This window comes from Triticum urartu, chromosome 1, assembly GCF_003073215.2.
Source record: "Triticum urartu cultivar G1812 chromosome 1, Tu2.1, whole genome shotgun sequence".
NCBI classification, from domain to species: domain Eukaryota; kingdom Viridiplantae; phylum Streptophyta; class Magnoliopsida; order Poales; family Poaceae; genus Triticum; species Triticum urartu.
This window is the reverse complement of record NC_053022.1, coordinates 277,252,183-277,324,271: the sequence shown is the minus strand read 5'-3', so window position 1 is coordinate 277,324,271 and position 72,089 is coordinate 277,252,183. Positions and strand designations below refer to the sequence as shown.

The 72,089-nt window shown below is 44.8% G+C and overlaps 1 protein-coding gene across 1 annotated transcript; it reads left to right on the top strand.

The window, feature by feature from the left end:
- Nucleotides 1-44,140: 44,140 nt before the first annotated feature.
- Nucleotides 44,141-47,309, top strand: LOC125531352 (replication protein A 70 kDa DNA-binding subunit-like). Its single transcript, XM_048695790.1, has 8 exons — nt 44,141-45,101; nt 45,183-45,387; nt 45,678-45,851; nt 45,944-46,223; nt 46,308-46,407; nt 46,488-46,609; nt 46,703-46,781; nt 46,860-47,309. The coding sequence occupies exons 2-8, from the start codon at nt 45,385-45,387 to the stop codon at nt 46,894-46,896; spliced, it is 795 nt and encodes a 264-aa protein (XP_048551747.1). The 5' UTR covers nt 44,141-45,101; nt 45,183-45,384; the 3' UTR covers nt 46,897-47,309.
- The last annotated feature ends 24,780 nt before the right edge of the window (nt 47,310-72,089 follow it).

The following is a 72,089-nucleotide window of genomic DNA, read 5'->3' as shown; positions in this document are numbered from 1 at the left end:
TTGACCCATTCGGTTAGCTTAGCACTTGATCATTTTAGTTTACTACTATTGCTTTCTTCATGACTTATACATGTTCCTATGACTATGAGATTATGCAACTCCCGATTACCGGAGGAACACTTTGTGTGCTACCAAACGTCACAACGTAACTGGGTGATTATAAAGGTGCTCTACAGGTGTCTCCGATGGTACTTGTTGAGTTGGCATAGATCGAGATTAGGATTTGTCACTCTGATTGTCGGATTGGTATCTCTGGGCCCTCTCGGTAATGCACATCACTATAAGCCTTGCAAGCAATGCAACTAATGAGTTAGTTGCGGGATAGTGCATTACAGAACGAGTAAAGAGACTTGCCGGTAACAAGATTGAACTAGGTATTGAGATACCAACGATCGAATCTCGAGCAAGTAACATATCGATGACAAAGAAAACAACGTATGTTGTTATGCGGTTTGACCGATAAAGATCTTCGTAGAATATGTAGGAGCCAATATGAACATCCAGGTTCCTCTATTGGTTATTGAGCGGAGACGTGTCTCGGTCATGTCTACATAGTTCTCGACCCCGTAGGGTCCGCACGCTTAACGTTCGATGACAATCGGTATTATGATTTTATATGATTTGATGTACCGAAGGTAGGTTGGAGTCCCGGGTGAGATTGGGGACATGACGAGGAGTCTCAACATGGTCGAGACGTAAAGATCGATATATTGGACGACTATATTCGGACATCGGAAAGGTTTCGAGTGATTCGGGTATTTTCCGGAGTACCGGAGAGTTACGGGAATACGAGGAAGAAGTATTGGGCCTCATGGGCCAAGTGGTGGAAGAGAGGAGGCAGGGCGCGTGCCCCCCCTAGCCCAAACCGAATTGGACTAGGGGGGCGGCCCCCCTTTCCTCCCTCTCCTTGAAAGTGCAACTATCCCTGGGTGGTTTTGGTAATTCCTAACAACATATAGCTCATTGAGCTAACATTATTCCAAGATTAATATTTCAGGAAAAGCTAAATGAATGGCATGGCATGGATGAGGAAAGTGGATCCGTCAAAATTCTAAGGACAAAAAGTTTGGCTCAAGCTTGAAGCTCAAGACTCTACATTTTATATTTTAGTGATCCAAGATCACATTGAGTCTATAGGAAAAGCCAATACTATCAAGGAGGGATGAGGTGTTGCTTAATGGCTTGCTTACTCAAAGTGCTTAGTGATATGCTCCAAAACCCTCAACAACCTTCCCACATCCACATATGACCTAAACCAAAAGTCAAAGTCAGCGCCACCGATTCTTTCTATCCGGCATCACCGAGTTTCAAATTTCATAGCCACTGCCACAAACCCTAGCAATTCGGTTTCACCGATAGGGATCTCGGTCTCACCGAGATGGGATTGTAATCTCTCTGTTTCCCTTCGTAACGTTTCGGTCTTACTGAGATGAGCGATCGGTCCCATCGAGATTGCTATGTAAACTCTCTGTTTCCCTTTTGTAACATTTTGGTCTCACCGAGATGAGCGAATCGGTCCCACCAAGTTTACCTGACCAACTCTCTGGTTAGCTTATTACCAAAATCGGTCCCACGGAGTTTGTGTAATCGGTCACACCGAGATTACGTTATGCCCTAACCCTAACCATATCAGTCCTACTGAGTTGCATCTCAGTCCCACCGAAAATCCTAACGGTCACTAGGTTTGCTGAATCGGTCCGACCGAGTTTAACCATTCGGTCCCACCGAGTTTGGTAAATTGTGTGTAACGGTTATATTATGTGTGGAGGCTATATATACTCCTCCACCCACTCTTCATTCGTAGAGAGAGCCATCAGAACATACCTACACTTCCAATACACATTTTCTGAGAGAGAACCACCTACACTTGTGTTGAGGTCAAGATATTCCATTCCAACCATATGAATCTTGATCTCTAGCCTTCCCCAAGTTGCTTTCCACTCAAATCTTCTTTACACCAAATCCAAATCCTGTGAGAGAGAGTTGAGTGTTGGGGAGACTATCATTTGAAGCACAAGAGCAAGGAGTTCATCATCAACACACCATTTGTTACTTCTTGGAGAGTGGTGTCTCCTAGATTGGCTAGATGTCACTTGGGAGCCTCCGACAATATTGTGGAGTTGAACCAAGGAGTTTGTAAGGGCAAGGAGATCGCCTACTTCGTGAAGATCTACCGCTAGTGAGGCAAGTCCTTCGTGGGCGACGACCGTGATGGAATAGACAAGGTTGCTTCTTCGTGGACCCTTCATGGGTGGAGCCCTCCGTGGACTCGCGCAAACGTTACCCTCCGTGGGTTGAAGTCTCCATCAACGTGGATGTACGATAGCACCACCTATCGGAACCACGACAAAATATCCGTGTCTCCAATTGCGTTTGAATCCTCCAAACCCTTCCCTTTACATTCTTGCAAGTTGCATGCTTTACTTTCCGCTGCTCATATATTGTTTTGCATGCTTGCTTGAATTGTGTGGAGATTGCTTGACTTGTGCTAAGATAGCTAAAATCTGCCAAGAACTAAAATTGGGAAAAGGCTAGATTTTTATTTGGTCAAGTAGTCTAATCACCGCCCCCTCTAGACATACTTTCGATCCTACAAGTGGTATCAGAGCCTTGGTCTCCATTTGCTTTGATTTCCATAGCTTTTGGTAGTCATAGCCTTGGTTTCACAACCTAGGAGAGTATGGCGTCTAGCGAGGGAAATTATCACCGTAGAGGTCCTTACTTTGATGGTACTAATTTTGCTAGTTGGAAGCATAAGATGAAAATGCATATTCTTGGACATAACCCCGCCGTTTGGGCTATTGTGTGTGTTGGCTTGCAAGGTGAATTCTTTGATGGGAGAGAACCGAATCGTGAAGCTACCGCGGATGAGTTGAAGATACTACAATACAACGCTCAAGCTTGTGATATCCTCTTCAACGGATTGTGCCCCGAAGAATTCAACAAAATCAGCCGTCTTGAGAATGCAAAGGAAATTTGGGATACTTTGATTGATATGCACGAAGGTACCAACTCCATCAAGGAATCCAAATTGGATGTGCTTCAAAGTCAACTTGACAAGTTCAAAATGAAGGATGGTGAAGGTGTCGCTGAAATGTAATCTAGGCTTGCTCTTATCACAAATGAGATTGCCGGCTTAGGGAGTGAAGAGATGACCGATAGATTCATCATCAAGAAGATCCTAAGAGCCTTGGATGGAAAATATGATATCGTGTGCACATTGATCCAAATGATGCCCAATTACAAAGATGTCAAGCCAACGGAAGTCATCGGAAGAATTGTTGCTCATGAGATGTCACTCAAGGATAAAGAGGAACTTCACAACAAATCAAGTGGTGCTTACAAAGCCTCATGTGAAGCCCCCACATCATCAAGTGAGAAACAAACCTTCAATGAAGAATTGAGCTTAATGGTGAAGCACTTCAACAAGTTCTACAAGAGTAGAAGCAAAGAGAGAAGCTCAAAGTCAAGGTCCTACAATGACAAAAGATCTTCTAGTCAAGAGCGAAATTGCTACAATTGTGGAAGGCCCGGACACTATTCCAATGAGTGTACGGCCCCCTACAAGAGAAGAGAAGATTCTCCCAAGAGAAGAAGTAGAAGAGAAGAATCACCATCTAGAGAAAGAAGGAGTAGAGATGATCGTTATGAACGAAGACCCTCACGGAGAAGCAAGGATTCGGAAAGAAAGGACAAGTCATCAAGGAGCTACACAAAACGAAGACATCAAGCTCATGTTGGTGAATGGGTATCCGGCTCCGACTCCGACAATCACTCCGAGAGAAGCTATCACTCCGACTCCGAATATACTCAAGATGAAGGTGTTGCCGGTCTAGCACTTGTGACAACCAACTCCTACGACATATTTGACTCACCAAATGAAGGAGTTGGAACATTCTTCATGGCTAAAGGCCCAAAGGTATCACATCCTGAGTATGTTGATTTCAATAGTGATGAAGATGACTTGTTAGGTGATGATGAGTTACTTGTTGACAACTATAGTGATGAATACTATAATGAAACGAATGACAATGATAAGGAGAAGATTGAGTCTCTAACTAAAGAACTAAACACTCTTAAGTTAGCTCATGAAACTATCTTAGGAGATCATCGAGAACTTTTAAGGACTCATGAGAAATTGCGCTTTGAAAAGCTCAACCTTGAGCAAGAGCATGAGTTCTTAAAAGCAATCAATGATGATCTTCGTAAGAAAAGTTCTTCTTACATTGCCAAGTGTTTACTCTTATCCACTTACATGCCTCAAGTCAAGTCTAGTAACAAGAACAGGAAAGATTCTTCCTCTAGTAGTAACAATAATCATGCTAAATCTAATGTTGTTGCTTCTAGTAGTTCTCTTGATTCCACTAATGATTCTCTTAGCCAAGTTACACTTGAGCAAGAAAATAGCTTATTGAAGGGAATTATAGAGAAAGGTGTTTACAAGAGCCTTGCCGGAAGTAAGCAATTCGAGGAAATTGTACGCAAGCAAGGAAGGCACCGGAAGAATCAAGGTGTTGGTTTTGAACGAAAGTTCAATGCCAATGGAGTTGAGTGGGAAGAAGATCAATACCCCAAGACGAAGTTTGTTCCTCAACAAGAGAAGTATGATCCTACTTCTCTCAAAGGGACACAAGCTCAAGATGATCTTCCACCACAAGACCACAAGAAAAAAGGCAAGGACAAGCCTCAAGAGGAAATTGATGCATTTGAAGAAGCTCCTAAGGCCTTGGTCAAGTGGGTTCCCAAGACTACTTCAAGTTCCACTTCATCAAGTACAACTACAACACCGAGGATTCCCATCAAGATGGTGTGGATCCTGAAGAAGAAGAACTAGAGAGTTCTTGAGGGTGACTCCGCCAACATACTTCACTCTTATCATCTTGGCAAGAACAAGTGTAATCAACTTCCACATTTTGCACTAGTTCAAGGAGTCACAAACCCTCTTGTTGGTAAGACAAGGGACAAGGTAACCTAAAAGCTTTCATAGACATCATCTTGTGTGTGCATCACTCTATGTCTATGGATATCCTTGTTTGTTCCTTGTGGGAATAACCCGTGTAGGTATTGAAAGTGCAACTCACTCCAATGGATAGCTCCAAATGATCTACATCAACATTGAGCATCCAAATATTCAACATCTACATGAAGTCATCATCGACAAAACCCAAGGTTAGTTCATCCCTCTTAGGGGGGATCTCACATCTAGGGGGAGCTTTACTCTAAGAATTGAGCTAAAGCAACTCTAATGGTGTGAACATAACAATGCTTTATGTAAAAGTGGTAACCCCACTTGTGCTTAAACGATGAGTATGACCTATGATCAAATGTTCTCATTTGACTCCTAAGTCAATATACTCATATATAGATGACCTAGTCATCGCAAATTGTTTGATAGATGCTAGAATTGGTTGTGCATGCTTTGCCACATATTTCAATTGCCATTTTATTGTGTGAGCATGTTGATTGCATATTTTACTCATTCGAGGACATCCACTTGTTGTTTTGATTGTTTGGTTTTCTTTTCTTTTGCCAAGTGGATGGACAAGAATGCCTAAGAACCCTCTCTAGCTATCTATGTTTTTCTCGTCTCAAACTCTATTCATGCTACATCACAAAATTTGATCAAGTCAGATTCGAACCACTCTGTGTGAGGAGCACTCGGAGTCCCCGATTCGTCATAGACTTAAACTTCCAAAACTTCTTTGTGTGTTTCGGTCTGACCGATTCCTCCATTTCGGTCATACTGAGATCACTAAGTCGGTCTAGGTTTTCAATCTCGGTGCAACTGATTTGAACTTTTCGGTCACACCGAGTTGCGGTAACTGTCAACAGTTATGCATCTCGGTGCCACCGAGTTGTTCCACTCGGTCACACCGACAGGGTCGGGCTATATATACTCACGGGCAAAATTTTGGAAATTTCTCCGAAACCCCTTCGCCCGCGCATAGCTCGCTCTACCTCCTGGGTCTCCGGATCGTCCTCCTCGTTGCCAGCTGCCTCCTGCTGCTGGTCTTCGCCGCCGTCAACGGAATTCTTCCCCGCTGTTGCCGCCGTAGCGAGTTCATCGCCGAACTAGGGTATGGACTCGATCATAGTGCTATCCCCGTCCGATTCCTAGCACATTGTGTTCATTATGATTCTTACCACGATTGAAACGCTTCTATCCAGTCAAAACACTCCGTAGATTAGAGTTGAATCGAAAATTTAGGGTTAGGTTTCCGCCGAAACCATCTCAGACCCACCGGGTTGCAGAACTCGGTTCCACCGATTCGGCCAAGGCCATTGCACATGTGGTTCTCGGTCTGACCGAGAATTGCAAATCGGTGTGACCGAGTTCAGGACTTTGTGAAACCCTAGCAGTCTCGGTGCCACCGAACTATGACTCGGTCTGACCGAGTTCACTAGTTTAGGTTCCAACAGCTGCTTCGGTATCACCGAGTTTGCAAATCGGTTGATCCGAAATGCTTTCTGTGGAAAACTAAAACTATGTTTTTGACTCATTCTTTTGCAAAAATCTCTGTATTTTGTGATGCTCATCCACTCTATCTCATCTACAATCTATTCACAGGGTCTGCAGTTAGTGTTTGCAACATGTGTGACCAGAGTGACAGCCAGAACAAGTCAGAGGAGCAGGTTCACATGAGTGAGGGCACTAGTCCCTCTAGCAGCTCAGATGATGGTAGCAGGAGCACCCCAAGCAATTTGCCAAAGGCTGCCACTAGAGTAAGCAAGAAGAAAACTTCAGAGTGTGAGGATAAAGACTATGTGGCCACTAAGGATGAGGCCACATCAAAGAAGAAAGTGGTTAAGAAGGAGTACAGCTCAGCTGCAGTTAAGCCAAGGATGAAGACCAAAAGGCCAGCAGGAAGACAACCCATGTCTAAGGCCAGAGCATCCTCTCAAGCATCTTTGGAATCTCAACCCAAAGAGCCTGCTACAGAAGGAAAGAAAAGGAAGGAAAGGGTCAAGAAGACCATGGCCAGAGTGATTGGAAAGGCTTCCATGATGGAAGAGGAAGAGGAAGAAGAGGTTGCTGCACCAGCACCTAAGGCCCAGAAGCTTATGGGTGATGCTATTAGGACAGGGGCTGCATCATCAAATCCCAAAGAAGCACCCAAAGCTGCCTCTGTTGGGGATATTACTACTAGGCATAAACCGGCCTACCTGGGCCGGATTAACTTCATCAGTAGATCAAAGGTGTTAAAGCCTAAAGAGGCAGATAAAGGCCCAGGGCCAGTAGTCGGTTTACAACCTGTAGCCGTACATCGACGTTTGTGCATATACTTGTACTGTAAGTTAGGAACAAGGAGGGACCAACCCGGATACGAGTATGAACCGGTGTTGGTACTCTCTGAACCGGCGGGCGTCACCCGTGTATATAAGGGGGCGACCTGGCGGCGGTCCAGGGACGACAGAGAACAACTCGAGACATAGGCGAAGCTTGTTTGCTCCCTAGTCATCGAAACCCCATCAATTCCATCACAACTAGACGTAGGCCTTTACCTTCCTTGAAGGGGCCGAACTAGTATAAATTCTCTTGCGTCCTTGTGTTCGCTTTAACCCCTTCAAGCTAACCCGTCGCGATGGCTCCATGACTAAGTCCTTTCTCTAGGACATCTGCCGTGACAAAACCACGACAGTTGGCGCCCACCGTGGGGCTATCGCAGGATGGTTTCCGGTTCTTGGAGGGCCGCTTTGAAGGACTCGAGGGCTATGTTGTAGGCCGGATGACTAAGAGTCGTCGCGGCAGGCTCTACATCGACGACGCAGGCTGGGGCCCCGAGGTCGGCTCAGTTGAGTACGGGTACCGGGTCCCCTTTGGTAGCATTCACGTTTTCATTGGTAAGATCGGTGAACCGGGCCCTGAGCCGGACATCTGCACCGACCTCGTCGAGACGGCTCAGCGTGCGCAATTCGCCCGGGTTAAACCGGCCATGAAGCGTGCCTTCGTGGGAGTCATCCATGGAGGAAGTCATGAGGACGGATCGGGATTTCGCGGGGCGACTGTCATTTGTTCCGGTGACGAATCTTCGACCGGAGAAACCGAATCTCTTTATCAGCTACAAGATGGCCGGATTGGGAGCTATTCCGATGGCGACAGTATTCCGGACCCCTCTGATCTGCCCAACCGGGTTGGAATATTCATGGCCGGAACACAAGCAGCGCTTCATTCTTTGACAGCTGCGGCAACGATTTCTAGTTCAGCAGCAGCGACGGCCGCCGGGGCAGGAGGCCCTGTGCGCCCGCCGGCTCAGGTTCTATCAGAGCTATTTGATGCGTTGGCTGTGCTTATGGCGGAAGTTAATCCGCCAGATCAGGACGTTCACAATACGGAGATTGCAAGGGTAAAGGAACAGATCACCCAGGCCAAAGCGGATCTGGCGGCTGAGGACACCAGGATGGCCGCAGAGCGGGCTGCTTTAGACGCACAGGCCTACAGGCTTATGTTAGACCAGAGCGCATCACATGAAGTCATGAGGAGGAAGCATCGATCCCGCTTACCTCCGGTTTTCGAGGCCAGAGACCTTTTCAACACTCCAGGACCAAGAGCCGGCAATCCGCTGGAGGGGAACCGGGCAGAAGCCCCTGGGACCGGTGCACCGGTTCAGCCTCGTCAGATCGACCCGCCTCGTCAAAACACCGTTGTACCTCAGGCTGCTTTAACACCCCCGGGTCACTACTCCAACCCAATGGACAATCTTGTTGCCGCTGCTGCAGGCTGGAGGCCATTCCGATTGAAGGTGACTCGCCGCATGCAGTAGAGACACGGCGGGTCAAGGAACTTCTGAGGACCGCTTTGGCCCAACAGGAAGCATACTCGTACAGCAGCGACCGGATCCACTCGACCCCTCGTCCAAGCCGAAGCTATAACAGACATATGGATGAACGGGCAGTGTCGAGTAATGAACGACGTGGGGCACCCCGGGACAACAACCCAGCGGATGGTGCTGATGACGCTCAGGGAGTGGTGGACCGGGCCCGCGCGCGCAGGGAGGCCGAGTTAGCGGCACAGCATCAGGCTCGGCAGCTCACGCCGGTTCATCCAACCACCTTGACTGAACCTGGTGTTACTTCTAGTTCTTTGGGGGTGCCTTGCCTTATCCCCGCTTTACGTAACATGCGCCTGCCCAAGGATTTCAAAGGCCCGCGCAAGGTACCAAATTACACGGCGGATCAACCTCCAGAGACATGGGTGGAGAGCTATGAGATGGCCATGGAGATGCTCAATGTGGATGACGCGGCGTGTGCAAAATACTTCACCATGATGCTCGAAGCCCGTACTTGGTTAAAAAGCTTACCGGCTAATTCTATCAGTTCATGGGCCCAATTACGGGCCCGGTTTATCAGCAATTTCAAAGATACCTGTAAACAGCCTATGTCGATAGTGGACTTAGCTGCATGCGTCCAGGAGGAAGGAGAATCAACGACTCATTGGGTGCGCCGGGTTTCACAAGTGTTGCACTCCTGAGACCGCATCAACGCTGACACCGCAGTATTAACCCTAGAGGGCAACTGCCGGTTTGGACCCCTGAAGCTGAAGTTGGGACGGATGAAGCGTCATTGCACCGACATGGGGACTCTCATGGCCGCTTTGGTGAAATATGCTGATTCTGATAGTACCAAGGATCCCGAATCTGATGATGACAAGACAGGGAAGGGAAAGAAGAACAACAGCTCCAAAGGTCAGCAGCATCATTGGGTAGGCAATGGCGGAGGAGGCAAGCGTAAAGCGGACGGTAACATGGACTTTGTGGCTAATACCAACGCACAAAACAATGGCCAGCGACGCAAGGGTAGGCCAAGAAATCGTAGTGGGGCGCCCAACCCTAACCCAAACCGCCTAAACTATCTGCTAAGCCAGCCCTGTCCAAAACATGGGACGAAGGAGGAACCAGCAAACCACCTTTGGAAGGATTGCTTTATTATGCAGGAGTTCAAGAATTCTAATAATTTCCGGTATGATCGCGAATCTGGCGATGGCTCAGGGTCCGGGCCGGGTTACGGTGGAGGAAGTTCCGGTTCAGGGTTTAATGGTAATCCGGGCGGAAATAATGGTCAAAATAATCGGAACAACCAGGGTGGTTACAAACAACAGCATCAGCAGCAGTCGGGTTACCAGAGCAACCCAAAGCAGTTGAGTGGTGGACAGTACCATGTCTTTACCACTAGCTTGGACAAGCGAGATCGGAAGGTTCAGAGGCGGGCAGTCAACTCTGTTGAACCGGCCATACCCCGTTATCTACGCGTTGGTCTGAACAGCCGATCATATGGAGCAGAGAAGATCACCCACCCCAGGTCGATAATCTGGGTCAGTTGGCTCTGGTGGTGGCGCCTCAGGTGGGAGGTTATAAGTTTACCAAGGTGCTCATGGATGGAGGGAGTAGTATTAACATCCTGTACTATGAGACCTTCCGACGTATGGGGCTAACAGATAAGAATCTTAAACCGTCTAATACAGTATTCCACGGTGTAGTGCCTGGCAGATCAGCATATCCCGTTGGTAAGATAGCTCTGGAAGTGGCCTTTGGGGATGATCATGATTCCAGGTCGGAGACATTGACGTTTGAGGTGGTGAAAATCCAAAGTCCATATCATGCCCTGTTTGGGCGACCGGCATACGCCAAGTTTATGGCTCGGCCCTGTTATGTATATTTGCAGCTCAAGATGCCGGGTCACAAGGGGACAATAACGGTTCATGGAAGCCGCAAAATCGCTTTGGAATGCGAGGAAGGAGATGCGGCTTATGCAGAGTCGGTTTGTGCCACCGAGGAGTTGAAGTACTATAAAGACAATGTTGATCCGGCGGACATGACTCCGTTGAAGAAGCCAACTACGAAGCATGATCCGGCCCTGAAGTTCAAATCGGCAGCAGAGACTAAGCTTGTTGATTTCGTACCTGGCGATTCGTCCAAGCAGTTCAGCATCAGTGCCAACATGGATCCGAAATAGGAAGGCGTGCTCATCGAGTTCATCCGTGAGAATCGGGACATTTTCGCATGGAAACCTTCTGACATGCCAGGTGTACCGAGGCAACTCACTGAGCACACACTTAATGTGGATCCTAAATACAAACCGGTGAAATAGTTCCTCTGCCGGTTTAATGAAGAAAGGCGCAAGGCGATTGGAGAAGAGGTAGCCAGGCTCTTAGCAGCTAGCTTTATTATTGAAGTTTTTCACCCTGAGTGGCTTGCCAATCCGGTGCTGGTCCTCAAGAAAAACGGCACCTGGCGCATGTGTGTGGATTACACAGATCTTAATAAGGCTTGTCCAGCAGATCCTTTTGCCCTCCCCCGTATTGATCAAATTATTGATGCTACGGCGGGTTGTGAGCGTCTAAGTTTTTTGGATGCGTATTCTGGCTATCATCAGATCAAAATGGCAGTTCAGGACCAGGAGAAGACAGCATTTATAACTCCCTTTGGAGCCTTCTGCTATGTGTCTATGCCCTTCGGGCTCAAGAGTGCCCAGGCAACTTACCAACGGTGTGTACAAAATTGTCTTCACAAGCAGATTGGCCGTAATGTACATGCTTACGTGGATGATATCGTGGTTAAATCCAGGGAGAAGGAGACTCTGATTGATGATTTGAAAGAAACCTTTGATAATCTGAGAACATACAAGATGGTGCTTAATCCGGACAAGTGTGTTTTTCGTGTACCGGCAGGCAAGCTATTGGGTTTTCTAGTGTCCAATAGGGGAATTGAGGCTAATCCGGAGAAGATCACAACTATCACCTCCCTGGCTAAACCGAAGTGTATCAACAATGTTCAACGCCTGGCAGGCAGGATTGCTACGCTAAGCCGGTTTATCAGTCGCCTGGGTGAGAAGGCAATCCCTTTGTATCAGATGTTGAAAAGACGGATCAGTTTGTCTGGAGTTCTGCTGCTGATGAAGCGTTTGAGGACTTGAAGCGACAATTAGCCAATCCGCCTGTGCACGCCGCTCCCGTTGACAAGGAGCCGTTACTGCTATATGTTGCTGCTAATGTTCGGGTGGTCAGTGTAGCTATTGTGGTAGAGCGAAAGGAGGCAGGTAAGGAGCATCCGGTTCAACGTCCGGTTTATTACATCAGTGAGGTGCTCATTGAGTCCAAGCAAAGGTATCCGCATTGGCAGAAGCTGGTGTATGGAGTCTTTATGGCAAGCCGGAAGCTTAAACAATATTTCCAAGGGCACTCAATTACGGTGGTCAGTTCTGCTCCTTTGGGAGATATCATCCAGAACCGGGAAGCAACTGGCCGGATTGCAAAGTGGGCCATAGAGCTGGGGCCGTACGGTTTGAAGTATGTGCCTCAGACAGCGGTTAAGTCTCAAGCACTTGTTGATTTCATCAATGATTGGACGAAAATGCAAGCACCTGAAGAAAAGCCGGATCATACGTATTGGACCATCCATTTTGACGGATCCAGGCAGTTGGAAGGCTCGGGGGCTGGAGTCGTATTAACTTCCCCACAAGGTGATAAGTTTTGTTATGTTCTCCGTTTAATGTTCCCTTGTACTAACAATGCAGCTGAGTATGAAGCCTTGCTCCATGGTCTCCGGATGGCTAAGGAGATGAATCTAAGTCGAGTTAAGTGCTTCGGTGACTCGGACCTTGTGGCCCAGCAAGTGTCTGGCACTTGGGACTCCAAGGACCCACTCATGGCAGCATATCATCGTGAGGTGGATACTGTCGCAGGTTATTTCAAAGGCTATCAGGTGGATCACGTGGACCGGCGGAAAAATGAAGCGGTAGACGCTTTAAGCCGGCTGGGCTCTCAGCGCAAACCGGTCCCACCCAATGTTTTTCTGGATGTGCTGCACAACCCGTCGGTCAAGATCCCTGGTGAAGAGGATTTGGCTATTCCTGATCCGGAGGCTCGATTGGTGGCGGCTCTTCATGTTATTCCGGATTGGACGCTTCCTTACCTGGCGTACAAGAACCGGGGTGAGTTGCCAGAGGATGAAATTCTAGCAAGGCAGATAATCCGGCGATCCAAGTCCATGGCTATCATCAACGGCAAGTTGCATCATTGCAGTATATCAGGGGCTTTCCAACGTTGTGTGTCTCCTGAAGAAGGCCGTGAAATGTTGCGTGAGATCCACGAAGGAGATTGTGGTCACCACGCCGGTTCAAAGTATCTGGTGGCTAAAGCGTTTCGGCATGGTTTTTATTGGTTAACTGCTCATGCTGATGTGGAGGATCTGGTCAGACGGTGTGATGGTTGCGAAAGGTTTTCAAGGTGCGCTCATGTACCGGCTCAAGAATTAAGAATGATTCCGATTACTTGGCCGTTTGCGACTTGGAGGCTGGATATGGTTGGGCCTTTCAAAAGGTCCAAAGATAAGAAGACCCACCTCCTGGTGGTGGTTGACAAGTTTACAAAGTGGGTGGAGGCAGAACCTGTTAGCAAGTGTGATGCGGCCACGGTGGTTCAGTTCATCAAAAAGGTGATTTTCCGGTTTGGCTTTCCGCACAGTATTATCACAGATAATGGTACCAATTTATCCAAAGGTGCTATGAAGGAGTTCTGCGAACGAGAGCACATCCGGCTCGACGTTTCATCAGTGGCACATCCACAGTCGAATGGTCAAGCAAAAAGAGCTAATCAAGAGATCTTGAGAGGCATCAAGCCCCGGCTCATGGTTCCTTTGCAGAGAATGCCGGGTTGTTGGGTAGAAGAATTACCATCTGTGCTATGGAGTATCAATACAACACCCAACAGATCAACATGATACACACCGTTCTTCATGGTTTATGGAGCGGAGGCGGTTCTCCCCAGTGATATCCGGCATGATTCACCTCATGTCACAGCTTATATTGAAGCGGACAACGAGACAGCACGGCAAGATGCTTTGGACCGGCTGGATGAAGAGCGTGACATCGCAGCCGCCCGATCGGCGATTTACCAGCAGGATCTTCGTCGTTATCATAGTCGCCGGGTCAGAACCAGAACCTTTCAGGAAGGAGATTTGGTGCTTCGGCTCATCCAAGATCAGACTAACATGCATAAGCTATCCCCACCTTGGGAGGGGCCTTTCGTGGTCAGCAAGAATCTGCACAACGGGTCGTACTATCTGATCGATATTCGAGAGCATAAGGACTCACGTACATCAGAGGAGGAGACTAACAGGCCATGGAATATAGCTCATCTTCGGCCTTACTACACCTGAGCCATTAGCTATACTTATGTACATATTACGACAATGTATATATTATGATTAAATATGATAAGCCAGAACCTCAGCTAAAGCGGGGTATCTGTTCTTTTACATCATGTGAGGTTACACGGAGTTGCTCTAAAGCGGCCTCCGGTTTACCCCTTGAGTTCGCTTTGCTAAAAGCAACGTGTTATATCACTTGGAGGATTGGTCGTGTCCGAACCAATACCATGCCTCTTGATAGGCGAAAGCCACCAGATCACTTGGGGACTTGGTCATGTCTGAACCAGTCATGCCTCTTGGTCGGCCTAAGGCCACAGAATCACTTGGGGGCTTGGTCGAACCCGAACCATGACCACGCCATTTGGTCGGCATAAATGCCACGGTTTCATCTGGGGACCTGGCTGATTAGAACCATAGTTACACCTAACGGGAACTTGGTCGTGTTTAGCCACGGTAACGCCATTTGATCAGCTTAAATAAAACTTTTCTTTTGCTTCACACTTTTCTTTGAAGGGGGTTTTTTTGCTTTTCATTGTGTTTCTTAAACCGACAATTTTTTTTTCAATTGACGGAACACAGTTCACGTCAATCCGGAGGCTATTTGACCGGTTTGATCCGTGTTGTTAACATCCTCTTATGGAGTAACACGGTGTTTATTATAACCCGGCACGGTTTACATGGTAAACCAGCGTCATATATATATATACAGGAGCTGTTATCTCCTCCAACAGTATGGGTTTGCAAAACTCTGCTTCAAGATTGGCCAAGCCAACTTCACGCTCAATGATGGCAGGTATCATGTATCTCAAAATTTAGTCATACTTAAAATTTTGTTTTCATATATGCAGACATCATATTCCGCCTGACGGTACAACCGCGGTGGCACTTGACGAATTTTTCATTTCAGAAAGTGTTTTGGAAAGTTCATTGCCACAGGAAGAACAAATTATGCACGAAGGCATATCAACATCAAAGGTATCAGCTAGCCTATTACAAGGCAACATGGTGCCCATAATAATATAATTGTTTTTCGCGAAGAAGAGGCAGTTTTAAACCGGCGTCCGGTTCAAGCTTGGTCATCAGCCTGGCCTGATGGTTGTGGGTTGTCCTGCGCCGCTTCAGCCTCCGTATCCCTATGCAGTGGCTGGAAATCCACAGTTGTCTAGTCGATTCCCATTAATGCTTGAAAAACAGCTTCATCGTGGATCGGCAAGGACGAGTCAATATCGGGAGCGTAAGTATGCTTACGGATTGGAGGAATCAGATTTTTCGATTCATGGATTGGCGCAGCTATTCGCTTGTTCTGACTGTCATATTGCGCTTGATAACGAGACAAGTCTGCTTCCTCAGCCAACTGACAAGCTAGTGGACGCACTTCCCGGTTTATCGCTCGCAGATCCGCTTCACCAAATTCTGATCCGTCTTCCTTCAAGCTGGGATAGCCCTGAGCCGCTTCAACAGGATCAAAATCCGGCACCCAGGCTTTTGCCTGGATTAAAGCATTGATTGCGCCGGTTCGAGCAGCAGATTTCTTTAGCTCTTCAATCCGGGCAGGAAGCACCGACAGTTTCATCAGAGTATCTTGAATCAAAGTAGGCGCCGATTTGTTATGAGAGGCGGTACAGATGATCCGCTGGGCACCAGTATACAATTGTTCAACCAATGTATAGGCGGCTTTTAGCTTCTTCCGTACATCTGACCCCAAGTGACCAATGCGTGTCCCTGAAATACCATAAAGGATTAATAAACCGGCGACTTTGTCAGAAGGCAGAGCCAATTCAGTAGGAAAACTGGCTTACCAAAGATAGCAGCAGTCATGGCATGCACGTGCCGCTTTATGCTGGTCAGTTCATCTGCCACTGGTTTTAGTGCAGCCTCAGCATCCTCTGCTCGTTTGATCAAAGCGGATTTCTCAGTGGCCCAGTCCGCCCGTTTCTTCTTGAAGTTCTCCTTAAGTTGTTCCATGGCGCTTAAAGCAGTGGCCAATTCCTCTTTTGCTTTGGAGGTTTCAGCTTGTTGGGTTTTCAGGGCTTCTTGAAGATCGATGACTTGGTTCTCTTTCGTCTTCAGCTCCGCCTGCATGCATACAGATATATGCTTCAACAAATTGGTAGAAGGATTCAAGTACCAACCACATAACAAGTTATGCGCTTAGTACTTGGGGGCTAATGCATATTTGATCTAAAGCGGCCTCCGGTTTACCCCTTTCATCTTTCGATTGTTTACAAAGTCCCAAGATCAATACAAGTATTCAACTTGGCACTTGGGGGCTAATGGCTACTTGATCATATATATTCTGAAACGGCAGTTTCAATTACTTAAAGTACCGGTTTAACTACGCTAAAGTTGAACCGGCCCTTGGGGGATACATCAGCAAATTTCAAAGCAACAAGATTTATATTATTTAAGTCCTGGTTTGAAAGAATATTCCAAACCGGCCCTTGGGGGCTAGGAGAGTCAGGAATGGAAGCATACAAGCAGGAAGGAGCATATGGAAATTACCTCATATTTGTCTTTCATCATGTTGACCAGACCGGCTTCATAGTCACGGCTGGTATACAGCCGGTTCAGATAGCCGGAATGGATATCTTGGGCGTTCAGAGCAGCGTAAGTCGTCAGATCAGCGTTCCACTTGCCTTTACCAAAGGCAGCAAGTTCTTCCTTGGCAGAATGTTTGGATAAAGCGACAGGATTGTTTGGCTCAGTATGGCCAGTACCAGTAATGACAACCTCATCATCTTTGGTACCGCCGGTTTGCATTGGAGCTGTTGGCTTGTCAGTAGGCTTTGCTGGACCGGTGGAGCTTTCAATCCGGATGGAACCTGTAGGCTGATGGGTAGGACCTGAGGTGTCAGTAGGTCTCTCTTCTGCAATAAGATCATCATCTTGCTGCGGTGGATCGTTGGGAATATCCTCAGGAATAGCCATTTCAGCATTGGGTGTCTTGTCCGCTTAAAGAACGACATCCTCTTCGGTCGCTTTGTCCAGGCGGGCCTTCTTGCTTGGCCTAGGTTTGGCCCTGAGAAGGATAACAAAATCAAATATAGAATATGTTCTAAGGCAATGTACTGCAAACATCACAATAAGTATAGTTTACCCAAACACCGTTTGAGCGGTGGGAGCTGAGTAGCCGATGACTCACCAGAAGATGAGTGGGAAGTAACCTGATAATTGGAGTCAGACGGAGTAAGAGGTTGAAGAAAGCAGCCCGCTTTAGGACAAGCACTGACAAGCAAATTAGAGACCTCGGAATGGCGTTTCCGAACCGGACTGTTCGATAAACCGGCAGAGGTAACTACCTGACCGCTGTGCCGGGTGGTGCGGCGAGTTTCGTGTTGTTGGGTCTTCATAAGAAGTTTAGGATCCAAATAAGCAAGAGGATGAGAAAATTTAACTTTCCGGTTTGCCTGACGGATTTTTTGTGAAGGCAAAGTTTCTGAATCGGAAGAGAGAATAATTATCTCGGCAACATCCGCGTGGCTGGCTTCGACATCATCCTGACAAATATCATCATCAATAAGACGCATGAAAAATAAACCAAGTGAGTCAAGCTCTACCTCAAAGTCCGGGTTATCAACCTCATCGTCAGGAGCCGGATTAGAAGAGGCAGTGGTTCTTTTCCTATGGGCAGTCTTCTTCACAGCTTTAGTCTTTTGCCGGGTTGCTCTTTCCGGTTTGTCTGGTTTTTCTGGCTTCTCCTGCGGTAGTTTTTTGCTCCAAAACGGATCATCGCCCTAATTATGCAGACACTGATATTAAAAATAATGACCAGACATATCAATAACAGGTTCAGTAAAGGGAAAAGTCAAAGTCTTACAGCTGGCGGTTTGTTGGTGCCACAGAAGGGAAGCAGGCCGGTTCTGGGGCAGATGTGTTCCGGTTCATTCAGTATCTTACGCACAGCCTCTGTGATTTCTTCAACAGAGAGCTGGAGTCTTGAGTGTCGCGGTGGGTCATCAACACGGTCAGTATACTGGCACATCAAACCGGAGCGCAGACTAAGAGGCAGTATGCTCCATGATATCCAACAGCGAGCAAGGTCAACCCCTGTTAAACCGTTGGCCATAAAAGCTCTGAGCTTTGATAGCTGAGGAGCATATTTACTTCTCTCCTGTGCAGTCAATCTTTGTGGAGAAGGGTGTGTGTGGCTGAGCCGCTCCGGTCGAAAGCCAGGAAAGGGATTTTCACCAGCAGGGGAGGTGTCTTTGCAGTAGAACCATGTCTGATTCCATTCTTTGGGGTGGCTATGCAGTTTTGTGTGAGGGTATGTGACCTCTTTCCTTTTCTGAATCGCCACACCACCCAACTCCGTATTGGAGCCGTCAGTAAATTCAGTACGACGGTTTAGATGGAATAGGTCTCTGAACAGTTCCACTGTGGGCTCCTCTTGAAAGAACACTTCACAGAGCACTTGGAAGTGACACATATTTGTAACAGAGTTGGGGCCAGTATCTTGTGGATGGAGCTGGAAATCGGCTAAGACATCCCGGTAAAATTTAGAACCGGGCGGCTTAAAGCCCCGGGCTAAGTGATCTACGAAAACAACAACCTCTCCTTCTCGAGGTTTGGGAGGGCATTCTTTGCCAGGAGCCCTCCAATGGATTGTATCCTTACTGCCTAAAGCACCAATCAGGACTAAATCGTCCAGTTCAGCCTCTGTGACACGAGAAGGAACCCAATTGCACTCATACACTTGCTTGGCCATGATGGAATCTACAAGGTAAAAGATCCCGGTTCAAAAATGCATTGATTAAAATGCACTGGTATGTACAATGTTAAACCGGAAACAGCCCTATCTAAACCGGAGTTTCATGAAGCAACCTACATCTGGCGGTTCAACAAGGGGACTAACGGCATATACCGATTTGGAAAATTTTCTATAAGGTTAAACCGCCTGACCTAAACATTGAAGCAATTGAGATTGCGGATGATTAAGTATGCAGAAACAGGTTTCACAAGATCTTATTATGGCGTTGGATCTGAAGCAAGTTCAGAAAATAAGAAAAATAGTCGAAGATCAAAGCAGAACAGTATTGAATCAATGAGCAGAAGTATATGTGAGATCTATGGTTTTGGGCAGGAAACTAGCGGCGGATACTGAAAGTTACCGCTACACAAAGCAAGGGTTCACATGTGCATCCAGGAGCTAGTACATGAGTATGAACAAATGATGAACACCGCAAGAACATGAAGCCCTAGATCAGATCTATGTTGAGAAGAACAGAAGACCTACCAGAGCTGAGGTAGACGCGGAAGGTCGCTGCGGCTTTCTGGTGCGTTCAAGTTGATGCAGCGACCAAGGGTGATGCAGAAGACGACAGCGGCGGCAGAGCTCTGAGACTGGCGACGCGAGGAAGACGAAGAAGAAGGGCACGAAGGGAAGAAAAGAAATGACCCTTCGGGCCTATTTATAAGGCAAAGGATATGTGTCAGGCGCGGGAATCAAGGGACCGCAGATTTTGGAAGTGGGGCAGTCACCTCGGTCATTGCAAATCTATTAAACAAGAGGATATCATGGATGTTTTCTTTATGACAGATGATGTCACGCCGGTTTACAGCAAACAGAGAAGATGACATCACGGCGGTTCAACAACTATAAGAAGATGTTGAAGATGAAGATTTTTGCTAAGGATTGACATGAACCTGTTCAAATCAATCTGGGGCCTAATGTTGGGGATATTACTACTGGGCATAAACCGGTCTACCTGGGCCGGATTAACTTCATCAGTAGATCAAAGGTGTTAAAGCCTAAAGAGGCAGATAAAGGCCCAGGGCCCGTAGACGGTTTACAACCTGTAGCCGTACATCGACGTTTGTGCATATACTTGTACTGTAAGTTAGGAACAAGGAGGGACCAACCCGGATACAAGTATGAACCGGTGTTGTGACTCTCTGAACCGGCGAGCGTCACCCGTGTATATAAGGGGGCGACCTGGCGGCGGTCCAGGGACGGCAGAGAATAACTCAAGACATAGGCGAAGCTTGTTTGCTCCCTAGTCATCGAAACCCCATCAATTCCATCACAACTAGACGTAGGCCTTTACCTTCCTTGAAGGGGCCTAACTAGTATAAATTCTCTTGCGTCCTTATGTCCGCTTTAACCCCTTCAAGCTAACCCGTCGCGATGGCTCCACGACTAAGTCCTTTCTCTAGGACATCTGCCGTGACAAAACCACGACAGCCTCCAAGCCCAAGACTGCACCAAAGAGAAATACCAGAAACATCCCTGCAGCTGAGAAGAACAAGGCCCCAGTGCCTGAGACTATTGCTGAAGAATAAGATGAAGAGCATGTTCTAAGAAAATTGAAGCCAAAAATTCCAGACCACAATGATGCTCATCCTGTGGCTGAGAACATGAAGATCAGGAGAGACTCAGGACTGAGAAAATGGAGAGAGACAGATCCATATGCTACCAGGAGAAGGACTGCTGTTGATTACAGGTTCCACACAAAGGAACAGCAGGATTTCTATGAGACAATTTTGTTGGACAAGAAGCCTATAGTGTGCAATATGAGGTGGGTCAACTGGACCTACATGAAGGAAAATGAGGAACACTGTCCTGGTGTGTTTGACAGCTTCAGTGCTTGTGGAGTTGCAGACTTTGTTGGGCAGAAGCTCACAAAGTGGAATGAGGATCTCATAATGCAATTCTACTCCAAAGCACACTTCTATCCAGATGGCAAGATAGTATGGATGTCTGAAGGTACAAGGTACCACTCAACTATTGAGGAATGGGCAAATCTGATCAATGCTCCTAAGGAAGAAGAAGATGACTTGGATGTCTATGCCAAGAAGAAGATGGATCACAACTCTATGGCAAACATGTACAAGGAGATTCCTGAAGATGATCTTGAGACTCACCAGTTTGGGTCAGTAAAACACTTGCTGTCAGGGCTACCTACAATCAATTGGATCCTTAGGCACACTCTCTTGCCCAAGTCTGGTGATCACAGAATGATCAGAGGCCATGCAATTAACTTGCTACATATATTTGATGTGCCACAGAAGTTCAAGGTCATGAGCCTTATAGTTGAGACTATCAAGAGGACTGAAACTGACCAGAAAAAAAGTTGTGGATATGCCCCACAGATCCAGGAGTTGATAAACTCAAAGATGGGCACAGGCACATACTTGTTGGATAAAGAACACTTGCCTATCTATCCTGACTTCGAGGACAATCAAGTTGTGATGAATGAAGATGAACCCTCCTCAGTGCAAGCACAAGCAAAGAAGGAGAAGGCAAAGATGGAGAAGGCTGCCAAGATGCCAACTCAAGAGGAGGCATCTGAATACTTTTTAAAAAGCAAGCAGGACCAACTTGGTTACTTGATAGCATCAACTCTGAGGATTGAGAAGGGGTTGGCCACCCTAACTCAAAACCAGGAGAGCTTGGAAAGAATCATGGAACAAAAATTCTATGATTTAGATGTCAAAGTAACTAAGATTCAGTCTATTGTGGAGCAGCTACAGGATGACATGCAGGAGAGGAAGGGCAAGACAACCACTGATGCATTTGCCAGAGTGCCTCAAGCTCAGAGTGTTGGGGAACGTAGCATAAATTCAAAATTTTCCTACGTGTCACCAAGATCTATCTATGGAGTCATCTAGCAACGAGGGAGGAGTGGATCTACATACCCTTGTAGATCGCGTGCGGAAGCGTTCAAGAGAACGGGGTTGATGGAGTCGTACTCGTCGTGATCCAAATCACCGATGATCCTAGCGCTGAACGGACGGCACCTCCGCGTTCAACACACGTACGGAGCAGCGATGTCTCCTCCTTCTTGATCCAGCAAGGGGGGAGGAGAGGTTGATGGAGATCCAACAACACGACGGCGTGGTGGTGGAAGTAGCGGGATTCCAACAGGGCTTCGCCAAGCGCTGTGGGAGGAGGGAGATGTGTCATGGGAGGGAGAGGGAGGCGCCAGGGCTCAGGTATGGTTGCCCTCCCTTCCCCCCACTATATATAGGGCCAAGGGAGAGGGGGGAGGCGCAGCCTTGGCCCTTCCTCCAAGGAAGGGTGCGGCCAGGGGAGGAGTCCCTCCTCCCCAAGGCACCTCGGAGGTGCCTTCCCCTTTTAGGACTCTTCCTTTCCCTCTTCTCTTGGCCGCATGGGCCTCTTGGGGCTGGTGCCCTTGGCCCATATAGGCCAAGGCGCACCCCCTACAGCCCATGTGGCCCCCCGGGGCAGGTGGCCCCACCCGGTGGACCCCGGGACCCTTCCGGTGGTCCCGGTACAATACCGGTGACCCCGAAACTTGTCCCGATGGCCGAAATAGCACTTCCTATATATAATTCTTTACCTCCGGACCATTCCGGAACTCCTCGTGACGTCCGGGATCTCATCCGGGACTCCGAACAACTTTCGGGTTACCGCATACTAATATCTCTATAACCCTAGCGTCACCGAACCTTAAGTGTGTAGACCCTACGGGTTCGGGAGACATGCAGACATGACCGAGATGACTCTCCGGTCAATAACCAACAGCGGGATCTGGATACCCATGTTGGCTCCCACATGTTCCACGATGATCTCATCGGATGAACCACGATGTCAAGGACTTAATCAATCCCGCATACAATTCCCTTTGTCTATCGGTATGTTACTTGCCCGAGATTCGATCGTCAGTATCCCGATACCTTGTTCAATCTCGTTACCGGCAAGTCTCTTTACTCGTTCCGTAACACATCATCCCGTGATCAACTCCTTGATCACATTGTGCACATTATGATGATGTCCTACCGAGTGGGCCCAGAGATACCTCTCCGTCACACGGAGTGACAAATCCCAGTCTCGATTCGTGCCAACCCAACAGACACTTTCGGAGATACCCGTAGTGCACCTTTATAGCCACCCAGTTACGTTGTGACGTTTGGCACACCCAAAGCACTCCTACGGTATCCGGGAGTTGCACAATCTCATGGTCTAAGGAAATGATACTTGACATTAGAAAAGCTTTAGCATACGAACTACATGATCTTGTGCTAGGCTTAGGATTGGGTCTTGTCCATCACATCATTCTCCTAATGATGTGATCCCGTTATCAACGACATCCAATGTCCATGGTCAGGAAACCGTAACCATCTATTGATCAACGAGCTAGTCAACTAGAGGCTTACTAGGGACATGGTGTTGTCTATGTATCCACACATGTATCTGAGTTTCCTATCAATACAATTCTAGCATGGATAATAAACAATTATCATGAACAAGGAAATATAATAATAGCTAATTTATTATTGCCTCTAGGGCATATTTCCAACAGTCTCCCACTTGCACTAGAGTCAATAATCCAGTTCACATCGATATGTGATTAACACTCAAGGTCACATCCCCATGTGACTAACACCCAAAGAGTTTACTAGAGTCAATAATCTAGTTCACATTACCATGTGATTAACACTCGATGAGTTCTGGGTTTGATCATGTTATGCTTGTGAGAGATGTTATAGTCAACGGGTCTGAATATTTTAGATCTGTGTGTGCTTCGCAAATCTCTATGTCATCTTGTAGATGCAGCTACTACGCTATATTTGGAGCCATTTCAAATAACTGTTCTACATGGAGCTATTCTAAATTGTTGCTCCATTATATGTATCCGGTATCTCTACTCAGAGCTATCCGAATAGGTGTTAAGCTTGCATCGACGTAACTCTTTACGTCGAACTCTTTATCACCTCCATAACCGAGAAACATATCCTTATTCCTCTAAGGATAATTTAGACCGCTATCTGGTGATCTACTCCTAGATTACCTTTGTACCCTCTTGCCAGATATGTGGCAAGGCACACATCAGGTGCGGTGCTCAGCATGGCATACCATATAGAGCCTATGACAAAAGCATAGGGGACGACCTTCGTCCTTCCTCTTTCTTCTGCCGTGGTCGAGCTTTAAGTCTTAACTTCATACCTTACAACTCAGGCAAGAACTCCTTCTTTGACTGATCCATCTTGAACACCTTCAAGATCATGTCAAGGTATGTGCTCATTTGAAAGTACCATTAAGCGTTTTGATCTATCCTCATAGATCTTGATGCTCAATGTTCAAGTAGCTTAATCCAGGCTTTCCATTGAAAAACACTTTCCAAATAACCCTATATGCTTTCCAGAAATTCTACGTCATTTCTGATCAACAATATGTCAACATATACTTATCAAAAATTCTATAGTGCTCCCACTCACTTCTTTGGAAATACAAGTTTCTCATAAACTTTGTATCAATCCAAAATCTTTGATCATCATCAAAGCATACATTCCAACTCCGAGATGCTTACTCCTGTCCTCAGAAGGATTGCTGGAGCTTTGCATACTTATTAGCATCTTTCAGGATTGACAAAACCTTCCGGTTGTATCACATACAACCTTTCCTCAAGAAAATCGTCAAGGAAACAATGTTTGACATCCTATCTGCAAGATTTCATAAATAATGCAGTAATCGCTAATATAATTCCAACAGACTCTTAGCATCGCTACGAGTGAGAAAGTCTCATCGTAGTCAACTCCTTGAACTTGTCGGAAAACATCTTAATGACAAGTCGAGCTTTCTTAATGGTGATACTTACCATCATTGTCCGTCTTCCTTTTAAAATCCATCTGCACTCAATAGCCTTACGACCATCGAGCCGTTCTGCCAAAGTCTACACTTTGTTTTCATACATGGATCCTCTCTCGGATTTTATGGCCTCGAGCCATTTATCGGAATCTGGGCCCACCATCGCTTCTCCATAGCTCGTAGGTTCATTGTTGTCTAGCAACATGACTTCCAAGACAGGATCACGTACCACTCTGAAGTAGTACGCATCCTTGTCATCCCACGAGGTTTGGTAGTGACTTGATCTGAAGTTTCATGATCACTATCATAAGCTTCCACTTCAATTGGTGTAGGTGCCACAGGAACAACTTCCTGTGCCCTGCCACACACTAGTTGAATAGATGGTTCAATAACCTCATCAAGTCTCCACCATCCTCCCACTCAATTCTTTCGAGAGAAAATTTTCCTCGAGAAAGGACCCGATTCTAGAAACAATCCCTTATTGCTTTCGGATCTGAGACATGAGGTATACCCAATTGTTTTAGGTGTCCTATGAAGATGCATTTATCCGCTTTGGGTTCGAGCTTATCAGCCTGAAAAGTTTTTCACATAAGCGTCGCAGCCCCAAACTTTTAAGAAATGACAGCTTAGGTTTCTCTAAACCATAGTTCATACGGTGTCATCTCATCGGAATTACGCGGTGCCCTATTAAAGTGAATGTGGTTGTCTCTAATGCCTAACCCATAAACTATCGTGGTAATTCGATAAGAGACATCATGGTATGCATCATATCCAATAAGGTGTAGTTATGATGTTCGGACACACCATCACACTATGGTGTTCCAGGCTGTATTAGTTGTGAAACAATTTCCACAATGTCTTAATTCTGTGTCAAACTCGTAATTCAGATATTCATCTCTATGATCATATCATAGATCTTTTATCCTCTTGTCACGACGATCTTTCAACTTCACCCTGAAATTACTTGAACCTTTCAATAATTCAGACTCGTGATTCATCAAGTAAATGTACTCAACATCTACTCAAACCATCTGTGAAGTAAGAACATAACGATGTCCACTACACGCCTCAGCACTCATTGGACTGCACACATCAAAATGTATTACTTCCAACAAGTTGCTTTCTAGTTCCATTTTACTGAAAACGAGGCTTTCAGTCATCTTGCCCATGTGGTATGATTTGCATGTCTCAAGTGATTCAAAATCAAGTGAGTCCAAACAATCCATCTGTATAGAGTTTCTTCATGCATATCTACCAAAAAACATGGTTCGCATGTCTCAATCCTTTCAAAAATGAGTGAGTCCAAAGATCCATCAACATGGAGCTTCTTCATGCGTTTTATACCGATATGACTTACGTGGCAGTGCCACAAGTAGGTGGTACTATCATTACTATATTTTGGCATGAACATGTGTATCACTATGATCGAGATTCAATGAACCATTCATTTTAGGTGCAAGACCATTGAAGGTATTATTCAAATAAACAGAGTAACCATTATTCTCCTTAAATGAATAACCGTATCGCGATAGACATAATCCAGTCATGTCTATGCTCAATGCAAACACCAAATAACAATTATTTAGGTTTTAATACCAATCTCGATGGTAGAGGGAGCGTACGATATTTGATCAACCTTGGAAATACTTCCAACACATATCGTCATCTCACCTTTTAGCTAGTCTCCGTTTATTCCGTAGCCTTTTGTTTCGAGTTACTAACACTTAGCAACCGAACCGGTATCTAATACCCTGGTGCTACTAGGAGTACTAGTAAAGTACACATTAACATAATGTATATCCAATATACTTCTATTGACCTTGCCAGCCTTCTCATCTACCAAGTATCTAGGGTAATTCTGCTCCAGTGGCTGTTCCCCTTATTACAGAAGCACTTACTCTCGGGTTTGGGTTCAACCTTGGGTTTCTTCACTAGAGCAGCAGCTGAATTGCCGTTTCATGAAGTATCCCTTTGTTCCCTTGCCCTTCTTGAAACTAGTGGTTTCACCAACCATCAACAATTGATGCTCCTTCTTGATTTCTACTCTCGCGGTGTCAAACATCGTGAATATCTCAAGGATCATCATGTATGTCCCTGATATATCATAGTTCATCACGAAGCTCTAGCAGCTTGGTGGTAATGACTTCGGAGAAACATCACTATCTCATTTGGAAGATCAACTCCCACTTGATTCAAATGATTGTTGTACTCAGACAATCTGAGCACAAGCACAACAATTGAGCTTTTCTCCTTAGTTTGTAGGCTAAGAAAATCGTCGGAGGTCTTATACCTCTTGACGTGGGCACGAGCCTGAAATCCCAATTTCAGCCCTCGAAACATCTCATATGTTTCGCGACGTTTCAAAACGTCTTCGGTGCCTCAACTCTAAGCCGTTTAACTGAACTATCACGTAGTTATCAAAATGTGTATGTCAGATGTTCGCAACATCCACAGACGACGTTCGAGGTTCAGCACACTAAGCGGTGCATTAAGGACATAAGCCTTCTTCTGTCTGCATAATTGCTACTATCAACTTTCAACTAATTTTTCTCTAGGAACATATCTAAACAGTAGAACTGAAGCGCGAGCTACGACATAATTTGCGAAGACCTTTTGACTATGTTCAGGATAATTAAGTTCATCTTATGAACTCCCACTCAGATAGACATCCCTCTAGTCATCTAAGTGATTACATGATCCGAGTCAACTAGGCCGTGTCCGATCATCACGTGAGACGGACTAGTCATCATCGGTGAACATCTTCATGTTGATCGTATCTACCATACGACTCATGCTCGACCTTTCGGTCTTTTGTGTTCCGAGGCCATGTCTGTACACAAGTCAACCTAAGTGTTTTGCGTGTGTAAATCTGTCTTACACCCGTTGTATGTGAATGTAAGAATCTATCACACCCGATCATCACGTGGTGCTTCGAAACGACGAACTTTCGTAACGGTGCACAGTTAGGGGGAACACCTTCTTGAAATTATTATGAGGGATCATCTTATTTACTACCGTCGTTCTAAGTAAACAAGATGTATAAACATGATAAACATCACATGCAATCAAATAATAGTGACATGATATGGCCAATATCATATAGCTCCTTTGATCTCCATCTTGGGGCTTCATGATCATCTTGTCACCGGCATGACACCATGATCTCCATCATCATGATCTCCATCATCGTGTCTCCATGAAGTTGTCACGTCATCTATTACTTATACTACTACAGCTAACGGTTAGCAATAAAGTAAAGTAATTACATGACGTTTTATGTTGACACGCAGGTCATAAATAAATTAAGACAACTCCTATGGCTCCTGCCGGTTGTCATACTCATCGACATGCAAGTCGTGATTCCTATTACAAGAACATGATCAATCTCATACATCACATATATCATTCATCACATCCTTTGGCCATATCACATCACATAGCATACCCTGCAAAAACAAGTTAGACGTCCTCTAATTGTTGTTTGCATGTTTTACGTGGCTGCTATGGGTTTCTAGCAAGAACGTTTCTTACCTACGCAAAAACCACAACGTGATATGCCAATTGCTATTTACCCTTCATAAGGACCCTTTTCATCGAATCCGATCTGACTAAAGTGGGAGAGACAGACACCCGCTAGCCACCTTTATGCAACTAGTGCATGTCAGTCGGTGGAACCAGTCTCACGTAAGAGTACATGTAAGGTCGGTCCGGGCCGCTTCATCCCACGATGCCGCCGAATCAAGATAAGACTAGTAACGGCAAGTAAATTGACAAAATCAACGCCCACAACTACTTTGTGTTCTACTCGTGCATAGAAACTACGCATAGACCTAGCTCATGATGCCACTGTTGGGGAACGTAGCATAAATTCAAAATTTTCCTACATGTCACCAAGATCTATCTATGGAGTCATCTAGAAACGAGGGAGGAGTGGATCTACATACCCTTGTAGATCGCGCGCGGAAGCGTTCAAGAGAACGGGGTTGATGGAGTCGTACTCGTCGTGATCCAAATCACCGATGATCCTAGCGCCGAACGGACGGCACCTCCGCGTTCAACACACGTACGGAGCAGAGACGTCTCCTCCTTATTGATCCAGCAAGGGGGGAGGAGAGGTTGATGGAGATCCAACAACACGACGGCGTGGTGGTGGAAGTAGCGGGATTCCAACAGGGCTTCGCCAAGCGCTGTGGGAGGAGGGAGATGTGTCATGGGAGGGAGAGGGAGGCGCCAGGGCTCAGGTATGGTTGCCCTCCCTTCCCCCCACTATATATAGGGCCAAGGGAGAGGGGGGAGGCGCAGCCTTGGCCCTTCCTCCAAGGAAGGGTGCGGCCAGGGGAGGAGTCCTTCCTCCCCAAGGCACCTCGGAGGTGCCTTCCCCTTTTAGGACTCTTCCTTTCCCTCTTCTCTTGGTGCATGGGCCTCTTGGGGCTGGTGCCCTTGGCCCATATAGGCCAAGGCGCACCCCCTACAGCCCATGTGGCCCCCCGGGGCAGGTGGCCCCACCCGGTGGACCCCCGGGACCCTTCCGGTGGTCCCGGTACAATACCGATGACCCCGAAACTTGTCCCGATGGCCGAAATAGCACTTCCTATATATAATTCTTTACCTCCGGACCATTCCGGAACTCCTCGTGATGTCCGGGATCTCATCCGGGACTCCGAACAACTTTCAGGTTACCGCATACTAATATCTCTATAACCCTAGCGTCACCAAACCTTAAGTGTGTAGACCCTATGGGTTCGGGAGACATGCAGACATGACCGAGATGACTCTCCGGTCAATAACCAACAGCGGGATCTGGATACCCATGTTGGCTCCCACATGTTCCACGATGATCTCATCGGATGAACCACAATGTCAAGGACTTAATCAATCCCGCATACAATTCCCTTTGTCTATCGGTATGTTACTTGCCCGAGATTCGATCATCAGTATCCCGATACCTTGTTCAATCTCGTTACCAGCAAGTCTCTTTACTCGTTCCGTAACACATCATCCCGTGATCAACTCCTTGATCACATTGTGCACATTATGATGATGTCCTACCGAGTGGGCCCAGAGATACCTCTCCGTCACACGGAGTGACAAATCCCAGTCTCGATTCGTGCCAACCCAACAGACACTTTCGGAGATACCCGTAGTGCACCTTTATAGTCACCCAGTTACGTTGTGACGTTTGGTACACCCAAAGCACTCCTACGGTATCTGGGAGTTGCACAATCTCATGGTCTAAGTTAATGATACTTGACATTAGAAAAGCTTTAGCATACGAACTACATGATCTTGTGCTAGGCTTAGGATTGGGTCTTGTCCATCACATCATTCTCCTAATGATGTGATCCCGTTATCAACGACAGCCAATGTCCATGGTCAGGAAACCGTAACCATCTATTGATCAATGAGCTAGTCAACTAGAGGCTTACTAGGGACATGGTGTTGTCTATGTATCCACACATGTATCTGAGTTTCCTATCAATACAATTCTAGCATGGATAATAAACGATTATCATGAACAAGGAAATATAATAATAGCTAATTTATTATTGCCTCTAGGGCATATTTCCAACACAGAGATCTGCTGCAGTGCCTGTTCCAGACACTAGAGCCACTTCATCTGCACCAGCTATAGCTTCAGTGCCACCAGCTCCAGCACCTACCCCAGCAGCTCCATCTACTTCGACTGAAGCCTTCGTCCTTGGCGTTCTCCGGACACCACCACCTGAAGACCAAGCCTGAGAGACGTTCTAGTGCTATGCATTTTCTATGAACTTTTTGGTAACTTGTTGCCAGAGGGGGAGAAAAATGTATAGATCATAGGCTTCGAGAGAGAGCGTTGCTTTTTATTCTCTCTTGCTTTAGTGGTTGAACTTTGTTTGTCTTTTGATTGCTTGAGATACTATGCTATTATCTGTGAGACATTGATGATCATGTGGTTGATCATAAGCTACACTTATGCTTGTTAGATGATATTATCTTACTTATCCTTATATGATCATTCACTTTGCTTGGTGATGAGTGCATGTATTTAATTCTTATCATTTTGAGCGCTCCACCAAGATGTATGTGACATGGAAGAGTAACCCATGATCCTAACTCATTGTGCATTTGCAGTCCAAAGCAAATCTTAAGATATGCACAAATTTAGGGGGAGCTCTTGCTTTTCACATACTTCTCAAAGCGATAATATCTTTCACTCTTATTATCATTTGTCGAAGCTTTGATCTATATGTTGTCATCAGTTACCAAAAAGGGGGAGATTGAAAGTGCAACTATCCCTGGGTGGTTTTGGTAATTCCTAACAACATATAGCTCATTGAGCTAACATTATTCCCAAGATTAATATTTCAGGAAAAGCTCAATGAATGGCATGGCATGGATGAGGAAAGTGGATCCCTCAAAATTCTAAGGACAAAAAGTTTGGTTCAAGCTTGAAGCTCAAGACTCTACATTTTATATTTTAGTGATCCAAGATCACATTGAGTCTATAGGAAAAGCCAATACTATCAAGGAGGGATGAGGTGTTGCTTAATGGCTTGCTTACTCAAAGTGCTTAGTGATATGCTCCAAAACCCTCAACTACCTTCCCACATCCACATATGACCTAAACCAAAAGTCAAACTCGGCCCCACCGATTCTTTCTATCCGGCGTCACCGAGTTTCAAATGTCATAGCCACTGCCACAAACCCTAGCAATTCGGTTTCACCGATAGGGATCTCGGTCTCACCGAGATGGGATTGTAATCTCTCTGTTTCCCTTCGTAACGTTTCGGTCTTACCGAGATGAGCGATCGGTCCCACCGAGATTGCAATGTAAACTCTCTGTTTCCCTTTTGTAACATTTCGGTCTCACTAAGATGAGCGAATCGGTCCCACCGAGTTTACCTGACCAACTCTCTGGTTAGCTTATTACCAAAATTGGTCCCACCGAGTTTGTGTAATCGGTCACACCGAGATTACGTTATGCCCTAACCCTAACCATATCGGTCCTACCGAGTTGCATCTCAGTCCCACCGAAAATCCTAACGGTCACTAGGTTTGCTGAATCGGTCCGACCGAGTTTAACCATTCGGTCCCACCGAGTTTGGTGAATTGTGTGTAACGGTTAGATTCTGTGTGGAGGCTATATATACTCCTCCACCCACTCTTCATTCGTAGAGAGAGCCATCAGAACATACCTACACTTCCAATACACATTTTCTGAGAGAGAACCACCTACACTTATGTTGAGGTCAAGATATACCATTCCAACCATATGAATCTTGATCTCTAGCCTTCCCCAAGTTGCTTTCCACTCAAATCTTCTTTCCACCAATTCCAAATCCTGTGAGAGAGAGTTGAGTGTTGGGGAGACTATCATTTGAAGCACAAGAGCAAGGAGTTCATCATCAACACACCATTTGTTACTTCTTGGAGAGTGGAGTCTCCTAGATTGGCTAGGTGTCACTTGGGAGCCTCCGACAAGATTGTGGAGTTGAACCAAGGAGTTTTTAAGGGCAAGGAGATCGCCTACTTCGTGAAGATCTACCGCTAGTGAGGCAAGTCCTTCGTGGGCGACGACCGTGATGGAATAGACAAGGTTGCTTCTTCATGGACCCTTCATGGATGGAGCCCTCCGTGGACTCGCGCAACCGTTACCCTCCGTGGGTTGAAGTCTCCATCAACGTGGATGTACGATAGCACCAGCTATCGGAACCACGACAAAACGTCCATGTCTCCAATTGTGTTTGAATCCTCCAAACCCTTCCCTTTACATTCTTGCAAGTTGCATGCTTTACTTTCTGCTACTCATATACTCTTTTGCATGCTTGCTTGAATTGTGTGGAGATTGCTTGACTTGTGCTAAGATAGCTAAAATCTGCCAAGAACTAAAATTGGGAAAAGGCTAGATTTTTATTTGGTCAAGTAGTCTAATTCCCCCCCCCCCTCTAGACCTACTTTCGATCCTACACTCCTTCCTTCTCCCCTTCCCCTTCCTTTCCTCCTCCTAGTAGGAGTAGGAAAGGGGAGTCATACTCCTAGTAGGAGTAGGACTCCTCCTCCTGGCGCGCCCTAGGAGGACCGGCCGGCCTCCCCCCTTGCTCCTTTATATACGATGGCAGGGGGCACCCTAGAACACACAAGTTGATCATTGATCCCTTAGCCATGTGCGGTGCCCCCTCCATCATAATCCACCTCGATCATATCGTAGCGGTGCTTAGGCGAAGCCCTGCGTCGGCAACAACATCATCACTGTCATCACGCTGTCATGCTGACGAAACTCTCCCGTGAAGCTCTGCTGGATCGGAGTTCGTGGGACGCCAACGAGCTGAACATATGCTGAACTCGGAGGTGCCGTGCGTTCAGTACTTGGATCGGTCGGATCGTGAAGACGTTTGACTACATCAACCGCATTCTCATAAAGCTTCCACTTACTGTCTACAAGGGTACGTGGACGATACTCTTCCCTTTCGTTGCTATGCGTCACCATGATCTTGCGTGTGCGTAGGAATTTTTTGAAATTACTACGTTCCCCAACAGCCAGGTCGCCAGCCGCGTCCCCTGGACTGCCGTCTCCGCCCGGCTCTCCGTCGTCGCCTGGTCCGGCCCAGCCCGACGCGTCCCCCCCCCCCGGCCCGTGCCGCCTACTGCTGAAGACCGTTCAGCCGCGACGCCACTGGTCGGGTCTCCATCCTTGCCGCCATCATCTACCGATGATGCGGCTCCCGGACACACTATGGTCACCCATCACCGTGATCATACGCGTAAGCCCAAGACATACACGAATGGCACGGTGTGGTATGACACTCCTCGGCGTGCATTCTTCGCCGCACCCACTTCTCATCGTGATGCTCTTGGTGAACCGGCTTGGCGTGTCGCCATGTCTGAGGAATTTGCTGCCCTTTGTCATGCACACACATGAGTGTTGGTGCCTCGGACTCCTGGTGTTAATGTTGTGGGCTGCAAGTGGATCTTTAAGACCAAGTATCGACCGGATGGTTCTGTTGACAAGCACAAAGCTTGCCTTGTTGCTCGTGGTTTTACTCAACAGCAAGGGATCGACTATGGAGATACTTTCAGCCCCATGGTGAAGTCTGCAACAGTTCGTTTGGTCCTCTCTCTTGCTGTCTCCTGCGGGTGGAGTCTTCGACAGATTGATGTGAGTAATGCTTTTCTCTATGGTTTTTTTGGCCGAAGATGTCTACATGCAGCAGCCCATTGGTTTTGAGGATCCTCGTTATCCCTCTCATGTCTGCAAACTCCACAGGTCTATCTACTGGCTCAAACAGTCGCCGCGTGCCTAGTATGCTCGGCTGTGTCAGCGTCTCTCACAGCTTGGTTTTGTTCCCTCAAAGGCAGATGCGTCCTTGTTCATCTTTTCACATGATGCCATCCAGATATACATGCTAGTGTATGTTGATGATATTGTGATTGCTGGTTCTACACCTACTGTGGTGGATCGCCTTGTGCAGTCCTTGTCTGCAAGTTTTCCCATCAAAGACTTGGGCCGACTGGAGTACTTTCTTGGACTGGAAGCGTCCTTTCATTCAGGGGGCATGACATTGACGCAGAAGAAGTATGCACTTGATCTTCTTCATCGCGTCAACATGGAGAACTGCAAGTCCACTTCCACTCCTCTTGCCACATACGAGAGCCTCTCGCGTCATAGTGGTGCATTGCTGAGTACCGATAATTCTTTCAGGTATCGCAGTGTAGTTGGAGCACTTCAGTATCTGACACTCACTCGTCCAGACATCTCCTTTGACGTGAACAAAGTGTGCCAGTTCCTGTCTCAGCCTGCGAAGGTTCATTGGAAAGCAGTTAAGTGTATTCCGAGGTATGTCAAAGGTACGCTAGACACGGGACTACGGATTCGTAAGTCTAGATTTACTGGAGTCAGTATATTCACCGATGCAGACTGGGCAGGTTGTGTTAATGACGGGTGTTCTACTGATGGTTTTGCTGTATTTGTTGGATCCAATCTTATATCTTGGAGTTCCAAGAAGCAGCCTACAGTCTCGGGGTCTAGCACCGAGGCAGAGTATAAGGCATTGGCCAATGGCGCAGCCGAAGCCATTTGGATAGACACAGTTCTCACAGAACTTAAAGTCACACGGCAGCGCACACCCATATTATGGTGTGATAACTTAGGGGCAACTTACCTGACGGCGAACCCAGTGTTTCATACTCGGACCAAACACATTGAGATTGATTTTTATTTTGTGAGAGAATGAGTAGCTGTTGGTAAACTGGAAGTCAGGTTTATCTCAACTGATGATCAGTTAGCGAATGTATTTACTAAACCCGCTACTCGACAGATGCTAGACCGCTTTAGAATCAATCTAAATCTTGTATGTAGTTCAGATTGAAAGGGCATGTAAAATAGGGTCTAGCATATTATACATGTACACGTATTTGTATACGTATGTAATTGTATTCTGATCATTTATATATTGAGACGTGAGGCTGGATGTTAGCCACCCACACAAAACACTAAACCTATCTTTTCAACTTTCAGTGTATATAGTATGAGACAAAACCAAAAGTATGTTGTAACAGCCGTACATGAGAGCATACATATATATGACAACAACACAACGTTCTGGACTGAATAGCTGTTTGCACTGAAAGAAATCCGCTACTCGGCATTCATTCGAGAAGTGGACTACATAATATCACTTCAAACTAAGCTGAGGACATAAGAATGTATTTTACATGGTAGTAGATCGCACGTACTTAGGCTGTTAGTTAGGCATAATATAAATCAACTAATTAATGGAACCCTAGGCACGCATCACAACTATCTATACTGTAAGTAGAAAACAGAATCGATTATCCCAAGATCACATCGACGAGAGGCTTGGATGCAGACTTGATCAGTTTTGTCAGCGCCATTGTATCATCAGCGCTCCACGGACAGTCTGGCTGCCCGACCATCTCCCACTCCCAGAGTCCATTGTATCGCACATGGCCATCCCTGAGCAGAACAAGGCGTTGCAAAGATCTGCACATGCTCAAAGCATCCTTCACCAGCAGTTTCTGGCGCGGTGTTGGCGCGAATCCAATTATGACCAGCTCCTTCATGTGCCGGTGCTGCCGCAGCTTCTTCCGTATGTTCAGCCACCATATATCCTCTCCTGGTTCATCGTCGGAGTGAGCCACGTGGATGTGCAGGACCTCGAGCGACCGCGCGAAGAAGAGGAGGATGCGCGGCCACGAGACATCCCAATTCGAAGGCAGGTCGGCGACGAGGAGCCTCTTGAGGCCGCGGAACGGCGTGGCCAGGTGCATCGGCACGACCCATCTACTCGGCCCGGTGAAGCGGAGGACGAGGTTGGTGGTGGCTGCTGGGGCGTTGCCGAGGAAGTCCAGGGGTTCGCCATCTTCCCAGAATGTGAGGTTTAGGTGCGTGAGGCTAGGAACGGAGCCGAACCTGAGCACCACGGTTCTGCCAAGGCATGCCAGGCGGGCGAGCATTGGGAGGGCGTGCAGCGTGATCTCTGAAAATGCGCATTCCTCCACGAGGAGCTCCGTGATCGCTGAACCCGGCGCGTCGACCACAAGATGGTCAAGGTCCTCCGTGCAGCCGCAAGATTTGAGATGCAGCACCTCAAGCCGTGTGCAGTCGGTGAACAGCCTCTCGTACACAGCGACGGGCGTGGACGCGGCCACGTCTTGCAAGACGAGCGTGGTGAGCGCCTAGTAGGTGCGCAGCGGCGGGAGCGTGCAGTTGCCCAGAGTCAGGCTGCGGATGCGTGACCTGCCGCCGTCGTCGAGGAGGTCGTGGGGGAAGCAGTAGGCTGGCGCGTCACCGTCATGATGGCAGGAGGACGCTGGCCTGGCGACAATCTCCAGATCGTCCACCCCCCACGCGCCGACGGCGGCCGCGACCAGGCGATCGATGCAGCCGCCGTCGTTCGTAGAGAAAAACTCGAGCCGGAGGGTCTTGGCGCGCCGGCGTGCGTCGCCGTCGCTACTACCGTCCGCTGCCACGAAGCTAGCGATGCTGTCGGTGAACGCCCTCGTGCTGCGGAGCTCCCAGTGCGCCATGAGACCGTCCAGGCTCCCGGTGCCACCCGGCAAGTTGCGCTCGCGAAGGTCGACGGACTGGTTGTACTCCGGCGGGAGTATGTCGCTCACCTTGAAGTCCAGCGCCGGCAGCTCGCGGGGGATATGCGCCCATCGCCGGGAGAGGACGGCGGTCGAGAGCGCGGTGCGGGTGTCCTCCAGCCTGCTCACTATTAGGCGTAGCAAGTCGTCGGAGAGGGCGCTGAGGCGGTCCTCGCGGACGGTGCGGGGTCCTCGCACGAGACGACGCAGCTTCGCCATCGCCATGCGTCGGCAGCAGAACCGGTGGCTGGCAATTTGGGAGTACGAGATGGATGGATACCTTGGGAGTACGGGATGTGGGTGGTGCATATATAGATAGGCAGGAGCAGTTCGATACGGACGGGAACTGAGGTCGGCGAAGCCTTGCAATCGGATTTGACTTTTGTTTCAGAATCTGCAATCAGATTTGACTGACGATTCGCTACGGAACCCTTTGAATAGAACCGCCGCAGAGGGCACAACGGAGACGCACCGCGGTCCCATAGGAAAGACGGGCTTAGGCCGTCAAGAACACTGGTGACGGCCCGTGTACTGCTCTTCTCTTAAAAATCAACGACCAAATATGTCCGTGTATTGCAACAGGAAAAACAGCCCCGCGCGTCCTTATCCACTCAATATGCATACATGCCTCATTTTTATACCTATAACATACTTCCTCTGTTCCATAATATAAAAACGTTTTTAACACTATACTAGTGTCAAAAACGTTCTTATATTTTGGAACAGAGGAGTAACAAACATGACTAATACCTCACCCTCATATCCACATCCTTCATTTAAATATGACATCAGATCCATGTTTCGGCTTGTCCTCTTTATTGTCCTCGTCGCCAGTGGTCGCGGTACCAGTTGTCACTAATCAATATTGGACAGACCTTCTTCGTATCCGACGAGATCAAGAGCGTTGAACACAGATTTTTTTTACATCCGGCTAATATAATAGGGAAAATCACCACACTTAATATATGTCCGTGTTATCATGTAGATTGAGTAGTTTGTGTTAGATAGACCGTGAATCCTTAATTGAACTTCACATGCATTATGACGGGTGTCACTGAACCGAGCGAGGCTAGTCGTATGTGAAGACGCGATGGAGAAAAAAGTTTGTTCTATATCCATATTTTAATAAATTGAACTAAAATAATACATCTTTACTCCTTTAAAAGAGTCAGTTGGTGTTGATGGTCCGTCTGCCCTCTTTGATGGGATGAAAATAAGAAAATATACAGCAGCAAGAGGAACCGCCATCCAGCCTCTCCATTACGTGAAGCCACCTCGAACTAAAAAAAAGAATCCTAATTGAGTACTACTATTCTCCTGAAGCACCTGCCAGCACCGGGCTTTCTCCCCAAAATCGGTCCACATGGTCTCTCCCATCGCGTGCTCTTAGGCCCCTCTCAATGCTTCACCTTGTACAGGTGCTAAGCCTTTCACGTAGACAAAAAATCTGATGTGGCAAGTTATTTAAGAGGAGAGAGATGAGTGTGGTGACTCCATGAAGAACCAATGCTAAACGCGTGAACCTAGGCAAAACATTTAAAAGAAGGGAGCCCACCAATATATAAAGAGTTTTAGTTGCTAAATCATTAAATGAAGCAAGCTTAGCAACCATAAGCTAAGCACCTATGCATTGGAGAGTATAGTTGCTAAGCTATTTAATATGCTTAGCACCTCATCTAAGCACCCATGCATTGGCAGCAGCCTCATGGCCTCCCCCGATCCCGTATCTCTTGCCGCCTCTCACCTCTCCCGACCCCGAATCTCTTGCCGCCTCTCTCCTCCCCCAATCCCGTATCTCTTGCCGCCTCTCTCCTCCAATCCCACTCCCCGTTCTTCAGCTCCATCCCCTCCCTTTCAAAATTCAAACTGCGATGTCGCACCGCCATATTACTCCCGGGGTTCCCCATCCCTTATGCTCGCTATTTTCTTCTCTGCCTCCCAGAATACTCAGTTTCCGCTGCCCTGCTCGCTCGCCGTCGCCGGTACTGCCGAGTCGCCCGCTCACCGTCGCCGAAACGAGGAAACTGCAACCCCTGTCGGCTTGTTCGCTCGCCGTGCCAGGATTGCGTGGAGGCCGCTTACCCTGCCGGCGCGCCCGCTCGCCGTCTTCGACCGCTTCGAGGTCGAACCCCCTGCGGGCAAGCTTGGTCGGGAATGTAGGAAATACTTATGTGTGGCTTGCAACATTTTTACTACATAGTTCCTGGAATATGTTTACCTCGATATGGAATTTACTGATGCACTTGAATATTGCTTGGAATACATGAATGGAATATAGTTCATGGAAACCGGTACATATATGCTGGAAACAGTATTTATTAATGCTGAAATATTTATTGTACTAAATGTATATTAGTCCGGGCACAGCATATTATGGAATGCCAGGTTGTTCATGGGATTGGCTCCATGAATTGGTAAAGCCTGTGAATTCGAATTGTAATTCAAATTTAGCGTGCGACTCACACGTACGTGCTTATGGGACAGTTTGCAGATGAAACTCCTTGATGGTTACTAATGATCGTGGTTGGTTAAGTTAACCTGGAGTCTTCGTTTAAATAGATTTTATCTGGACATTTATCTGCAGTTTATACAGTTTGAAATTAACTGGAATAGCACTATATAAAGGTCCCTAACCCCTAGCCTCAATTGATCATTGTGAGCGGAACCACGGAAAAGAATCGAGAAATAGGGGTTAGACCGTGCCTACAAACTTGATGGAACAAACTACACGGTTTGGAAAAGGAAAATCATGTTCTTGCTTACGGCTGAGAATATTGATTATGTTTCTGAAATTCCGGCGCCTAACGAGCCAGCAGAGGATGCTACAGATGAAGAAAAGCAGGAATACAATGATGAACTGAAGCAATGGACCAAGGACAACAAGACTGCCAGAGTTTATATCCTTGGCTCGATGACTGATTCGTTGGCTGCGGAATATGAGTCGGATGGAACAGCTTGTGGAATAATGCTCAGGCTGGAACAAGATTTTGGAGAAGTTTCCCTTGTGAAGGTGCTTAGTCTTGTGAACAAGTTTCTGACATCGAAGATGGGTGATAAAACAGTCAATGAACACTTCAACAAGCTCTGTGTCTTGGCGGAAGAATTAAAAACTGCTGGTTATCCGTTCCAGGAGGAAGTACAAGTCATGGTTGTTCTGAATTCTTTGCCACCATCATGGGAACAGTTCAAGATTTCTTTTTGTCATTCAGAACGCACACTCAATATGAGGAACCTGAGGCAACACTTGCTAATGGAGGAGGATCGCAGGCTTAACTCAGGGAAAGATAAAGCTTCTTATCAGCCAGAGCTTCACCTTGGTGAGTACAAAAACAATGGGAACCGGAGGAATTGGAATAAGAGAGGAGGAGGACCGGACCTAAGGGACAAGATCAATTATAAACGTGACAGGGATCAAAGGAACTACAGAGATGAGAGGAGGGACAGGGAGCAGCATGGAAATAACAACAACAACAACAACTCTTTTCAGAAGATTGACAAGAGGAACTACAAGTGCCATAATTGTGGTAATACAGGCCACTTCAGGTCAGAATGCACCAAGAGGAGGAAGCCGAACAGCGAAAGGGATAATTTTCACAAGGATGACAGCCGCAAGGGGAATCAATCCCCTGAAGGTATTACCGATGTTTATGTTTGCACTGAATCCTTATTTACTACTACTTTTCAGAATAGTTGGGTAGTAGATTCTGGTGCAACTTCACACATAGCTAGAGAACTTAGCTCTTTTGCCACACTCAAAAAAATTCCAAAAGGAACAAGACATGTCTATTTAGGAACTCAAGCTAAAGCAGACATACTAGGAATTGGAAACTATGTGCTTAAACTCCCTGATGGAGGAAACTTAGTGTTGGAAAATGCACTTTATTCACCCAATATGAGAAGGAATCTAGTTTCAGTGTCCAAACTAGAGTCAATTGGGTATAAAATTATCTTTGGTGATGGGAAGGCTAAAATTGTCTTAAATGGAAGATTAGTACATTCAGGCGATAGACATGATGGACTATATTTTCTAAATGACATCATGGAAAATAATTGCTTAGTAGGCGAAGATAACTCCGTTGTGAGGAATATAAATGGACAGAATAATTGTTTCGAATCTTACTTGTGGCATTTGCGACTTGGACATATATCTAAGAATAGGATTAAGAGACTTATTAGTTCTGGAATTTTGAACTTTAAGTGGGAGGATTATGGTATTTGTGAAGCATGTATTATGGGTAAAATGACAAGGTCGCCTTTTCCCAAAGCAAATAGATCAACAGAACAGCTTGCCATTGTTCACTCTGACATTTGTGGGGAATTTTCCACACCCACTTTGGGAGGGCAGAAAATCTACTTTATCACTTTCATAGATGACTATTCAAGGTACGGTTATGTGTATTTGCTTAAACACAAATCAGAAGGATTTGATGCTTTTAAAGTGTTCAAAGCGGAAGTGGAAAATCAGCTAAACAAGAAAATTAAAATACTTAGAACTGACCGTGGTGGTGAATACACGTCAGGAATACTAGATGATTTCTGCAAAGAACATGGCATTATTCATCACTATACCTTGTCATATACTCCACAACAGAATGGAGTGGCGGAAAGAAGGAATAGGACTTTAATGGATATGGTTAGGTCTATGATGGCTTATTCTGACTTGCCATTGTCTTTTTGGGGAGAGGCACTTCACACTGCTGTATATTTATTGAATCACTCACCTTCTAAAGCTGTAAGGGTAACACCCTATGAGCTTTGGAAGGGAAGGAAGCCCTCACTTCGCCATTTGGCAGTTTGGGGGTGTAATGCTCAAATAAGGATACCTAGCCAGTTGCGCACCAAACTACAATCTAAAAGTACCCCAGGAATTTTTATTGGTTATGCATCAGGTTCTAATGGTTACCGTTTTTGGGATCCTCAAAGAAAGAAATTGATTGAAAGTGGAGATGCAGTTTTTCTTGATCAGGATACACCTCGCCGTGCTAAACGAGCTAGGGTGGAATTATTAGTAGAACCTGAAGATATCTCTTTACCTGAAACTGAACCTCTAGTTCAGGAAAATAATGATGCTAGTCAATCTACTAACTCTATTTCGAATAGCATGCCTAGGAGAAGTGGGAGGAATACACAACCACCTGCATATTTAGATGAGTATTTTGTTTTTCTGGGGGAAGTGCACTCTAAAATTCAGAACTTAGAGGAAGAACCAAAATCATTCAAAGCTGCATTGGCAAGTCCTGAATCAAATCTTTGGATGGAAGCCATGCAGGAAGAATTAAACTCTATGAGGAAAAATAATGTTTGGGAATTAGTTGAATTACCAAACAATCGAAAGTCTATTGGTTCTAAATGGATCTTTAAAAGGAAACTGAATGCGACTGGTCAGGTGGATAAGTATAAAGCAAGGCTTGTTGCTAAAGGATTTACACAAATGGAAGGAGTTGATTTTGTAGAAACCTTTTCTCCCGTTGCTAAATTTACCTCCATACGGATCATTAGTGCATTAACCGCTTATTATGATCTGGAATTGCATCAAATGGATGTTAAAACAGCATTCTTAAATGGAATGTTGGAAGAAGAAATATACATGAACCAACCAGAAGGTTTTGTGGAAAGGGGGAATGAAGGGAAGGTCTGTAAATTAAACAGGTCTATATATGGTCTTAAACAAGCCTCACGTCAGTGGTATATTCTTTTCGATAATGCAATCACGTCATATGGTTTTTCAATGACGGAAGGTGACCATTGTATCTATTTTAAGATAATGGGAAATAAATTTGTTTTGTTATCTCTTTATGTTGATGATATTCTCATTGCTTCAAATGATAAATCTACACTGATGGAAGTTAAAACCTGGTTATCCTCTAAATTTGACATGAAGGATATGGGGGAAGCTTCCTATGTTCTAGGAGTGGAAATACGTAGAGATAGAAGGAAGAGAATGTTGGGTTTGTCTCAAAAGGCGTATCTCAATAATGTACTTCAGAGATTCTCTATGGAAAATTGCAAGCCTGTTAGAGTACCTATTCTTAGGGGAGCTAAACTTAGTGAGGAAATGTGTGCTAAAACTCCTGAGGAAAAGAAACAAATGAGCAATATTCTTTATTCATCTGCATTGGGTTCTTTAATGTATGCTATGCTATTTACAAGACCTGATATATGCCATGCCGTGGGTTTGTTGAGTAGATATCAAGTGAACCCTGGACCTGAGCATTGGAAACAGATTAGGAACACTTTGCGTTACGTCAAAGGAACTATGGACTATTTTCTGTGTTTTAATGGACACAATCTTCAGCTGCAGGGGTTTACTGATGCTGATTGGCAAGGGGATCTTGATGACCGGAAATCGACTTCTGATTATCTGTTTACACTAGCAGGAGGAGCTATTTCCTGAAGTAGCAAGAAGCAAGATTCTGTAGCACTTTCATCTATGGAGGCTGAATATATTGCTGCGTCGGAAGCTGTGAAAGAAGGTGTATGGTTAAAGGGGTTTCTTGCGTCTCTCATGGTGGTGGAAAGCGCTTCATATCCTGTTATTATTTTCTGTGATAACCAGGCGGCAATCAAGGTCTCAAAGGATCCCAAGTTTCATAGCAAAACCAAACATATTAAGAGAAGATATCATTACATTCGTGACGTCGTTAATAGATTAAGAACAATTCGTTTAGATTATTTACCTAGTGTGGACATGGTTGCCGATCCACTGACTAAACCTCTTAGTCAGGAAGTATTTTGTAAACATGTTTGCAACATGGGTATTCGTTTATGGAATTAGAATGTTTTAGCCAAGTGGGAGATGTAGAAAATACTTATGTGTGGCTTGCAACATTTTTACTACATAGTTCCTGGAATATGTTTACCTCGATATGGAATTTACCGATGCACTTGAATATTGCTTGGAATACATGAATGGAATATAGTTCATGGAAACCGGTACATATATGCTGGAAACAGTATTTATTAATGCTGGAATATTTATTGTACTAAATGTATATTAGCCTGGGCACAACATATTATGGAATGCCAAGTTGTTCATGGGATTGGCTCCATGAATTGGTAAAGCCTGTTAATTCGAATTGTAATTCAAATTCAGCGTGCAACTCACACGTACGTGCTTATGGGGCAGTTTGCAGATAAAACTCCTTAATGGTTACTAATGATCGTGGTTGGTTAAATTAACCTGGAGTCTTTGTTTAAACAGATTTTATCTGAACATTTATCTGCAGTTTATACAGTTTGAAATTAACTGCAATAACACTATATAAAGGTCCCTAACCCCTAGCCTTAATTGATCATTATGAGCGAAACCACGGAAAAGGATCAAGGAATAGGGGTTAGACCGTGTGCGTATATCTCTTACAGGGAACTGCAGCGCCGCCTCACGATCGCGCGGGCAGTTCGTCTTGGTCTGCGCTGCCTTTTTCCCTTCCATCCGAGCACATCGGTCACTTCAGACTCCTTTCTGTACGTCTCCACAAGGTACACCATGTTGGTTCTGAATCTGTTTATAGCTTAGTAGTAAAAATTGCAGTTTATTGTTGAAACAGAACACATCCGCAAATCTACCGGGCCGGCTTACGACAGGCTCCAGCCACGCCGCTACCACCCTCATCGCCGGCCCCTCCCCGCCTCCTCCTCGTTCCCCTGGTGCCGTCTTCTTCCGAGCCGCTGTCCACTCGCCACGCCATAATAAGACGCCCTTGAACTCTCCCGAAAGCTTTTGGGTCCTTATATTACTGCAGATGCCGGCGTTTTGAGCTTCCCTTTTCGTCCTAATCTTGATAGATTTAGGCATTACCTTCAAGTATTTCGGCTGTTAGTTTATACCTTCGTCAATTTTGTAATTTTCTTGATCTGGTATGACCAGGGAGTGGACTGCGTATGACATTGGCCTAATGATTGAGTATTCAAAAGACCGATATGGCTAAATTATGTATAATTCAGAATTTCAAATGCTGCTACAGTGTCTGTTATTGTCAGATAATGCTTGGAAAAAAGTCTATAAAACATGCTCTTTCCACCTATTATAGCAATTGACATGTGTACCAATTCCACAGGCTGTTGCAAATGGGGGCACTAGAAAGTAGAAACTAGCAAAGTTGCCAAAGATCACTGATTCAGATATTACATTAACCAAAAGAACTTCTAGAGGGAGGAGGCCACACCAAAAGAACTTCTGGAGCCAGCAACCGCTGATTTGCAGAGGGCTCACCCGCCGGGGCCAGCGACCAAGGTTGCTAACTTCATAACTTCTCGTAAACAAAGATTCATTTGCAAAATGCCTTGTCCCAGCCAACAGTCTGCTAAAGGAAAAGAAGGTTCTTACCCTGTCCCTTAACGTTTTTCTTATTAAATATATAAACTAAACATTATAGCTGACATTGCAATATTTGTAACAGTGGTAAATGAACATAACAACACAAAGAGCGCTCCAACAGGCTTGGTAACACATGAGCCATCCAACTCAAGAACCTTGAGTGGAACATCCTCAGATGATGAAGATGTTCTAAACGAGTTAGCTGCAAGTTTTCCTACTCACAGTATCCTCACATCGATCAAAGGCTTTGAACAAGGAGAGAGCTCGAAGGGTATTGAACAAGAATGGTGATCTCAAATTGATTGCAACCCTTAGTTTCAGTCATGCCATGTTCCTATCTCATTTCACTATTCCATGGTTGCTCATTCCAGAAATTTTTAAGTCTGGCTTAAAAGTTGTGCAACTACTTATAAATGCTGAAGAAGTATATACTAAATTTTATTCACTTCTGAATTTGTGCTTGGGCTGATGATATGTCTTTTGATTCACATACTTTTTCGGGGAGGCTCTAATATATATAGTTGGTGGCATCAAGATATATATTCTCTTGTACATTAATTCTCAGTTCTTCTTTCAGGACAAGATGAGGTCACTGAAGCGTAAGAGAGTTGAAGCGCCACGCATCCCAACACTTGAGGATGTGCATCCTTACAGTAGGTGGAATTTGTGTGTCCGAGTGTACCACATGTTCCATGTGGAGAGGTTGGCTTCTGGTAGAAAGCGGCTTAACATGGTGTTATTGGATGATAAGGTAGTACTCATGTGCACATTTAGTTTCAACTGCAACAAATAATATTTTAAAACATTGGATTGTCACAATCTATTTTATCTTTTTATTAATAGGGTAAGAAAATGGCCGCTGTAGTATATGATGACGACGTCGATCGGTTTGATCCTTTGCTCGTAGAGGGGCGGGTATATTATGTGTGGAAGATGCTTGCAGAACCAATTATGAGGAATCAGGATTATTTGTTTGCAGATAGTCAATTTGTGTGCCATTTCAGCTCAGTGACAACAATTAATGAGTTGAGAAATGTGAATGAGCGCTTGATCCCATTGTTCCCTGCGTTTATTCCTTTTGACAGAGTTTGGGAGTTCACCCTAGATAATGATACATATGTTGGTAAGTGCTTCAGTTTCCTTTTGTTCGTTCTAACTGTTCTTTTGTAACAAATCAACTATTAATATTTTTCTGTTCAAATGTTAGATGTTATTGGCATGGTTTTATTTGTAAGTTCTATGGGATATAAAGACGGTTTCTACAATCGGAGGATCCCAGTGAGAAATATTGTTCTGCTAGATGACACGTATGTGTATCTTATGATTTTGAGTTATCTAAATGATTCAAAGTTCTTACATTTCTCTTCTATATTAATTGACTTTGTAGCTATAATATTGTCAAGTTAGTTGTATGGGACAAGTTGGTGACTAATAATCTAAGTGCATGGGAAAAACTCGCCGAGGAGCGTGCTATTGTTGTGGCAACAATGTTACGTGCAGAGCGCATCGGTAAGTCTAAGTGCATGCATTTTTCTATGCATATAATAATAACGTGAAAATAAATTTTGCTATTATATTGATGTTTTGTCTTTAATTAACTAGATCGTGGCCTGCATCCTACAGACTTTAGTAGGATGCACTTTAACCCGAACATCACAGCAGCGCGTGAATTAAGGCAGAGGTAATTGAAAATTTGGTTGAAGTTATCCACTATTTGCTTTATACGGTATATTAAATATTTACAAATAATTTTCTATAGGATCAATAATGATCTTGCTGGACAATCACCTCCATGAATCAAAAGAAGATGAAGAATGGAGTCGTGAAGCAAAAGTGAAGTCTTAGAATAATAGGATAATGTGTTACTTAAGCTAGGTTGAGCTACTTTTGAACCGTGTTGCTTCACTTTGCTTAATTTTGGGTGTACGGTGCCGTGGACAATGATGGAAAGTGCTTTTGTGATCCTTGTTGTAACTGAAACTGAGTTTCACTTTTGAAGTCAAATCTTAAGGTAGTGTAATGCCAAGACCACATGAACAACATATCAAGTTGGTGTGATCTCTGGGTAAAGTAAAATGCAACAGCTTGGAGGCATGTTGAGTCGCAAATAGTTGTTGACATGTGTTAGCTAAGGATGGGTGTAATCAAAATGAAATGGTGTGTGTGGCTCGATGTAACTCTCTGATGTTTGTAGCATCGTTGAACAAAGATTTTCTTGATATGACTAAAGACTAACCTTCTCTTGATGAAAATCATAGTACTACATATTTGGGCTTGTACTTTTGTGATTCCAATTTATTTCATGTGATTCCGTAGCATAGCACGGGCATCTTACTAATACTCTAATAAATTGAACTAAAACAATACATCTATGGGCATTTTATTTTCTTAATCTCGTAATAATGTTATTAAAAAGTACAAATTTTTATGATTAAATTCCTTTTATTGATATTTCATTGGCGCTTTCAATACATATTCCTCCTTTAGTATGTAGTCTCATGGATCTTTCTAGGCCCCCACCATGAAACCTTAAGAAGAATGAAAGGAGAAGGGGCTTACCTGTAAAATTGTAGTCGAGGCCGTACACCTTGGAGGCTTGGACTCGGAGGAAGCGACCGTGCTGGAACCCTAGGTTCGGGGCCGGCACAAGACGATGGCCAGGAGGTGGAGCCGCTCACGGACGGCTGCGTCGGTGAAGAGCACCGCGGTGGCGCCGCAGCAAAATCACCGTTTGGTCCACCATGTATCTTTTCATGTCACGTGTATGTTTGAATTCCAGCCCATCACCTATTAATAATCCACCATGTATCTTCCTTCCTTCCATCTCAGGTCTAGTTCTCCTCTTCCTAGCCCTCAAAAATAAAGTTCTCTTCCTTTTTATTTCTCTCTCCTAATTCTTTCATTCCTTTGTCAGGTCTCATGTCATTTGACATGTAGTTGTCTCAACTAAATTTTCCTTCTTTATTTTTTTGTCATGTCGTTCCTTACCCTTGGCTTATTGATTCCTAAGTCAGCTCCTTGATACCTAAAAACTCAAAAAAGTATATCAACCAAAGGGATTATCTATAAGCAACCAAGGCGAGACTATTGAATAGACAAAACAACCTTCACCTAAACGCAAACATTGATCTAGCTCAATCGGTTGCGATGAATTTACCTGGACGGGGAGGGAGGTCGCCAGCTTGATTCCAAACGGAAACTAATATTTTTGCCTTGCCTGCCTTGGGCCGGCTTCACTGGGCCACAACGCAGACTGAGGCCAAGCGAGACCCCTGAGACATTCATAAATACAAACACACCGAGGAATAAAAAAAAGCTAAGCGTTTTTCTTTCACCTGGGAACAAAAGGCATTTTTTCTTTCACTTGCGTGTGGCCCTTGTGTGAGACGGATGAAAAATCCTATGCGATGGACAAACCGAAAATTCAGAGAACCGCACCTTGCTTTATCAGTAGGTACAGATCAATAAGTGTTAGATACAATACTTCCCAGTTTTCATAAATTGTTCATATTTTGAAAAAAATGTTGTCTTTTCAAATTCAAATTTCAAAAAATATTTGTGTTTTTAGAAAATGTTATCAAATTCAGAAAACATTTGCTATAGTACCTCCTAGTTTTCAAAAAAATGTTCGTGTTTTAAAAAATGTTCAGGTTTCAAAATATAAAAAGAGAAATATTGTTCTTTGTGGAAAATATGTTCTAGTTTTTTTTGTTTAGAAATTTCCTAAAATATTCGTGTTCTAAAATATATCTAATTTTTCCAAACAAATGTCTTTCTTTTGCTCTTAGTATCTGGCGCGGTTGTTCGCTAATTTAGGATGTCGCGATGCAACTTAAATATAGTGTAATGCTTAGTCCAGTGGCTAGCATTCTGGCGTGTCTATCGCGAGCGCTCGTGTTTGAGTCCTCGCGACGTTTAATTTTTTTCTTGGACTTTTTTCACCGCTAGTGGGCTGGCCCATCACGGCTTGAACATGTGGTCGTGCGTTTTTTTCGGCCGAAACAGATCGGGCCGAACGAAAAACGACTGGTCCGACGGACGAAAACTAATCTGGATCTCATCGTAAACCAAAATTTTTGGAGAAACAAGCCTTTCTCTAATATTAGGTAGAGATAGAGAGTAGACATTAACGGGCTATTACAATTTCTTTTTGCCGGGGGGGGGGGGGGGGGGCTATTAGAAAAGGGTGTGACTAGATTTTAGTCACTGAGATTTAATCAAGTCTCAGTTTTCCTAACCGGCGCCCATTTATGTGTTTTAGTTTGTAGGTAGTTTTTCTTCTGTTTCCAAAAACAGCAAAAGAATTGCGCTTGCAGATGTCCTTAATGTTTTATGGTATCATGGTTCAGTAGTGTGATGTGAGTCTAGTGGTTAGCGAAGCGCGTACCACAGTATAGCGTCCCGAGTTCAAATCCTCAGCTCAATACTCTTTTTTTTCGGCTGCTGTTGAAAAAAGGTGACAGCGTGCATCGTCTACAACGAAACAACGTCCAAGATTCAAATGTTTTTGGAGAAGAATCTGGTTTCTCCAAACAAAATAGAGAAGACAAAAATAGTGTACGCACGTGGATCCCCTCCCAGGCTCTCTTTCCTTAGGCGATAGAGGAGCGAGTGGTTCCTATCCTTCCTTGGACGCCATCGAGCCGGTGATCTCCGCCCCCTCCATCCGCTGCTCCGGCTACTGGGGGTGGTCGGGGAAGGCGACGGCGGCGGAGTGATGGTGGAGGGCACGGGTGTTAGATTAGGGGGTAGATGTGGCCTAGTTTTTTTTCTTTTTGGATGGGAGGTTGGTGGAGGCCAGCGCGTCTATAATTCTTTAGGACCAAAATTTTCGTCTCCCGCACGCTTTTCCCTCGCTAGTGCGCGCTTTATGCCCGATGCTATTCGGCCTTGCGTCCAGGTTGGTCCCCCGATAGAGAAGAGGCCACGATTTAGTTGTCCCAGCAGATAAGGTGCCCTTAAATTTATCGACAGATAAGGTGCCTTTACTACTCTAGTTCTAACGGTAGTTTCTGTGCCCTGAAATACTTGTGTCGGCAGTAACAAATGTTCCGGTAGTCCATTTGCCCTTGTTTACGTATTTCTCCCGGCAGTTAGCTGCCCTCAATTAAGTGTTGTGGTTTAGAGATTCAAACAATCGATAGACTAGACGGATCTAACGAATCTTACTCTAATTTCATGGGCTGTGAGAACATAACCATAGGATTTCTATTTCAAAAAAGAAAGGGGGGGGGAGGGAGGGACTAACCGGTTTTCCGTCGGAGTCGGAATCGTTGCCGGAGTAGCTGTGGACCTTCGGCTCCGGTTGGGGAGGCACGATGACGGCGATGAAGTCAAGGTCAAAGGTGATAACTACTTATGTAGTGTTAGAAAAACGTTCTATATTATGAGACGGAGAAAGTAATATCTAGTATGCACAGAAAAGAAAAATAAGTTCGTTTACAATAGATAACCTATGTTTTGTTTGTTTGAGGGCGACAGATAACGTATGTAGGAGGTACAAATGGAAATATTGCTTGGTATCTCCCGAGCCATTCCTACCACGGAGTTGCTTGCGGCTAATACCACGGCGAAGACGACCCCAAGCCCATGTAGGATTTCAGTTGGTGATTTGTTAATATTATATTTTAAATGAAATTTTACAAAAAATGCGTGAAATTATTCATTCCCAAATATATTGCACCGACGGTTTGGCCCAAACCAAAAGGAGCCCAGGCTGAAAGGACCACGTTGCCATGTCGCGGTCAGGGGCGGATCCACCTGTAGCTGTAACATCCCAAATTTTTAATTTGGAATGTTATACACTAGATCATCATTGCATATCGTATTTATTGCATTTTGGTTGATCCTATAAATTTTTCGCAACTCAAGGACCCTCGGAGAGAGTTGGGGATTTCGTTATTTTCATATTTGAGTTGTCTCAAATTTTGAAAATAGGATCTTTTGATTTTATTTATTTTATGTTCAATTATTTCTATTACAAAAATATGAGAGAGGGAATAAAATGACTTTCCCAAAATAAATAAATATTGAGGATTTAATAAAAAAATCAAATAAGATTTTATTTGGTTTTATTTGCTATTTTATTTGAATTTAGGAAAAAATGCGCATTTTTCAAAATTGCATTTAGGCCCCAAATAAATGTTCATCCTGTGCGGCTTGATTTTAGAAGCCGGGGAAAATTTATTTCAGGATTTTTGGAGTCCGTTTAGTAGTCCTTTTGTTTTTTTCCGAGCGTAAGTATTAAAAAAACGTCCAAACCGACCTACGGGCCGTGCTAGGCCCGGACTCCTCCGGCCTCAGCCCTACCGACGCTGCCACCTCGCCGGAGCCGCCGCCGCCCGTCTCACCACCGAGTCGCCGAGGTTGACCCGCCGGTTTTCGTTTGGTTTTTCGCCGGTTTTCATTCTTTTTTTAGTTTCCGTTTTTTTCTTTAGATCGGTTTTTTTCGGTTTAGGCTAATTAGCGAGCGTTCGCTCGTTCGTTTGATTTAACAAACGCGTTCTTCGTTTAGATCCAGTTAACGAACGTTCATTCGTTAAACTGTTCATCGTTTTTCTTTTTCTTGGATTAAATCCGCGATTTTTTTGATCGCGATTTCTGATCAGATTTTCGTTTTAGTCTAACTTTTCGCTCGTTTATCTGAATCAGGCGATTCAAGCGCCTGGAGTTTCGTCTCGAAACCCCCTTTTCGTTTAGCCAACTTAAACAAGTTTTTGCTACCATAAAAAAATTGCCTTAGATTCAGAATAGTAAACGAAGCCAGTTTTTTTGCCGTTTGTCTTCCGTTGCTTCGTTCGATTTAATTCTTTTTGCCAACCGGAGTTCTTAAGTTAAACTTTCTGGTTAGATCTCTTATTTGAGTTTTACCTGTGCATTAGTTGAGTACTGATTGTATGCTTGTTTGTTTGCGATAGAGTACCCGGAGTGCGCCGCTTGCTACTTCGAATTGCTAGGTTTCCCGGATCATCAGCAAGGCAAGTGACACTTTGATCATGTTTTTCCCTCTACCCAATTTTATTGCATTAGATCAATCCTTACACATTGCATGATTAGGATCTAATTAAATTGTGGGTTTGGGAAGTAGTTGAGGTATTACCTATTACCTGTTATTATCAAACCTTTGGGAGTTACTTCTACGTTTGCTTATTATGCCATGCTATGCTAGTGTGGATTGGGTGAGTGTATCCATGACAGATGTGAGATTGTTAACTAATGGTTTATCTAAGGTGGCAACTTAAATACACATCTGGGTGGATTGAGGCACCTGGATATTCCAGCGATTGTCTGTTTTTCTTTATGGACCGCCACCCAGGCTCAAAGAGATCATGAGATTATTCATGCTAGAAACTTCCGTGTGCAGCCACAAGCTATTATGGGCTCTAGCATAGTTTAATAAGTTGTGCGAACTCTTACAGTGGTAGACTACCAGATGTAGGGGATGTAGGTTGGTACGGTCTACCCGTTCGTAAGGTGCTAGCGCTTCTGAAAGACTATGTCTCGGTCATCCGTTTCTCAAACACCATGTAGTGCGAGAAATCCAACGGAGGAGATCGAGTCTTGTGGGGAAAAGTGCGCAAACCTCTGCAGAGTGTATAAACTAATCATGGTTAGCCGTGTCCCGGTTATGGACATCTTGAGTATCTAGTACCTGGATTATCATGTGAATCTCAACATGTTACTCTAAATTAATTTTTAATGGGTTTGTTTAATGATGATGCTTAATTGGGATTGAGAATGCTGTCAACCATTCTCAATGTTTAACAACCACCATGATAGTTAAATAAATTTATTCCTTTGCAGTAGGGAAAAATTGGCTTTACGCAAAACTGTAACCATAGAGCTTTCCACCGGCCAAATATGCATATAGAATAGCCGTTTCATTCCATTACTCTTTATGTGTTACTTTGCCAGCATATTACATGTGTTGACCCGTTTCGGGCTGTAACGTTAATGTTGCAGACTTTTCAGACGACGATTAAGGAGTTTTAGGTCGTGGTTCTATACTCAGTGATGCCGTTGGAGTTGATGGACTCACTTATCTTCCAAGCCTTCCGTTGTTATCGTTATTAGATGGCCTTAAGCCATATTTATTGTAATAAGTTCTCTTTTGAGACACTCGATGTAATAAGTGTGTGATTGCTACTCTGTTATAAATCTTTCAAGTACTGTGTGGTGTCAGCATTACTGATCCAGGGATGACACCTGAGCACAGAGATTGAACCGTTTGAGGTCTGGTCGCTACAGTTGCTAAGTGAAATCATTAAATAAGAAGTACTTCTTTCAAAGATTACTCCACCTTCTCAGATTATGACAAGTGACGCACTATATATATGTCACTTGTCGCAACATGTAAGTTTTCTCTTTTTTCTTAGATTCACTTATTCAAAACGTTTTATCTCTTAAACCATGGGTTAAATCTTGAACCGTTTTCACTGTTGAATTTCTCGCGTCGGAATCTTCAAAACTAAATCCCATGTTGATAAGTTTTGATATACTTTTTTTCATAAAAAAACCAGACAAAAAAACTGAACCGAAAGCACATTCTTTTTCCTTTTCGAAAACCATTTTCGAGAGGCACGACCGTGCCTGTCGTGACCAAATCCGCGTCTCACATGGAAACAAAACCTTGTCTCTCGCGAGAAAAAAACACATTTTTTTTCATTTCCCAGAGGCACGGCCATACCTCTCGCGAAAGCAAAATTATATCTCTCATGAAAGGAAAAAAAGGAAAAAAACATATTTTTTCCATTTTCGAGAGGCACGACCGCGCCTCTCGCGAAAGCAAAATCTTGTCTCTCAAAGAAGAAAAAAAGAATAGAATATATTTTTTTTCCGTTTTCGAGAGGCCTCTCGTTAAAGCAAAACCGTGCCTCTCATGAAAAAAAAGAAAAACGTGTCTTTTTTTTTCCAAAAGGCACGTCCTTGCATTTAGCGGAAGCAAAACCGTGCCTCTCATGAAAAAAAAGAGAGAAAACAAATTTTTTCACGCAATTTTTTCAGAAACACAGGTGAAAAACCAACAAGCCAAAAAGACCATCTAAGAAGCCAAAAACGCTTGCGAAAAAATAAAATAAAAACAAAATTCGAAGAGAGCGCCCAGAGCACGATACGTGACGATGGCTGAGAACGCACCAAGTGACGCGCTCTGAGCCCACCTCAAGTGACACTTGGGACGCTCACTTTGTTCCCAGAGTGAAAACAACATCTGGAATACCGACCATTGTTCCCGAAGGAAGGCTCACTTTTGAATAAACGGATATACAAAAAAAGGGAAAACTCGCATGTTGTGACAAATGGCGCACACCTAGAGTGATGGGAGTGACCATTGCAAGATGTACTCCTTAATTAGTGATTTTGAAGAAATTGAACTGGAGAGCTGAGGGCACCGTGGGCACGCCAAAAAATGGGCTTCGATCCAAACACTGCTCAGGCACTTGGTTAACGCCAAATATTTGGCTTAGCAGGTGGAAAACCCTCGCCGCTCACTGTGCCGTAATGTCGAGTTTTTGAACTGGGTTGCACGAGTGAACAATGCATTGGGCCGACCTAATTGCTAGCGAAGCATTTTTTCTGTACAATATATTTTTACCGGTTTTGTGAACCTTCTTGAAAGTTCCTGAACCGGGTTTTTTCTTGTTGGTTTCTACTTCTGGGGTTTTTGGTTTTTCCATTTTCTTTTTATTTTTCTTTATTTTTTTCGTTTTCCCGTTTCTTTTTTGTGTTTCTTTTTTTTGCAATTTCCAAGAATTCTTAAAAAGTTCAGACTTTCATACGTTGTTCAAAATTTCAAATTTTGTTCACTTTCCAAAAAATGTTTGGATTCGAAAATTTGGTTCACCTTTTTGAAAAATGTTCGGTATTTCAATATTTTGTTCATGTTTTTCCAAAAAAATGCATTTTCCAAAAATGTTTTGAAATTTGAATTTGTTCATGTTTTTCAAAAATTGTTCACTTTTTTTTACAGAATTTAGGAATTTTGTTCACAATCCAGAAATTGTTCAAGTATTCCAATTTTTGTTCACGTTTTTAAAGTTTGTTTAGAATTTCAATATCTTGTTGACGTTTTTCAAAAATTGTTCATTTTTACAAAAATATGGAATTTTGAAATTTGTTCAGGCGTTACAAAAATTGCACACGCTTTTTCTATAGGGTTCAGAATTGTGGGGTTCTTAGATGGCGCGTGGGTGGGCACTCGACACGTTTCGCCATGTGAGTGGAAGCACCATCAATCGAGTAAATAGAATAGTTCCCCTTGGCTAACGCTGGATCAAGATAGCAATGCTTAACTAAGGTCAAGGCCATGGATACAGAGAGTAATAAATTTGGAGCCTAATCAAGCGCAGATTTACTGGAGACAAAGGGGCATGGATGTATGCAGGGATGATTACCTCGCCGTCGCCGCCCGCCGGGGGGTTCTGCTTCGCGGCGAGAGAGGGGGAGGTGCTTGGCCGGGCAAGGAGGTCCTGTCGCCGCACCGCTGGGAGGAGGGGTTCTTCTACCCTTACCCTCGCCGGCGACGAAGCCGGCTGCCTGCCCCTGCCGCCGTCTCCGCTCTCCTTTTTTTCTCTACTAGGGCTGCTCTGCAGTCTCCAGTTCAGTTAGTTGTCACAACAAGTAGTTTGGCATCACTATTAGAGTTAGATCTTGACCGGATCAACGGACCGATGTATACACAAACTTTTTATGGAAAAAAAAGAAGAAAAAAAGGTTGGGTGATGGCACGGAGCGATGGGCCCGGTATGCGTGTGGTGTGGTGCGAGGATTGGTAAGGCGTCGGTCCTGGTCGACACTCGAGACACCAAAAAGTGTGTCGAAGGATTCGGGGAAGAACAGGAAAGAAACTGGTAGCAGATTCTGCAAACCGGGCCATTCGGTGTAATAATCATCAGTTTGCGGGACGGAGCCCATAAACCTGTCCCAAATAGATCCTTCAAATCCGTCCGCTTCGACTTATTTTTATGAGATTCCAAATCCGTGAGCCCATTTCCTTCATATCTACCAGATTTTACCCGATTTTGTTGGCTTCCCTTTTCCTTGGCGCTAAGGCATTTTCTTCGGCTTCAATTCCTACCTTCCGTGTCGCCACTGCCTCCAACCTCGCCGTCTGGCCCACCGGCGCCGGAATTCGGCGGGATGGCGTATCCGCCGCCCTGGGGTGCCCCATACCACACGCCATCACCGCCTCCACTTATCCGAGTTGTGGGGTTCAGAATTTTTTCATGTTTTCTTAGAGAAACCACTTTTAGTAAAATGTTCGGTATTTCTATATTTTGTTCTTGTTTTTTAAAAATTGTTCACTTTTTCATAAACTTTTAAGAATTTCTGAAATTGTTCATGTTTTTGTGTATAGATTAATTTTTTCCATATTTTCAAAAAGTATTCGGAAATTTAAAAACGTATGGAATTTCAAAACTTTGTGTACGTTTTCAAAAATTGTTCACAAACTCGATTGCTCACATTTTCTCTAGTTGATCGCGTTTGTCAAGAAAAGTTCAGAATTTTTAAAAAGTGTTCAATTGTTTTGGAAAATATTTGGATATGCCATTGTAATTATTTCTTAAAAGTTTGTGGTGTGTATCAGTCACTAACAACAGGCATCATTTGGGGGCAGCTAGCTACACTCGTTATATAGCGAGGGGTTATGAGACTGCACGGTATTTTTGCCAATTTTTCACCGCTCGTTACAGTACCACCTAATTGGCTGGCTCACTTGCGCTACCCGCCTGATAGGAGGTCCCTTGGCAGGCTGGGGGAAGCAAGTAGTTGACGATCGCTCGTTCAGGAGCCCCGCAAAGATCACTTGCGGAAGGGCTGAGAGCGTGCCACGTGTTGCGCTCTCTCCGAATTTTGTTTTTATTTTCCGCACGCATTTTCGGCTTTTAAACCAGTTTTTTCATGCGTTTTTTGACCTTTTGGTTTTTCATCGGTCTTCCTTAACTTTTGGACAAAAAAAATTTCACATGAAAAAAACGCGTTCTCTTTTTTCTTTTACTTTCGCCAGAGGTACGGTCGTGCCTCTCGAAAATGAAAAAAAATAATGTGTTTTATGTTTTTTTCCTTTGTGAGAGGCATGGTTTTGATTCCGTGAGAGGCATAGTTATGCTTTTGCGAGAGACACGGACGTGGCTCTCGAAAACGGAAAAAACACGCATTTTATCTGTTTTTCCCCTTCCGCGAGAGGCACGACCGCTTTCGAAAAGGAAAAAAAGCCATGCTCCCGATTCGGTTTTCTCGTTCTATTTTTTCATGAAAAAAGTTCGTCAAAACCAACAACATGGGATCAAGTTTGAAGATCTTGACGCGAGTAATCCAACGGTGAAAACGGTTTGAGATTTGGACGCACGGTTTAAGAAATAAAATGTTTTGAATAAACGGATCTAAGAAAAAAGAAAAAAAAACTCCCAAGTTACGACAGGTGGCATGCTGCATGTGTGAGTGAAGTAATTCTCAATTAGTTTTTTTGAGTGGTAAACCGAATTTTATAGATGAGTGTCGAGGTTTACAGAGATGATAAAGGGATCATGAGGAACCCCTAGCCACAAGTGGCGACCAATATCTAGTCTAGAAGAGAATTTTGCTAAATTATTAGCATCCCGGTTCGACGAGCGACCTTCAAAAATGAACTCGTGGCTGGTGAATTCTCTTGCCCGAGCTACAATCTCTTTGATTATGGTAGAGTTCCTGCCTTTTGTGCTTGTCTTAATGTCTGAGATCACCGACTTACAATCGCATGCGATAATAATCTTGTCCACCGCCAGATCAAGCGCAAGAGATAAGGCTTCCCGACACGCGAAAGCTTCGAGTGTAGCTGGATCAACAATTTTAGTGAAGACCATAGCAGAATATCCTAAGAACACACCATCATGATCTATGCAAACTGCTGCAGCCGCTCCCCTCTCTCTGCTTCTTGCTAGACCTTCATCAACTTGAATCTTTGATATACCCGGTCCCGGAGCTCTCCATTGTTGGCGGGGCTGAGTGTTTCTGGAATTCCCGTTTGCAGCTCTCACCTGTGCTCTCTCTTGCATTTTTATTGAATCAAGTTCATCAATGAATCTTACCACAAAAGAGTGTGTGGCGTGTGGGTTCTGGAGCTCGCCCTCATGGATTGCTTTTCTCCTTGCTGTCCAAATTGCCCACAAAGTAACCACTGTCTCTATCAGTTTCGGGTGTGATAGGCTTTCAATCAAAGAGAAAACCCAACACTTGCATTCGGCTCAATTGTGGATAGAATATGATCAACAATCTCAACATCTGCCAAGGCCCAAACACACCTCGCCATCAAACAGTCCAAAAGAGAATGCCGCCATGAGTCCTGAACACCACGCAAGTGGCACTTATCAACATTTGACATATTTCTCTTATGGCGAACATCCTCGGTGGGAATTGACTGCTTTGCCAACCTCCAAAGAAAATTACGGATTTTTCCTGGGACCTGAACTAACCACAGAGAGGACCACGCCTTGCCCTCCTCCTCGTAATTTGAACGTCCCACATTGTTTTCCAACCAGTCTTCCCTCCTTCTTTTAGTGTCTACTAGCATGCGGTATGATGAACAAACGGTAAAAACACCGTTTCTTTCATAATTCCAAGCCCATAAATCATCCAAGTTTTTAGTACACGGAGGGATACTTGCAATGGCATTAACATCAGGTGTTAAGAAGAACTGGTGTAGTCGCTCCATCCTCCAAGTTGCACTAGTGGCATCGATCAATTCGCTGACCCTAGTAGGTGGATTGTTGGATAGACATGTGATTGGTCTCATCACCACGTTGGTGGGAATCCAATTATCCTCCCAAATCATTGTTGTAGCTCCATTACCATGAAGGAAATATGCCCTAAAGGCAATAATAAAGTTGTTATTTATAATTTCTTATATCATGATAAATGTTTATTATTCATGCTAGAATTGTATTAACCGGAAACTCAGTACATGTGTGAATACATAGACAAACAGAGTGTCTCTAGTATGCCTCTACTTGACTAGCTCGTTAATCAAAGATGGTTATGTTTCCTAAGCCATAGACATGTGTTGTCATTTGATGAACGGGATCACATCATTAAAGAATGATGTGATGGACAAGACCCATCCGTTAGCTTAGCATAATGATCGTTTAGTTTTATTGCTATTGCTTTCTTCATGACTTATACATGTTCCTCTGACTATGAGATTATGCAACTCCCGGATACCGGAGGAACACCTTGTGTGCTATCAAACATCACAACGTAACTGGGTGATTATAAAGATGCTCTACAGGTGTCTTCGATGGTGTTTGTTGAGTTGGCATAGATCGAGATTAGAATTTGTCACTCCGTGTATCGGAGAGGTATCTCTGGGCCCTCTCGGTAATGCACATCACTATGAGCCTTGCAAGCAATGTGTCTAATGATTTAGCCATGAGATGATGCATTACACAATGAGTAAAGAGACTTGCCGGTAACGAGTTTGAACTAGGTATGATGATACCGATGATCGAATCTCGGGCAAATAACATACCGATGACAAAGGGAACAACGTATGTTGTTATGCAGTTTGACCGATAAAGATATTCGTAGAATATGTAGGAGATAATATGAGCATCCAGATTCCGCTATTGGTTATTGACAGGAGATGTGTCTCGGTCATGTATACATAGTTTTCGAACCCGTAGGGTCCGCATGCTTAATGTTCGATGACGGTTTGTATTATGAGTTATGTGTTTTGATGACCGAAGTTTGTTCGGAGTCCCGGATGAGATCACAGACATGACAAGGAGCCTCGAAATGATCGAGACATAAAGATTGATATATTGGACGATGTTATTCGGACACCAGGTGAGTTCCAAGAGGTACCAGATAATTATCGGAGTGCCGGAGGGTTATCGAACCCCTCGGGGGAACAAATGAGCCTTGATGGGCCTCAGTGGGGAGAGAGAAGGGCCAAAAGGGGGCTGGCCGCGCACCCCCCTTGGGTCCGAATTGTACTAGGGGAAGGGGGCGGCACCCCCCTTTCCTTCCCTTTCCCTCTCCATTCCTTCTTTCCCCTTTCCTCTAGGTGGAATCCTACTAGGACTTGGAGTCCTAGTAGGACTGCCCTCTCCTGGCGCGCCCTACAGGGCCAGCCGCCCTCCCCCTCCACTCCTTTATATACGGGGGCAGGGGCACCCTAGAACACACAAGATCAATTGTCTTAGCCGTGTGCGGTGCCCCCCTCCATGGTTACACACCTCGGTCATATCGTCGCAGTGCTTAGGTGAAGCCCTGCGCTGGTAACTTCATCATCACCGTCGCCACGCCGTCGAGCTGATGGAACTCTCCCTCGTCCTCAACTGGATCAAGAGATCGATGGACGTCATCGAGCTGAACGTGTGCTGAACGCGGAGGTGCCGTACATTCGGTGCTTGGATCAGTTGGATCGCAAAGACGTTCGATTACATCAACCACGTTACTAAACGCTTCCGCTTTCGGTCTACGAGGGTACGTAGACACACTCTCCCCTCTCGTTTCTATGCATCTCCTAGATAGATCTTGCGTGATCGTAGGAATTTTTTTGAAATACTGTGTTCCCCAATAGTGGCATCAGAGCCAGGTCTATGCGTAGATGTTATATGCACGAGTAGACCACAAAGAGTTGTGGGCGATAATAGTCATACTGCTTACCAACAACGTCTTACTTTGATTCGGTGGTATTGTTGGATGAAGCATCCCAGACCGACATTACATGACCGCGTTCATGAGACTAGTTCTACCGACGTGCTTCGCACACAAGTGGCTAGTGGGTATCTGTTTCTCCAACTTTAGTTGAATCGAGTTTAACTATGCCCGACCCTTGTTGAAGGTTAAAACATCACACTTGATGAAAAATCGTTGTGGTTTTGATGCGTATGTAAGAATGGTTCTTGCTAGAAGCCTGTAGCAGCCACGTAAAACATGCAATAACAAAGTAGAGGACGTCTAACTTGTTTTTGTAGGGCATGTTGTGATGTGATATGGTTAAGACGTGATGATATATAAATTGTTGTATGAGATGATCATGCTTTGTAACAGTTATCGGCAACTGGTAGGAGCCATATGGTTGTCGCTTTATTGTATGAAATGCAATCACCATGTAATTGCTTTACTTTACCACTAAGTGGTAGCGATAGTCGTAGAAGCAATCATTGGCGAGACGACAATGATGCTACGATGGAGATCAAGGTGTCAAGGCAGTGACGATGGTGATCATGATGGTGCTTTGGAGATGGAGATCAAAGGCACAAGATGATGATGGCCATATCATATCACTTATTTTGATTGCATGTGATGTTTATCTTTTATGCATCTTATTTTGCTTAGTACGACAGTAGCATTATAAGATGATCTCTCACTAAATTTTAAGGTATAAGTGTTCTCCCTGAGTATGCACCGTTGCTACAGTTCGTCGTGCCGAGACACCACGTGATGATCGGGTGTGATAAGCTCTACGTTCACATACAACGGGTGCAAGCCAGTTTTGCACACGCAGAATACTCGGGTTAAACTCGACGAGCCTAACATATGCAGATATGGCCTCGGAACACTGAGACCGAAAGGTCGAACATGAATCATATAGTAGATATGATCAACATAGTGATGTTCACCATTGAAAACTACTCCATCTCACGTAATGATCGGACATGGTTTAGTTGATATGGATCACGTGATCATTTAGATGACTAGAGAGATGTCTATCTAAGTGGGAGTTCTTAAGTAATATGATTAACTGAACTTTATTTTATCATGAACTTAGTACCTGATAGTATTTTGCATGTCTATGTTGTTGTAGATCAATGGCCCGTGCTACCGTTCCTTTGAATTTTAATGTGTTCCTAGAGAAAGCTAAGTTGAAAGATGATGGTAGCAATTACACGGACCGGGTCCGTAACTTGAGGATTATCCTCATTGCTGCACAGAAGAATTACGTCCTGGAAGCACCACTAGGTGCAAAACCCGCTACAGGAGCAACTCCATATGTTATGAACGTCTGGCAGAGTAAAGCTGATGACTACTCAATAGTTCAGTGTGCCATGCTTTACGGCTTAGAACCGGGACTTCAACGGCATTTTGAACGTCATGGAGCATATGAGATGTTCCAGGAGTTGAAGTTAATATTTCAAGCAAATGCCTGGATTGAGAGATATGAAGTCTCCAATAAGTTCTACAGCTGCAAGATGGAGGAGAATAGTTCTGTCAGTGAACATATACTCAGAATGTCTGGGTACCACAACCACTTGACTCAACTGGGAGTTAATCTTCCTGATGATAGTGTCATTGACAAAGTTCTTCAATCAGTGCCACCAAGCTACAAAAACTTCATGATGAACTATAATATGCAAGGGATGGATAAGACAATTCCTGAGCTCTTCACAATGCTAAAGGCTGCGGAGGTAGAAATCAAGAAGGAGCATCAAGTGTTGATGGTTAACAAGACCACTAGTTTCAAGAAAAAGGGCAAAGGAAAGAAGGGGAACTTCAAGAAGAACGGCAAGCAAGTTGCTGCTCAAGTGAAGAAGCCCAAGTCTGGACCTAAGCCTGAGACTGAGTGCTTCTACTACAAAGGGACTGGTCACTGGAAGCGGAACTGCTCCAAGTATTTGGCGGATAAGAAGAATGGCAAAGGGAAAGGTATATTTGATATACATGTTATTGATGTGTACCTTACTAATGCTCGTAGTAGCGCCTGGGTATTTAATACTGGTTCCGTTGCTCATATTTGCAACTCGAAATAGGGGCTACGAATTAAACGAAGATTGGCTAAGGACGAGGTGACGATGCTCGTGGGAAATGGTTCCAAAGTCGATGTGATCGTTGCTATCTCTTGAGCATGCGTTGGTTTTTCCTTGAAGAGGAAAGGGTGATGCAGCAAAGTAGCGTAAATATTTCCCTCAGTTTTTGAGAACCAAGGTATCAATCCAGTAGGAGACAATGCACAAGTCACCTAGTACCTGCACAAACAATCAAGAACCTCGCAACCAACGCGATAAAGGGGTTATCAATCCCTTCACGGTCACTTGCAAAAGTGAGATCTGATAGAGATAGTAAAGTAAATATTTTTGGTATTTTTGTTGTATAGATTGGAAAGTAAAGATTGCAAAATAGTAAACAAGATGCGATGTAAATAAAAGAGATGCAATATAACAATAAAGAGACCCAGGGGCCATAGGTTTCACTAGTGGATTCTCTCAAGATAGCATGTATTACGGTGGGTGAACAAATTACTGCCGAGCAATTGATAGAAAAGCGCATAGTTATGAAGATATCTAAGGCAATGATCATGAATATAGGCATCACGTCCGTGTCAAGTAGATCGAAACGATTCTGCATCTACTACTATTACTCCACACATCGACCGCTATCCATCATGCATCTAGAGTATTAAGTTCATAAGAACAGAGTAACGCTTTAAGCAAGATGACATGATGTAGAGGGATAAACTCAAACAATATGATATAAACCCCATCTTTTTATCCTGGATGCCAACAATACAATATGTGCCTTGCTCCCCTTACTGTCACTTGGAAAGGACACCGCAAGATTGAACCCAAAGCTAAGCACATATCCCATTGCAAGAAAGATCAATCTAGTAGGCCAAACTAAACCGATAATTCGAAGAGACTTGCAAAGATATCAAATCATGCATATAAGAATTCAGAGAAGAACCAAATAATATTCATAGATAATCTTGTTCATAAACCCACAATTCATCAGATCTCGGCATGTTGGAAATATGCCCTAGAGGCAATAATAACGTGGTTATTATTACATTTCCTTGTTCATGATAATTGTTTATTGTTCATGCTATAATTGTATTAACCGGAAACCGTAATACATGTGTGAATACATAGGTCGTAATATGTCCCTAGTAAGCCTCTAGTTGACTAGCTCGTTGATCAATAGATGGTCATGGTTTCCTGACCATGGACATTGGATGTAATTGATAACAAGATCACATCATTAGGAGAATGATGTGATGGACAAGACCCAATCCTAAGCATAACACAAGATCGTGTAGTTCGTTTGCTAAAAGCTTTTCTAATGTCAAGTATCATTTCCTTAGACCCCGAGATTGTGCAACTCCCGGATACCGTAGGAATGCTTTGGATGTACCAAACGTCACAATGTAACTGGGTGGCTATAAAGGTGCACTACAGGTATCTCCGAAAGTATCTGTTGGGTTGGCACGAATCGAGACTGGGATTTGTCACTCCGTATGATGGAGAGGTACCTCTGGGCCCACTCGGTAATGCATCATCATAACGATCTCAATGTGACTAAGGAGTTAGTCACGGGATCATGCATTATGGAACGAGTAAAGAGACTTGCCGGTAACGAGATTGAACGAGGTATAGAGATACCGACGATCGAATCTCGGGCAAGTAACATACCGATAGACAAAGGGAATTGTATACAGGACTGATTGAATCCTCGACATCATGGTTCATCCGATGAGATCATCGTGGAACATGTGGGAGCCAACATGGGTATCCAGACCCCGCTGTTGGTTATTGGCCAGAGAGATGTCTCGGTCATGTCTGCATGGTTCCCGAACCCGTAGGGTCTACACACTTAGGCCTCCTTTGGTTTGGAGGAATTTCATAGGAATTCTAGAGGATAGGATTCTTATAGGATTTTTCCCTTTAGAGTCCTTTGGTTCATAGGAATAGATTCCCATTCCTACATAGGAACGGTTCCTATCCTCCACATTCCATAGGAAAATAAAAATGAACCTAGACTCAATGGAAAAATTCCTTTGGCATCAACCAAATGACATCTCGTTTCCTATTCCTACTCATAAGATTTGAGATACATGCCATCTCATTTCCTACAAAATTCCTATTTCTATCATAACCCTATCCTATAAACCAAAAGAGGCCTTAAGGTTTGGTGACGCTAGAGTTGTTATGGGAAATAGTATGTGGTTACTGAAGGTTGTTTGGAGTCCCGGATGAGATCCCGGATGTCATGAGGAGTTCTAAAATGGTCCGGAGGTGAAGATCGATATATTGGATGAAGGGTATTGGAGTCTGGAATTGTTCTGGGGGTACCAGGTGATGACCAGCGTGACCGAAAGGGGTTTCGGAGGCCCCGACAAGCGTTGGGGGGCCTTATGGGCCAAGGGGAGGGGGCACATCAGCCCACTAAGGGGCTGTGCGCCCCTCCCACCTCATCTCACATAACTTGGAGAGGTGGGTGATAGCCCACAAGTATAGGGGATCAATTTTAGCCTCTTTCGATAAGTAAGAGTGTCGAACCCAACGAGGAGCTAAAGGTAGAACAAATATTCCCTCAAGTTCTATCGACCACCGATACAACTCTACGCACGCTTGACGTTCGCTTTACCTAGAACAAGTATGAAACTAGAAGTACTTTGTAGGTGTTTTTGAGTAAGCTTGCAAGAAAGTAAAGAACATGAAAATAAAAGCTAGGGGTTGTTTATATAAAGACACAACTAAATTAGTTTTAGTAGAGAGCTTTTGTCAAAAAGAATGTTATTTGTCCCTAGGCAATCGATAACTAGACCGGTAATCATTATTGCAATTTTATTTGAGGGAGAGGCATAATGTGACGCCCCCGATTCAATCGTACACTAATCATACACGCAAACGTGTACGATCAAGATCAGGGACACACGGGAAGATATCACAACACAACTCTACAAATAAAATAAGTCATACAAGCATCATATTACAAACCAGGGGCCTCGAGGGCTCGAATACAAGAGCTCGATCATAGACGAGTCAGCGGAAGCAACAATATCTGAGTACATACATAAGTTAAACAAGTTTGCTTTAAGAAGGCTAACACAAACTGGAATACAGATCGAAACAGGCGCAGGCCTCCTGCCTGGGATCCTCCTAAACTACTCCTGGTCGTCGTCAGCGGGCTGCACGTAGTAGAGGGCACCTCCCGAGTAGTAGTAGTCGTCGTCGACGGTGGCGTCTGGCTCCTGGGCTCCAACGTCTGGTCGCAGCAATCGGATATAGGAAGGGGGAAAAGGGGGAGAAAAGCAACCGTGAGTACTCATCCAAAGTACTCGCAAGCAGGGAGCTACACTACATATGAATGCATTGGTATCAAAAGGAATAAGGGTATCATATGTGGACTGAACTGCAGAATGCCGGAATAAAAGGGGGATAGCTAGTCCTATCGAAGACTACACTTCTGGTAACCTCCATCTTGCAGCAGGAGAAGAGAATAGACTGAAGTCCTCCAAGTAGCATCGCATAGCATAATCCTACCCGGCGATCCTCTCATCGTTGCCTTGTGAGAGAGCGATCACCGGTTGTATCTGGCACTTGGAAGGGTGTGTTTTTATTAAGTATCCGGTTCTAGTTGTCATAAGGTCAAGGTACAACTCCAAGTCGTCCTGTTATCGAAGATCACGGCTATTCGAATAGATTAACTTCCCTGCAGGGGTGCACCACATAACCCAACACGCTTGATCCCATTTGGCCGGACACACTTTTCTAGGTCATGCCCAGCCTCGGAAGATCAACACGTCGCAGCCCTACCTAGGCACAACAGAGAGGTCAGCACGCCGGTCTAAATCCTATGGCACAGGGGTCTGGGCCCATCGCCCATTGCACACCTGCACGTTGCGTACGCGGCCGGTGAGCAGACCTAGCCTCCCTTATACAAGAGCAGGCGTTCCAGTCCAACCCGGCTGTAACATCCCAAATTTTCAATTTGGAATGTTATACATTAGATCATAATTGCATATCATATTTTATTTTGATTTTGGTTTTGATCCTAGAAATTCTACGCAACTCAAGGACCCACAGAGAGAGTTGGGGAATTCGTCATTTTCATATTTGAGCTTTCTCAAATTTTGAGAATAGGATCATTTGATTTTATTTATTTTATCATCAATTATTTCTATTACAAAAATATGAGAGAGGGAATAAAATGACTTTCCGAAAATAAAGAAATATTGAGGATTTAATAAAAAAAATCAAATAAGATTTTATTTCAGAGTTTTTCGTTATTTTATTTGAATTTAGGAAAAATGTGCGTTTTTCAAAATTGCATTTAGGAAAATTTATTTCGGGATTTTTGGAGTCCGTTTAGTATTTCTTTTTACTTTTCTTCCGCGCGTAATTATTTAAAAAAATCGCACCGACCTACGGGCCGTGTCCGACCTGGACACCGGCCCGAGAAGGCTTTATAAGCCGGGGGACCCGACCCCCACAGCCCACCCGACATGCCCCAAACCCTAGCCCGCCGCTGCAGCCACCGCCCCGCCGCCGCACGCCGCCCGAGGTTCGCCGCGCCTCGGATTCCGCGCCCGTTTTTTTATTTTTTTCCGAAAAACCGTTCGGTTTTTCCATCGGTTTTTCCGTCGGTTTTTTTAGATTCGTTTTCTTTTTTAAATAGATCGGTTTTTTCGATTTATTTAAATAGCGAGCGTTTGTCCGTTCGTTCGTTCTAGCGAACGCTCGTCATTTTTCTTTTTCTTGGATTAAATCCGCAATTTTTCTGATCGCGATTCCTGATCCGATTTTCGTTTTAGTATAACTTTTCGCTCGTTTATCGGAATCAGGCGATTCAAGCGCCTGGAGTTTCGTCTCGAAACCCTCTATCCGTTTAACCAACTTAAACAAGTTTTTGCTACTGTAAAATTTGCCCTAGATCCAGATTAGTAGAACGAAGTTGTTTTCTTTCGCCGTTTGACTTTCGTGCTTCGTTCGATTTGATTCTTTTTGCAAACCGGAGTTCTTAAGTTGAACCTTCTGGTTAGATCTCTTATTTGAGTTTTACCTGTGCATTAGATGAGTACTTATTGTATGCTTGTTTGTTTGTGTGATAGAGTACCCGGAGTGCGCGCCTGTTACTTCGAATCTAGGTTTCCGGATCATCAGCAAGGCAAGTAACACTTTGATCATACCTCCTACTACCCAGTTTTATTGCATTAGATCAATCCTCAAACATGCATGATTAGGATCTAATTAAATTGTGGGATGGGAAGTAGTTGAGGTAGTACCTATTACCTGTTTATTATCAAACCTTTGGGAGTTACTTCTCGTTTGCTTATTATGCCATGCTATGCTAGTAGACGTGGATTGGATGAGTGATATCCATGACAGATGTGAGTTTGTTAATTAATGGTTTATCTAAGGTGGCAACTTAAACACACATCTGGGTGGATTGAGGCACCTGGGTATTCCAGGACTTGCCTGTTTTCTTTTGGACCGCCACCCAGGCTCAAAGGGATCATGAGACTATTCATACTAGAAACTTCCGTGTGCAGCCACAAGCTATTATGGGCTCTAGCATAGTTGACTAAGTCGTGCGAACTCTTACAGTGGTAGACTAGCAGATGTAGGGGATGTAGGTGGTACGGTCTACCCGATCGTAAGGTGCTAGCGCTTCTGAAAGACTATGTCTCGGTCATCCGTCTTCTCAAACACCATGTAGTGCGAGAAACCAAACGGAGGCGATCGAGTCTTGTGGGGAAAGTGCGCAAACCTCTGCAGAGTGTAATAAACTAATCATGGTTAGCCGTGTCCCCGGTTATGGACATCTTGAGTATCTAGTACCTGGATTATCATGTGAATCTCAACATGTTACTCTAAATTAATTTTGTTGGGTTTTGTTTAATGATGATGCTTAATTGGGATTGAGAATGCTGTCAACCATTCTCAATGTTTAACAACCACCATGATAGTAATTAAATTTATTCCTTTGAAGTAGGGAAAAATTGGCTTTACGCAAAACTGTAACCATAGAGCTTTCCTAGCCAAATATGCATATAGTATAGCTGTTTCATTCCATTATTCTCTATGTGTTACCTTGCCAGCATATTCCATGTGCTGACCCATTTCGGGCTGCAACGTTCATGTTTCAGACTTTTCAGACGATGAGTAAGGTGCCTTTAGGTCGTGTTTCTATACTCAGTGATGCCGTTGGAGTTGATGGACTCACTTATCTTCCAAGCCTTCCGCTGTTATCGTTATTAGATGGCCTTAAGCCATATTTATTGTATTTAGTTCTCTTTTGAGACGCTTGATGTAATAGGTGTGTGATTGATACTCTGTTATAAATCCTCCGAGTACTGTGTGGTGTCAGCATTACTGATCCAGGGATGACACCGGAGCACAGAGATCAGACTATTTGAGGTCTGGTCGCTACAGTGGTCGCTACAGAGATGGTATTAGAGCACACGCTGACTGTAGGACACGACCACTAAGCTAAAGACCTAGAACACTATTCACTCTCTTCTCCTCTGACTCCTCACCTTTTCTACTCTTTTAGGATGGCGGATGCAAGGAATAAGTTCACGGAACCAGATGAAGATACACCCTTTAGACGTCACTTGAAGGAAGTCACTAGATACCTGAACATAGGAGTACCAAGCTTCACCGGAACCTACAACGCCACTTTACCTGAAGAAGAGCGCTGGATGATTCAAGTTCAAGTTCTAGGAAGGACGTTAATGCCAGTCACTGAGCCCATAGAGTTTTCTTTTGATGCACCAACTTGGAACCTAGGAAAGAGCATGGCAGCTCACATCGCCATGGGACGCATTGGAGAAGTCTACCGCAAGGATCTCAAGGATACTATCTACCAGATTTGTGGGCGCTGAGACGAGCACTGGGAGATGATCAGCACCAGGAAAGATAGATCAATTGTAGCTTTTATCCATGAGTTAAACCAGCACATTCGACGACAGGAGAACCAGATGTGCGCCGACATGATAGATCTGAAGAAGGCTAAGACTAGAATCAAGGAACTGGAGGAAGAACTCAAGGCTACACGTGAAGATTATGAAGAGGAAATTGAAGTATTGGTGGATAAGAATGCCGACCTAACAATGAAGATCGGATATTCAAGGGAGACCCTACACCAGTAGATGAAGACGAAGAACCCAAGGAGATTCGCCCGGAAGACTACACATCATCGACGACACCGATTCGGATCCAGATGATAGTGATGACGATTATGTTGATGAAGCTGGAGCAGATATCATGGAGTCTGCAACCGAAGAATATTTCTAGTAGACCACCTTATCAGTAGTAGTAGTCCACCATGTAAATATAGTAGTCCGAGCACTTTGCGATAGTTAGATCGATTGTATGCCCTTGTTTGATTGACTGAAGTGAATTGTTTGCTTTTGCTTCATATGCATATGGGTAGTGTTTTCTCTTTAGACCCCCTCTATTCTTAAATCTCATCTTTTCTAAACCCTCAGATGCCTCCGAGACGTGATCCCGGATTTACCTTTCCACCAGAGCTCACCCAGTTGATCCAGCAGCAGAACACATTGATGCAGTTGCTAGTCCAGAATCAGAATCAGGGGAACAACAACAACCCACCACCACCACCACCTGTTGATCACTTAGCCCGTTTTCTTAGGCTGAATCCGTCGGTGTTTTCCAGTAGCACCGAGCCGATAGTAGCAGATAATTGGCTACGCAAGACAGCTAGAGAGTTGACCACCGCAGGATGCACGGATGCGGAGAAGGTGAAGTTTGCCGCACATCAGCTTGAAGGACCCGCAGCATCATGGTGGGAGAATTTCACAGCCACTTTCCCTGTCGACACTGTCACATGGGACCAATTTCAGCAGGCTTTTCGTACTTCCCATGTTTCAGCAGGAGCTATGGCCATGAAGAAGCGTGAGTTTCACAACTTGCGCCAAGGAGGACGGACAGTTGGCCAGTAAGTGGAGGAATTTAGTAAACTAGCACGTTATGCCCCAGATGACGTCGCTACGGATGCAGCAAAGCAGGAGAAGTTTCTGGAAGGACTGAATGATGAGTTGAGCATGCAGTTGATGGTAGCAACTTTCAACAACTACCAGGAGTTGGTAGATCGTGCTCTTATGATTGAAGGCAAGCAGCAGCAAATTGAAAATCGTAAGAGGAAGTATGGACAAGGGAAGTACAATTCAGGAGCTCAGCAGAAGCCATGTTTTACCCCTAGACCGGGAGGACATTTTCAGCATACCCATGGAGGAGGTAGTTGTTGGGGAACGTAGTAATTTCAAAATTTTCCTACGCACACGCAAGATTATGGTGATGCATAGCAACGGGAGGGGAGAGTGTGATCTACGTACCCTTGTAGATCGACAGCGGAAGCGTTAGCACAACGCGGTTGATGTAGTCGTACGTCTTCACGGCCCGACCGATCAAGCACCGAAACTACGGCACCTTCGAGTTCTAGCACACGTTCAGCTCGATGACGATTCCCGGACTCCGATCCAGCAAAGTGTCGGGGAAGAGTTCCGTCAGCACGACGGCGTGGTGACGATCTTGATGTACTATCGTCCAAGGGCTTCGCCTAAGCACCACTACAATATTATCGAGGATTATGGTGGAAGGGGGCACCGCACACGGCTAAGAATATGATCACGTGGATCAACTTGTGTGTCTATGGGGTGCCCCCTGCCCCCGTATATAAAGGAGTGGAGGAGGGAAGGGCCGGCCCTCTCTATGGCGCGCCCTAGGGGAGTCCTACTCTCACCGGGAGTAGGATTCCTCCTTTCCTAGTCCAACTAGGAGTCCTTCCATGTAGTAGGAGTAGGAGACAAGGAAGGGGAAGAGGGAAGAGAAGGAAGGAGGGGGGCGCAGCCCCTCCCCCTAGTCCAATTCGGACTAGGCCTTGGGGGGGGGGGGAGGGGCGCGGCCTGCCTCTCCCTCTCCCCTAAAGCCCAGTAAGGCCCATATACTTCTTCTCCCGTATTCCCGTAACTCCCCGGTACTCTGAAAAATACCCGAACCACTCGGAACCTTTCCGATGTCCGAATATAGTCGTCCAATATATCGATCTTTACGTCTCGACCATTTCGAGACTCCTCATCATGTCCCCGATCTCATACGGGACTCCGAACTCCTTCGGTACATCAAAACTCATAAACTCATAATATAACTGTCATCGAAACCTTAAGCATGCGGACCCTACGCGTTCGAGAACAATGTAGACATGACCGAGACACGTCTCCGGTCAATAACCAATAGCGGAACCTGGATACTCATATTGGCTCCCACAT

What these genes read in the sequence shown, in the direction of transcription:
- LOC125531352 (XM_048695790.1), top strand. An exon ending in TGGTGTTATTGGATGATAAG is followed by an intron (nt 45,852 to 45,943) that starts GTAGTACTCATG and finishes TTTTATTAATAG; the next exon opens with GGTAAGAAAATGGCCGCTGT. An exon ending in GTTACGTGCAGAGCGCATCG is followed by an intron (nt 46,610 to 46,702) that starts GTAAGTCTAAGT and finishes TTAATTAACTAG; the next exon opens with ATCGTGGCCTGCATCCTACA.